The 72,089-nt window shown below is 35.5% G+C and overlaps 4 protein-coding genes, 1 long non-coding RNA gene and 2 pseudogenes across 15 annotated transcripts; 4 read left to right on the forward strand and 3 right to left on the reverse strand.

Moving 5' to 3' along the window:
- The first annotated feature begins 11,242 nt into the window (after window positions 1-11,242).
- On the forward strand, window positions 11,243-16,995 carry LOC140886934 (protein SUPPRESSOR OF K(+) TRANSPORT GROWTH DEFECT 1). The gene is made up of 8 exons (XM_073293866.1): window positions 11,243-11,903; window positions 12,868-12,973; window positions 14,182-14,380; window positions 15,264-15,332; window positions 15,402-15,476; window positions 15,572-15,670; window positions 15,765-15,920; window positions 16,613-16,995. The coding sequence occupies exons 1-8, from the start codon at window positions 11,441-11,443 to the stop codon at window positions 16,736-16,738; spliced, it is 1,293 nt and encodes a 430-aa protein (XP_073149967.1). The 5' UTR covers window positions 11,243-11,440; the 3' UTR covers window positions 16,739-16,995.
- An 841-nt stretch (window positions 16,996-17,836) lies between these two features.
- Window positions 17,837-29,449, forward strand: LOC140892034 (subtilisin-like serine-protease S). Of its 7 annotated transcripts, none has more exons than XM_073300770.1 (13): window positions 17,837-17,973; window positions 18,590-18,714; window positions 18,823-21,089; window positions 26,063-26,154; window positions 26,289-26,386; window positions 26,623-26,766; window positions 26,862-26,973; window positions 27,078-27,615; window positions 27,700-27,794; window positions 27,883-28,122; window positions 28,232-28,346; window positions 28,526-28,730; window positions 28,811-29,449. In XM_073300770.1, exons 4-13 carry the CDS (start codon window positions 26,078-26,080, stop codon window positions 29,356-29,358), a joined length of 2,172 nt encoding a protein of 723 aa, XP_073156871.1. In that variant the 5' UTR covers window positions 17,837-17,973; window positions 18,590-18,714; window positions 18,823-21,089; window positions 26,063-26,077; the 3' UTR covers window positions 29,359-29,449. The 7 variants fall into 7 exon arrangements, with proteins under 7 accessions (XP_073156871.1, XP_073156870.1, XP_073156868.1 ...); XM_073300769.1 differs by lacking the exon at window positions 18,823-21,089 and adding an exon at window positions 21,758-21,826; XM_073300767.1 differs by having other exon boundaries at window positions 18,590-21,089.
- A 1,427-nt stretch (window positions 29,450-30,876) lies between these two features.
- Window positions 30,877-38,967, forward strand: LOC140888876 (subtilisin-like serine-protease S; annotated as a pseudogene).
- Window positions 38,968-40,272: 1,305 nt separating this feature from the next.
- On the reverse strand, window positions 40,273-45,205 carry LOC140891304 (uncharacterized). 4 transcript variants are annotated; one of them, XR_012152480.1, is made up of 5 exons: window positions 44,966-45,205; window positions 44,605-44,803; window positions 44,323-44,536; window positions 44,022-44,217; window positions 40,273-40,636 (listed from the first exon to the last, which is right to left on the reverse strand). It is a non-coding gene; the product is annotated as an uncharacterized lncRNA (long non-coding RNA). The 4 variants fall into 4 exon arrangements; XR_012152479.1 differs by lacking the exon at window positions 40,273-40,636 and adding an exon at window positions 43,116-43,482 and having other exon boundaries at window positions 44,323-44,404; XR_012152481.1 differs by lacking the exon at window positions 40,273-40,636 and adding an exon at window positions 43,116-43,482 and having other exon boundaries at window positions 44,323-44,509.
- LOC140891303 (subtilisin-like serine-protease S) lies at window positions 40,999-45,458 on the forward strand (annotated as a pseudogene).
- Window position 45,459: 1 nt separating this feature from the next.
- LOC140891301 (pentatricopeptide repeat-containing protein At2g27610) lies at window positions 45,460-49,097 on the reverse strand. 2 transcript variants are annotated; one of them, XM_073299740.1, is made up of 3 exons: window positions 47,151-49,097; window positions 46,005-46,862; window positions 45,460-45,672 (listed from the first exon to the last, which is right to left on the reverse strand). In XM_073299740.1, exons 1-2 carry the CDS (start codon window positions 48,694-48,696, stop codon window positions 46,087-46,089), a joined length of 2,322 nt encoding a protein of 773 aa, XP_073155841.1. In that variant the 5' UTR covers window positions 48,697-49,097; the 3' UTR covers window positions 45,460-45,672; window positions 46,005-46,086. The 2 variants fall into 2 exon arrangements, with proteins under 2 accessions (XP_073155841.1, XP_073155840.1); XM_073299739.1 differs by having other exon boundaries at window positions 45,461-45,672; window positions 46,005-49,097.
- A 6,766-nt stretch (window positions 49,098-55,863) lies between these two features.
- Window positions 55,864-70,024, reverse strand: LOC140888877 (chaperonin CPN60-2, mitochondrial-like). The gene is made up of 11 exons (XM_073296581.1): window positions 69,957-70,024; window positions 69,476-69,497; window positions 69,295-69,369; window positions 68,413-68,539; window positions 68,057-68,232; window positions 67,838-67,933; window positions 67,637-67,734; window positions 66,871-67,000; window positions 56,432-56,491; window positions 56,077-56,172; window positions 55,864-55,977 (listed from the first exon to the last, which is right to left on the reverse strand). The coding sequence occupies exons 1-11, from the start codon at window positions 70,022-70,024 to the stop codon at window positions 55,864-55,866; spliced, it is 1,062 nt and encodes a 353-aa protein (XP_073152682.1).
- Between the last annotated feature and the right edge of the window lie 2,065 nt (window positions 70,025-72,089).

Raw genomic sequence — 72,089 nt, forward strand, 5'->3', positions numbered from 1 at the left:
AACCCCATCCTGACCCGAATCCAAAACAGGATACAAGTCCCATATGGAAACTGTCATACCTGACTCGAGTCCAAAATGAGATCATCGTTCCCTATGGAGACTGTCAATGACTCACATCTCTCCGGATGCAGTCACACGTAAAATCATGTATATGCTAAGGCGGTAAAACATGCTAAAACATGATAAAACATATAGCACATACTCATGCAACATATAAGAAAATATATCATGCCGGCTATCTCGGTCAGTACTTACGTACCTCTAACACTGCTGGTCAAACCTAGCTCTGCTGGTCTAAACTCCAAGCCTACTAGTCCAGTCTACTAGCTACTACAATGCAAATATCCATGCATCAACAATTAAGCTCTAAAAGCCTTAACTAAGCTATTGCATACTCCTAAATATTTTTAGGAAGCCAAATTATACCTTTGTCCGTCGTCAGCCCACTGGTGTAGAATCACCTCAAAACTTAGGCACACCTCCGCTACGACGCCGGGATCGCTAGGCAACTTCCGGATTCTCAATAGGATGCCTAGAACTCCGTAGATCTAAGTAAGAAGGTTCGAAAACCAGAGGAAAGGAGGGGAAATCGGTGCACAGAATGAGGGCTCGGACCCCTTATTTATAGACGGCAATCGGAACGTCTGATCCCTCATCGGAACGTCCGATCGCGAATGGAGCGTCCGATCGTGACATCGGAACGTCCGATGTCACCTCACGTGCGTAAGCAGTGACGTCATCTTGCTGACGTCGGTGATGACGCCAGCCCTAGCCAGAACGGAACGTCCGATCCTCCAACGGAACGTCCGATCCAGATCGGAGCTTCCGATCTGTGCTTCGGAGCTTCCGATCCACTTCGGATAATTTTAGGCAAAATTTAGTAATTAATTTCCTTAATTACCTTGATTAATTGCGGGTCACTACAGACAGACACACTGAGCCCTACTGCAGTATCCTAAAAAAAACACTGACAACTCTTAAATAACTGGGCCATGCCCTCTAGAATCTGCTTGCCTGTACTACGTTTATCCCCTTCATTATTCCTGCAGGGGGAGTCCTCTTGCTGACATCTTTCTCAAACAATCCAACAAACAACCTTGACCAACACACATGATACCTCAATGCAAAACCACATAATTTTACTGAACAAACATATTCTACCTTTACCTCAATAAATAAATCATCAAAACCTCAAAACAATTAAAATAACTTGAAAACTTACAAACTTGTGGTGAATCTGAACGAGCTTGGCATGGCGTGAGTGGCGCAAATCCCCTGTACCATGCTCTGATACCAAGTTGTGATGACCTCAAATTTTTTAACTTAAAAAAAATGTAAGAAATTTTAAATTATTTATTATTTTAAGTTAAGAAATTTGAGGTCGTCACAAATAAATAATTTAAAATTGCTTACATTTTTTTAATATAAAATGATATGTATTAATAATAATAATCGGGGTAGGGGATGACATGCAAAAGTAAAAAACCATAACTTAAAAACGACTTGCAGGAATCCAGTATCTAAACTCAAACTCAAACGTCAAATGATGTAACAGTTAAAATAATCTTCTCAATACAAATTAAAATGTAAACTGACAAACAGGAAAGTACCGGCAAACAAATAAAATACTACTACTACTGTTTAAAATTCTCAACCAATAAACTTCATAAATTGTTTCCTTAAAAACATTAAAATGCGGAAGCTGCACGGTCATGATTTGCGCCGCCACACGACCACCGCCACCGGCCAGACAGCACCACCTAATCATCATTAGGTGTATCGATAAAGTCTAGTGAGCCTAATGGCTCAGCAAGAAATATCCGGATATAACAAAATATATAACTTTGTAAACTTTAAACTACACTTTTAACATCAACTTTAAATCTTAAAACCTTTAAAACTTCAAGCATGTACACACAAGCACACAATACTCATCTTTTACCTTCAATCATTCAAACACGTCGCAAAAGAGACACCTCAACCTTTTCTTTACACCTCAACATATATCGAACACCTCGCAAAAGAATACAACTCAACACACTCCAAACACATCGCAAAAGAAAACATCTCGATACATATCAAACATCGCAAAAGAATGCACCTCAACCTCATAAAAATTATTTTTTTTCTTTCGACCTGTGGCTCCGAAACTTTCCTCAACTTTTCTTTATAATCGCTTGATCAAAGGATATCCAGGATGAAAGGGCATCATGACTCAAAGGTCTACATCCACACTGTGTCTACCTCATGGAAGGGACATCATGACCTGAGAGCCTACATCCACACTTTGTCAACCTCAAGTGGAGGGGCATCATGACTCAATGACCTAAATCCACACTCCGTCTTCCTCTTGGGAGGGGCACCATGACCAAGGAGCATACCTCCACACTCCGTCATCCTCATAGTAACTTCACCACAAGCCATAAAAATATTTTCCTCACCTCATCTTATCCTCAAGACTCAACGCAACACACACCAAAAATATCCGAACACACACTGACTCACACAAAAACAGCGCACAAACCCACCCAAACTCACGCACACCCCAAGACCCCCACTCACGCACACACATCCCAACACATGCACTCATTAAAAAACACAAACCCACATACACACAATTACACACACTCCACAAATAAAACAACAAATCACATGCACACAATTAAAATTACCAACACACACCCTGGACGCACATTACTCACGCATATACACTCACATGCATACACACACAATGACACAATCGCATACACACACACGCGCGTATTGCACACACTTAAACACACACACCTAGGGGTGCAAACGAACCGAACGTGTTCGTGAGGTTTACGAGTCCGCTCGATAAATATTTGATTCGTATTCGAGCTTATCGAACTCGAGCCAAATTCGAACATGTTCGAACTTTTTTTCGAGCCGAGCTCGAGCCTAAATTACTTTGTTCGATAGTTCGCGAATAGTTTGTGAGCCTTAATATTTAATTAATATAATATAATTATATAATAATATATATATTTCGAGCTTTCGAACCATAATATCTGAATAGTTCACGAATAGGTTCGAATATTTCGAACCGAACTCGAACTCGAACTCGAACTTCATTTCGAGCCGAACTCGAGCCAAAATATTTGAAATTATCGAACTTCGAATCGAGCTCGAACTCGAATATACTCTTATCGAGCCGAATTCGAACCTTAAAATTTTACCATTATTCGGCTCGATTCGGTTCGTTTGCACCCCTACACACACCCCCTTCGAATACATACATAGACATACAAATATGTATATTGTTCACGTATACATACCATATACATGAACAGTAGCGTATTCTACAGTAAAAATATATATATATTTGCGTATAAAACCTCTTTTTCACCTTCAATCACATATAAAATCTTCAAACCTTTTAATTACATGATCATCAGTCAATAATATGCATAATTTTCATCAAATCACATTCATAATCATTTGAAGAATATATGACTTTACCGATTAGTCAAAGAAACGGATTAAAACTTGCGTAGAGATCGAAGATTTGGAGTCGTTTCATGGATCGGAGCGTGCCCGGAACGCAATCGGAACGAATCACCTAGCCTTAGCCGCCCCCCCCCCCCCCCCCCCCCCTCTTCATTTCCCTTCTTCATTTTTTTCTCCTTTCTCAGGACTGACTGCTCTCGTTCTTCTATTTCTTTTCCTTCTTACGTTTTCTTTTCTTTTTCTTTTAAATTTTGCTAATTACTTAATTTACTTAATCACTAATTATATCCTTTAATTACTAATTAAGACTATTTAATAACTATTCTATATATATGTGTGTGTGATAGATATATAATAAATCAAATTCCCCTCTATAAATACATAAATTATATTTACTAATAAAATACACTACCCACTCCAAAAATTATAAAATCCTCCTACAACTTAAATTTTAATTTAATTAGTGCCCGGTCTATTTCTAAATAAATTAAAAATAATTCATGCTAATTAAATCCTAAAAATTACTAAAATATTATTTTTTACCTTAAACTGTGTCCGGGTACCTCTTCACCTGAAAGCCTCCAACCGTCGTCCTCTAAAACTTAAAAATCTTAAAATTCATCAGACGCTAGAAATAAAAATAATCTACTTCTAACACATAAAAATAACTTAAATTAACTCAAATAATTTTAAAACATCACATTTAATATCATGCATGTGGTCTGGTTAGTCAGTGGATTTCCTGGGCGTTACAATTTTAGTGTCCAGTTAAGTTATGTTCTTTAGGTAAAAGGATTAAAATTTATGGTATTTTAATAATTTTAATTGAATATGCTAATGATTGTACTGAGATTTGTTGTGGGGCCTATAGTTCAACATAAGTAGATTTATGCTCAGGTCCTTAATTGGAAATGTTCATAATTAAATAAAATCACAAGGCATGTCCTTAAATGATAATGTTCCTTTATACTTCATGGCTTTTAACTATTTGAATTGAATTTAATTGAAGCATGAAAACAAAGAATGAAAAAAAAACCCCGCACACGAATAGAACATGGAAAATCCAGAGAGTAATGGAAAATTTAATTGTTGCGAAAAATTAAGGAAATTAAAATGGTATGGTCAATGAATAATTAAACATCCAGAAAACAAACCATATTAATCAACTAATTCTGCTAATAGTCACTTTTAAATTCTGATTATGTGTACACTCATCTAAAAACAATAATGGAGAATGAATGAAATTTGGTGCAGATCTAATTATGAGCATGAGAAATACAATTGAAAATACTATATTTATGCGATTAAAGAAAAAAATTGTCACGTATCAATAAAAACGAGTACGCGTGACATAATGTATTAACATATGCCTGTTTAACTACTTATGTTGAATAACTCTACAAAATAATTAATTTCAGCACAATATATATAGTATGTTAATTAATTTCCTACGCTATGGACAAAATAATTGAAAGCTTTGAAAAATCATGTTATTGATGAAATGTATGTGGTTGTTTACATGTAGTTCAAAACCAAAGAGATTTCTAACATTGCAAAAGATTTGAGGAGCCTGGATTTCTTGATCCCAATTGACTATACCTCGGAGGCGACAAGTATATGGTGATTTAAGGGGAGCCTGGTGATATTATTCGTGGAAATAAGGTATATTTTTTAATATTCAATTGCAGTTTTTTGACAGAATTTAGATAACATATAAATGTGGAACGGGGTCTCTTTCGGGGTCAACCATTTTTGAATAATAAAAAAGTTTAAATATGATTTGTAAATTATTATTTCAGTCTATTAAAAAATAAATTTAAATTGTTTTCTTTTATATATTGTCAAAAATGTGTTAATGAAAGTATGAAACAATATTTTCTGGAATTATAAGATTTTGTGGGACATTGCGTTTTAAATACGTAAAGAGTTGTAGTATATAATGATACGAGAGGGAAATAGAAAATCCGAAATTATATTGAACATACTATAATTTGGTCGCCAAAATTATCTATATATACTTAATGACAGAAAACCGTATCGCACCAAAAATGTATGTTATATCAAAAAATACGGAATAAAATTTTTTTATACCGATACCGTACCAAAAATTTTGATATACCAAAATCGGTGTATCGAAAATTTTGGTACATATAATGAGCATACCAAAATTTTACGATATATCGATATTTTGATACGTATTGATCGGTATATATATATACAACTTATACAAAAAAAACTTATATTTCTTAAAAGTAATAAATATGTGATATTATTAAATTTTTAAATATATTCATTATAATGTATCAATATTTTTAAAGAATTATTCAAACGATTATACTTATTACCTATATATTTAATCGTTAAATATATAAAATAACACACCGTGCATCGCACGGGTGAGATACTAGTTATATATAAAAACAAAATTTTTACTAAAAATAGTAGTTTTCCGCCAAAACGTAATTATAAAAAAGAAAATAATGATTATTAATGTAATATATAATAATGGTGATGATAATGATTTTTTATTCAAAATTTAAAATTTAATTAGATAATATCACTGTTTTTTAACTTCATTTAGTTTTTTTGCCTTAAAAATCGATAAATGCAATATATGATATTTTTGCAATTAATCTTCGGTTAAAAATTTGAAATGTGATCATATATTATCATTGATTTTTAATTTGAGTTGATTTTTAGTTAAAAATAAAATAAGTTAATTTTTTTAATCTTCATATATACGTGAAAAATATCCATAATATTATATAAATAATGTTGTCTCAAATTTCGGTTTAAAATTTAAATTTTCTCGGATTTTATCACTATTTTAAATTTATGTTAATTTTTTGCCCAAGTATATATATATATATATATCAATTACAGTTTAAAATTTGAAAATAAATCGGATGTTATCACTATTTTTTAATTTCATTTTTTTGTATTCATACACGTATAAAAATTAATTTTCATAAACATTAAAAATAAATTTTATATATTATAATTTACCAGTTTTTAGTTAAAATTTAAAATTTGATAGCATTAACATTAAAAATAATTATAATGTACCGATTTTCAATTCAAAAGTTGAAATTTAATTGCATATCAATATTTTATAAATTTAAGTAATTTTATATCATCATACATATGTGAAAATATTCATAAATGATAGATATGATAATGTATCAAATTATGGATCAAAATATAGATGGTTTTTTGGGTTCATGCATATGTGAATATTTTCATAAATGTTGTACAAAATAATGTATTAAATTTCGGTTCAAAATTTGAAATTTGCTCGGATTTTATCTCTAATTTTTATTTTTAGTTAATATTTGTGTGTCCATATATATTTATGTGTGTGAACATTCCATAAATGTTATATATGATAATTTACCAATTTTTGGTTCAAATTTTGAAATTATTTTAGATGTTATCAATATTTTTTAAAAAATTAATTTTTGTGTGCATATGTGAAATTTTGTGTCCATAAATATGTGAAAATTTTCATAACTGATATGTGATAATGTATCAATTTTTGGTTTAAAATTTTAAGTTTGGTCGGATGTTATTATTACTATTTATATTTAGTTAATTTTTATGCGCATATATATATATATAGAGACTTGATCTCCGCACCCTAGGGTGCGGGGAATCCGTGCACACCCATACTCAAAATAATTTCGATTGACTTGAAATTTTTACGGTAGGATCGTTTTAAAAATATGAATCCAACGATATATCATATGCTATAAATTTCAATATCGATGGCCGGTATCGTTAAGATAGCCGAAAATATGGTTAAATGTGCAATTTTTGGTCATTTTCATGATTCCGGCCATCGAGATTGAAATTTGTAGCATATGATATATCATTGGATTTGTATTTTTAAAAAGATCCTACCATAAAAATTTCAATTCAATCGAAATTATTTTCAGTACGGGTGTGCACGGATTTCCTGCACCCTAGGGTGCGGGGGATCAAGTCTATATATATATATATATATATATATGAAAATTTCATAAATTCATATTTGATAATATATCAATTCTTTAGTCCAAAATTTAAAATTTTATTAGAGGTTAAGAGTACCAAATCACGAGTTAAGCTTGGAAATTTGAAACTCCTGTTATGTTGATGCGGAATATGGACAATTCTCTTGGATATGCAGTGACACTAAATTGATCGTGATGAATCTCGAAAACCATATTTTAGAAGAAAAAATCAAAGAGAAAAGCAATTATGGTCATAAAGTACTTATTCCGAGAAAGACATCGACCTCTTCTAATCCAATACTTTCTTTTAAATTCCAATAACGACAATATTATTTTATTGTACCATACACAATGACAAATCAACAAAATTCACGATCAATCATATCCCACTTAAAACATCTTTCGAAGACCCTCATTTTAGTCGGATCTAAAAATTTTATATGCGATAATGATAGCAAAAATAAAAATTCGACCACTAACGTATTTAAGAAAATGTAAAATTTTGGATTATAACTTTTATTGTTTTCTAATTGTACGATCAATAATTCATTTAGTTTATTTATGTTTTAGTTATTTATTAAAATTTTTATACTTAGTAATTAATATATTTAATCATTAATTATATAAAATACTACTATATGCATTGCACGGGAGAAATACTAGTTATTAGCAGGGTGTGGTGCATAATTCATTTTTCTTAATCATGATGACACACTCTCTCATCATCTTATTCCTAATTTTGCATCTAAATAAATGAGATTGCACTTGAAACTTTTTCACACTTCTGTTACTTTGTTAATAGTTGGGTAGGTCGATTATTCAATTTCATTATTTACATGATGATTAGATTATCAGAACATTTAATGGCAACATATGTGAGGAGAGATGAGTAAATTAACTTTACTAGACGTAAACATGTAATTACACTTTGCGTCAAAATAACAAATTTTTAAGTATGAGAAAAGCATTAAGACAATTCACTATTTTAAAATTTTGCTATTTATTTAATTTTATCCATCTTCAGTTTGATTTGTGCTCCAAGCAGTACCCAACTCCCTATTTTTCAAAAGTGTGAGTTGATTGATTCAAAGTTATTTGTGATATTTGATTATTGAACTCTTACATATGCACATACATATTTTTTTCTCATTAGTACGATAAATATCATTCCATTTTAAATGATATTGACTTTTTGTAAGTTGAGGCTTAATTACGTAAAGTTGGCATTATTTATTGTTTGCATCCTTTTGTATTATCTTGGTTCCAAGTTTTCGTATGCGGCTGCTAACTACCTATCTATTCTTGGTAGCCCAAAATTAAACGTTTATATATTTTTTCACTGTTTGAAAATTACTTTTCATGTATTTTTTTTGTTTGCACTTTTTATAATGATGCATTAGCATGTTAATGATTTAATATATTATTTTACTGCAAATTATAATATAATAACATCAAACTTTATGCTGCAACGTAAATTTGCTTCTTACAGGTATTATAGGCGCAAAATGAAGAAATCCATGTGGCTGTGAAATATGATTAAGTTCAATGATCGAAATACAGGGAGATCATTGAGTTTCAACAAAACATAAAAGAAATCCATATGGCTGTGAAATATGATTAAGTTCAACGAGTTTCAATAAAACATAACTTAATTTTTAACATGTGTATATTAGGATTGTTATTTTTTGACTTCATTTAATTGTAAGGTTTTTTTGAAATATACATGGTGTGTAAAATAAATTTTTTAAAGTATTTAGCTATGTTTTGTAGGTTTGATTTATTTTGGGAACAATGTCGTTACACAGGCATGACACGAATGTGATCACATCGTAACTGCAACACCTACTACACATCTTATACTTAAATATCTAGGTTTATCAATTTTAAAAATCATAGACTGGATTGTATTTATTTCTTATCATTTACACAATTGAATTATCCAGTGAACTTTACAAACAAATATTATAAAATTCACGCATTGTTTTACACACAAACACATTTATTATATTTTTGTCTCACATGCAATGTATGTGCCACGATTGCTGGTAATATATTATTTTTTTAAATATTACTTATGGTTGTGATTCGATTTTTGAATGATTTTCATTCACTCGTATTTTCATGCTGCCTTTTTGGTGGTGAAATTGTGAGACTATTCGATACATCGCTGAATTATAATCACTGACTTTTTAAAGTCTTGGAATCTTAACATATTCCATTCATCACGGGCGGTCGGGAGTATAACTTCCCTTATATGCTCAAATCTTTCTTTCAGCCCTTTCCATAAAATCATTGGGTCTTTTTCTGTGAGATACTCACATTTCAATCCTTCATCAAGATGTCTACGTAAGAAAATCATAGACTTTGCCTTTTCTTGTGAGGATGATATATTATTTTCTTTTATGGTATCACTTAGACCCAATGACTCAAGATGCATTTCTACATCGAGAGTCCATGGCATGTAATTCTTTCCGGTGATATCGAGCGCAACGAATTCAATCTTTGTCAAGTTTGACATGGTGGTACTAGAAAAATAACAATGCATTTTATTAGTTAATTTCTATTAGTATGACAATACAAAATAATGGAAGAACGTAGATTACAAGTGCGTATATAAATAGATAAAAAATATGTGGTGGAAAATCGCCGGTGAATACAAAACTCGTGAGCATGATGATCATAGTCGTTATGAAAAATATCCTTATAAATGCCATCATCTCCATCTTCGAAAAAAAACCGAGGATAAAATATTTTGAGAGAAAGAATGAATTTTGGTGTGATTGAAAATGAGTTTGAGTGATCATATATATAGGCAAAAAAAATAGCCGTTTATGACCGTTTGTGACCGTTGGGGGTAAGAAAAATCGAGTATGTGTTGAATAAAAATTTTGTGATAATGATGCAATGCATATAATGATAATCATAATTAAATAATTATGTATATCATATCACATTATTATAAGGTCGGTGTCATAGACAACCTTTTATATAATATTGTGAAATTATACTAATAAAGTTAGTATAAAGTCAGGTATAGTATATCATATCACATTATTATAAGATCGGTGTCGTAGACAACCTTTTATATAATATTGTGAAATTATACAAATATGATTATAATGTTTAAAAACTTTAGAGGCTTTTATACTTGTCGTATCCCTTACCGGGAGTGTGGGATGTCGTCTTAACATCCTCCCAGGATTTATAACAAGTTTTTTAAAAAAAACATAACATGATATTATATATTAATATATACACAATAAAAATATATAAACAGTAAAATAAAAATTCTTACTTGTTGAATATTTTTGACTTCTTCTTGTATTTTGGAGCGTCGGAAAATATAGAGAACCTTCGAGTGATCGTGCTGATAACGTGTTGTGAAAAAGTAAAATTTTATGGTAAAAAGTAAAAACTCCAAAACTCAAAATATATCAAACTCTACACTTCACAAATATTTTTCTCTCAAATTCAATTGTATTTTTCATCACAAATGAAGACCTATTTATAGATCCACATTTGAGATTAGTCCAAAAATAAATACATCATCATCTACATCATCACACACTAATTTTCCACATTTTACAACTCAATATTCAACATTCAACATTCAATATTCAACATAATATTAATAATAATAATATTTTTCAACAATGGTTAATATTTTTAAACTCAATAAAAATCATTATTTCACTTTATTGAATACACCCACCACAAAAACGTATAATTTGAGTCTGCGGCAAACAAAAGCGTGTTCAACCCCTGTCCGAAAGCAGAGTCGTGTGCGTTTATCATCGTTTCCCTTCACAATTCAACCCCAAAGCAAAGATTGAAATCAACCAATTGATCAAAATTGATCAAAAATATCAACCCTCAAATTATCAATTTTCTTCCGATCCATCAATTCCCGATCCACGAAATCGCGCAGGAGAGCGTGAAATCATACTTTCATGTATCGGTATTCCTGATCGGAGACGATGTATAGTAATTTCAAAGAACAAGCAATCGAGTATGTGCGGCAGGCAGTGGCGGAAGACAATGCCGGAAACTATGCGAAAGCCTTCCCTTTGTATATGAACGCTTTAGAGTATTTCAAAACCCATCTTAAGTACGAAAAGAATCCTAAAATCAAGGAAGCCATCACGCAGAAGTTTACCGAGTACTTGCGTCGGGCTGAGGAGATACGGGCCGTACTCGACGAGGGCGGGTCGGGCCCCGCGTCAAACGGTGATGCTGCTGTGGCCACCCGGCCGAAAACCAAAAAGGATGGGAATGATGGGGAGGATGTGGATAAGGAGAAGCTGCGAGCTGGGTTGAGTTCTGCTATAATTAGGGAGAAGCCGAATGTTAAGTGGAATGATGTTGCTGGATTGGAGAGCGCGAAGCAGGCTTTGCAGGAGGCAGTGATTCTTCCTGTGAAATTCCCACAATTCTTTACTGGTATAATTTTACCTGTTGTGCGCCTTTCTTTGGTTTGGGGGGTGGGTTTTGGGTGTTGGTCTGATTAGCTTTTATGCACTCGACTTCTTTCATTTTTCGTTTTGATGTGTAGATGGAAAAATTTGGCGTGTGTTGAAGTTAGTTTGTGGTACTTATTTTTATTTTAGTGGTTGGGGTTGAGTTTTATCATTGTTTAGAATGATTAACAAATACGATTCCAATCTTTCATCTCTTGTCATGTTGATGGGAATGGGAATGGGAATGGGAATGGGAATGAGAATTTACTTGCTGAAATAGAACAGCAGGAAGTGTGAGACATGCTTATGGTTAGTTTTAGACATTGACACCGATCCTTCTCTTCAAAATGGGCTTTGTTGTGATTTCTCATGCAACCTCATGTTCTTACAGTATTTGAGTTTTTACCTAAAAAGATTTCCTGATAGAACCTTAACTAGCTGTTCACGATCTGGAGAGTTTTTAGGTCGTTGAAGAGAGAAGTTAATAACAGTCGTAGTTAGAAATGGTTCCGTGTGACCTCGTTGATACTCTCTGTAATGAGAATCAGCAACTATATTTGTTGTGTTTGGTGCCGATGCAACAAATATCAAAACTTTTGGGTTAAAGGCAGCATGACTTTGTAATCATCTTCCTTTCATTGCTTATTTTAAGGTGGAGTTTGTTTGACGTAAGCAAGTATAAATTTGCTTGTCCATGGCTGATCTAATGCTCCTTTCACACATGATTACCTTTTGATTACCTTTTATGTCATCCATCTATGGTTTGCAAGACCTCCACTTGCTTTCATGTTTTATAAATCCACATTGTCCTTTGGGAAAGTTTGTGTAGGATGCGCTTGGTGGTCATAGAGATTAATTTTTGAGCTAATGCGAGGAACTAAAGAATGTTATCTGGTTAGCATCATTTCATACTCAAGTTTTTATTGAAATTACTCCTGTGCTTTTAGGCAAGAGGCATCCATGGAGGGCTTTTCTTTTATATGGTCCTCCTGGAACAGGAAAGTCATACTTGGCCAAGGCTGTTGCAACTGAAGCTGATTCAACCTTTTTCAGGTAATTTATCTATCTTCAATGGCTCAAGAGTTTTGTAGATATGTATTTAATATTTTATTTCCTTCAGGTCTTCTCTTGCATGTAGTAAACTCTGATAGATAAACCCACCATTTATCGATTATGTTTTCTTCCGGTCTTATAATTGAAAAATGTTAATATACTTTCTGCCTGTTGGGTATCATTTTTCTGTAACGGGGTTAATGCTTAATTTTGCATTTGCTTGATATGATTCTTGTATTGTTGTGTTTATTGTTGTTCTAACTTTGACGAATCTGACACGAGTTCATTTGACAAAACTGTTATCTTACTTTTTTGTCTTTATCTGTTTGAAATCTCAATATGTATTTAATTTTTTCAACTCTTCTCTTGAATATAGTAAACTCTTTTAGATAAACCCACCATGTACTGATTATGAGTTGTTCCGGCCTTCTGATGTAAAAATGTCAATATACTTTCTGCCTGTCGGATACAATTTTCCGTGAAAAAGAATCTATTGTTTCATGTTTGCATTTGTTTGATATGTTTCTTGTATTGTTGTGTTTGCTGCTGTTCTAACTTTGAAGAATATGCGACGAGTTCATCTGACAAAATTATTATCTTACTTTATATTTTTATCTGTTTTTGAAATCTCAGTATAATGACTTTCATTACAACTAATATGCCCTGTGATGGACGAATAGCTTAAATCTACTTGGTTCAGGGTTACTAAAATTGAACGAAGATTCTCGGCATTTGGCTGGAGAAAGATTGTTTCATTTTCACTAGAGTCAGTTTAATGCCATAATTATCCAAGCCTGAGCAAGTTAATCTTTTGATACATTTAAGATTGCCCAGATGAGCCAAGAAGAAAAGGACATAATATATTTAAATGCAATATTTTTTCTACTCTTTTTCTGTTATATCCCTATTTAATTGGGGTCTTGTAATTAAATAACTATTAGAAATATAAAAACTGATTTACACAAGCACTCATTAAATGAGGCTAAAATTGGGAAGTTATTTGTTGATTGATATTTCCACTGAATTGCTTAATCGGTGTGAGAAAAAAACAGGCCTATATAATTGGACGGAGTTAGTATTTGAAACCACCTTTTTATGTAAGGGACTAAGGGTGGTCAATATTTTTACCATGCATTTTTTATTTATTATTTCTACCGCATTATTAATTATGGAGTACTTGGTGCATGCCAACTGCTGTTTTTTCCCAGTGTTTCTTCTTCAGACTTGGTTTCGAAGTGGATGGGTGAAAGTGAGAAGCTTGTCTCCAACCTTTTCCAAATGGCTCGCGAAAGTTCTCCCTCTATCATATTTGTTGATGAAATAGATTCCTTGTGTGGCCAGCGTGGAGAAGGAAACGAGAGTGAAGCTTCAAGACGTATTAAAACAGAGTTGTTGGTGCAGATGCAGGTAATATTTGTGGCAAAAATAGGAGTCACATCTTAATTTCTCTTGCTGACCTGAGGAAAAGATCCGTGCAGCAGTTTCTTTAGTCTATTCTATCTACACTTATTGGAAGTTATGCTTGAATTGCTATTCTGTTATTCCTTTTTATTCTATCCTCGTCCGATTCAAGCGAATGTGTCAAATTTGGGTTTCATATATTGAAAGATTTCTTTATTTGTTTTATGCATTTGAAAGTTTTTATGTTATATGCTGTTGTTTGAGAGTTGCTGTGCAATTGGATATTCTTTCTTAGTTGACCCTTTACATTGGATGATTTTCATGCACACCAACATTTAATGGAACATGAATTTTAAGACTTCTATTGATATGTTGTCCGCTGCATTCAATATCATTTGTGGACTGGGGCGGGTTTTGACTTGCTTTCCCACAGTAGACCAATTTGGTTTGTATGGTCACCCATTGCGCACCGGATTTGGTTACACCTGCCAAAACTTGATGGAATCCGGTGTTAAAAATTCACAAAAGAAGATAGAATGCACTTTTGTAGTGGAATTTTAATATAATGCTTGTCTTATTTTTGCCCTGGCTTATTTGGTCAAAGTTGTCTTTGTGATGATATCTGTATCATTACAAATATAATCATGTAGAAACGTTTTCTGTTAAAAGAAGGAAAGATGTTCCCCGACTTGGAATGTAGTTTAATGATTGCTTCATTAACTGTTGAGTTTGAAATCCTGGGACCACTATTTATATTGAGGTACTGAAACAATTTGTTTTGCCATCCCTGGTCCTTGTTTTTTTTAACCCTTGTTGTCACTGATAATTCTTTTGATGAAGAGAACTTAGATTGCTTACCGTTTTATTCCTACCTAATCCCAATTATTAGGGTGTAGGCCACAATGATGATAAAGTTCTTGTTCTTGCTGCTACAAATACTCCTTATGCCCTTGACCAGGTAACATTTACTGCCAAGTGAGTAGAGTTTTGTTATCTAATAAATTTAGGCTAACTATGTATTTTGCAGGCTGTTAGGCGACGATTTGACAAGCGTATATATATACCTCTCCCAGATCTGAAGGCACGCCAACACATGTTCAAAGTAGGGAATGTATCTCTTTTCTTTTGTGCGGAGACGGATCTGAATAAAAAATGCTATGTCAATGTCGTCTCATATGTATTATCGCTGTTATGAAGGTGCATCTAGGAGATACTCCTCATAACTTGTCTGAAAGTGACTTTGAAGTCCTAGCTCGGAAAACCGAAGGCTTTTCTGGTTCAGATATTTCTGTTTGTGTAAGTGCAAATGGCTTTATCCACTGATTTTTAATGATTGAATGGTGCATTTTGTCTCTTTCATACCTGTTGGCTTTTTCATGGCTATGAATAGGTTAAGGATGTTTTATTTGAGCCTGTACGTAAAACACAAGATGCTATGTTCTTCATCAAAGCTTCTAACGGTACATGGATGCCATGTGGACCCAAGCAACCAGGCGCTGTCCAGATAACCATGCAGGAGCTTGCTGTACAAGGACTTGCTGCGAAGGTATTAATTTGGTCTTATACAGATTCAATATATTCTGGACAGCATACGAAGTGATGTTTTTTTTACTTGTGGAGTTTCTCTTTACTTTTCTTCCATGTTCGTGCGAATCTGCTTTGTTGAGTACTGTGCTCTGGGTATATGTTCTTTTCATGAAGCAAACATTTGGCTCTTGTATGGTTACGAGGAGTTAGTAACTCGAGAATATGCATCTTGTGGAGTAAAATATATGTAACAGAGATCGGAGATAGAAATCAACGCACGAGGTGCAAGTAGATTAGGGTGTGATTTTATTGGAGTTTATTGAGTATATAATCAATCTAGTATAGAGTGATGCACAATTGAATATAACTATATAAGAGAAGCTACTGTCATGTTCATGGCATTGGAGAGTTAAGGATGATGACATGGAGAATGATTGTATTCAATGCTCTTAAAAACTGACTTAACTTTAATACGGGATGGAACATTAAGCTATTTCTTGTGCATGCAAGGTAGTCGCAGTACTTCCTCTACTGAGATTCGTTATTAGCAACTTAGCATGTCTCAACTCTGATTGATACTAGTTTAAAAAAAAAAAACTCTTGATGGATACCCGTATAGAGATTAGCAACCTAGTGTGTGTTAATTCCGATTGATTCCTATGTAGTCATTAGCATCTAACTGCTTCGCGATTCTGGTTCATGCCTTTGTAGATTATCCCTCCTCCCATTTCAAAAACAGACTTTGACAAGGTTCTGGCAAGACAAAGACCAACAGTTAGTAAATCTGATCTTGAAGTGCATGAACGATTCACAAAGGAGTTTGGTGAAGAAGGTTGATGAACTTGATGTGCTTACTATTCAAGGTGTTGGTGTAATTCGTATGTTGTGTTTTTCAATGGGCTCTGTCATAAACCCCTTCAACTGGGATGGAATTTGACACGGTATTGTTTCGTCAATGTTTGGCAGGAAATGAGCCAACGAGTACAAATTGCATGTAATTATTAGTGCGCACTACATGAAAATGATGATCGGCACAGCTGTTAATTATATTTTGCAGTCCTGTGCAATTCTTATTGCATTGGAATTTTATGAAAGGCTTGCTTCATTAAAACTTTAAATTTGCTAGGTTCGGTCGCTGGTTTATCAAATAATAATGTTTCAATGAATAAAAGTTTTAACAGACGAATGCATTAAATAATAGATACATGATTTGTAAGACATTTTCTGTGTTCTACTTTTCTAAATTAGAAGCCGAGCCTTAGTGTGATATTCAAGTAAATGTTACTCGGAGTTAATAAAATTGTGAAAGGTACAATGGGGTTTATGATACTCGTACTCCAAATTTAGTTGTAGCTCCGACTAAATCGAGAGCAGCTAAGTTCTATTCCTCTTTTTCTTTTTTATTCTTTAATTAATACTGTGTTGTCTCTCAAATAGAACCATTCTGCATTGATTTTTACAAAGTAGTTGCATTAAATAATAGATATATGTTGATTAAAAAAATATGGATGTATGAATAAAGCATTTTATTTTATTTTTTTCGAGAAAGATGAAGAAAAAAACATTTTTCCGTCGCTAAAAGAACGGTTTTACAAAAGCGTGCCCCAATTTTTGAGACGTCGTTCCTAATTTCGTCGCTAATTTTATTTTAAACAGTTGCTATTTTCAAATTGAGTAGGTGTTTTGTGAAATGAATTTATTTTACAATAAAAAATAATATATTTAAAATAAAAATTAAATATTTTATCGTAGTCAAATAAAAAGTTTCCTCTCACAAGTTTTTCATGAGTCTTGACAGAATCTTTGAGTGTTTCAGATTGGGATATATATATTTTTTGTAAGCGATAAAACCCATCTATTTTAATTTACTGGGTGATTTAGTCAATAAAGGTGAATGGCTCAGATTTAGTCAAATTTGTGGGACCCACATAAAATGTAAAATTTGGCTAAATCTCAGCCATTGATCCTAGAGGTCGAATCACCCCTATAATTACTACCACTTGAAGCGGAAGAAGTAAAACCTAAAATCTCATTTCTCAGATGCCGCAGCATTGGAGTTGGAAGGGCAATGGGTAAGCTAGCATTTCAATTTTGGTGGGCTAAATAAACTAATTTACTAGACAAGCAAAAACTATCTTGGTTGTGGATATTATTAGACACACAGAAAGTAAACACGCCTTTGTTAGTTTCTGAATTGCACTTAGTTTCTTTTTTATGTAGTGTATTTAAAGACTTTCATGTAGCGGTTGTTTAGATAGAACGAATTGAACAAATATATTTCTATTCGATTCTCCCAACAAGTTCGATTTTTCACATAATATAGTTCGAATGAGTTATTGCAAATGGCCTCCTCAGTCTTTTGAAATAGTGGATCTAAATCTCACTACCGAACTCTTTAGGTGGATTTGATACATATATTCAAATGTATTTTTGTGTCCGGTTGGGCTTTACATGCTATCTCCTTTTATGTTTATTACTTTGTTACTCCAACTCATTGTTTGAGACAGATAACCCGCTAGTACTAAACTATCATGTGTTTTGTCATTGTGCCGCGCTTTTGCACAGCTTATTGGCGGTTTGTTTTCTCTAAATTTAGATTGATGTTTGAATTCTTTCGCTAATTGAGGTTTAGGTGCTGAAATCTTTTCATGCGATGGCTGATTAGTGTCATTCTTTTGATTTTTGTAGAGGCATGATGTATCGATTGAACCAAGTGCGGGTGTATGAAAAGTTACAAGAGATTGTTTACTACACCTTGTTCAGCCCTATGAAAATCGTTGTCAATGCTACACATGATGAAGCGGCTAGAATTGGTAAGTTGTAATTCATCGAACCAATTAGATAATAGAGGTGCTGAATTTACAATAGACACACTACATAATCAATATTGTTTGTTAATGTTACAAATATTCTTATTTTAGAATTGTCGGTGCTACTTATGCCAATATTTTTCCTCGTGAAATATACGTTGAAGGATGCATCATGCATATTAGTCAAAGAAGGTCATAACACCCTGTACCTTAGGCGCTATATCGCACTGACGACTGATATTGTGAGCCCAAATTTGAAAAGTAGGGTAAGAAAGATTTGCAAAAAGCACGATGTTGTTAAGGTTTTTTTTATTGTTTTCTTTGTTAATCCAAGGTCAAAATGTCTGAATTATTTATGAGTTCTTGAAATTGTTTTTTTTAATAAAAAAATCAATTGCAATATAACTTTTTGTAGGTTGCAACATCCTTTGCTGTTGACAATGAGATATTGAGTTGATAGCAAATTGAAAAAGTTGGTAACAGGGGATCCATTATAATACAAGTGAGAAACAGTTCTTGCAATAAATTGTGGATTTGTTGTTTTTAAGTGTATGAGTGGATGTAATGTTTGATTTTTTTTTAACTCTTTTGCTTTTGTGTGTGTACTCAATCTAGTTATCCTTTGTAGGATCAGAAGAGATACATCAATAAACTTGAGTTTGTTCAAGGTATTTACCTAAACTTAGGATATATCTCTCCATGCTTTTCTAATGAGGAAATAAGCTAGAATTATTTAAGTTTAGTTGCACAACCAATACGACTAACATGATTTTTGAACTTGTTTATTTTGTTGATTAAGTTATCATTTATTCCCAACATAAAATCTTCGTATAAGAGATTAATGAACCACTTGTTCTAATCTATGGGAAGAAAATATCGAGCAACAATGAGATTATGAAAATCCTAAATTGAGTTTCAAATGTCTTTTGATCTTTACAATCATCTTAAGGTCATGTTATATTTTTCATCTTCGCAAAAGAAAATACCACTGCTAATAGTCGCTGAAGACATGGAACTTGAGGTTCTTGAATTTCTTGTGGTGGATAAGCAATTCTCTGGATTTGAGACATATCTGTTGTTTCAGGATACAATTATCTTGAATATCAGGATAATTCGACATTTAAAATACAACAGATGTAATTCAATTCCAGATGATTGATTGTTCATCGCAAGATTTTTCAGAACATCAGGTTCCACATCTTCAACCGACTATAACTAGTGGTTTTTTTTTCGCAAATATGAGAAATATAATTGAAACCAATAGATAACATGATCAAAAGATTGACCTTTGAAACCCACTCTGGGATTTTCATAAGTCCATTGTTTACTCGAGAATTTATTCTCATGGATTAGACAAGAAGATCATCCATTTCCTATACGAAAGATAAGATTTTATGCTGCGAAGAAATGATAACTTAATCCAAAAAATAAACATGTACAAATATATTTTAGTCATATTGGTTGTGCAATTAATAGACTTACATAATTCTGGTCTCATTAAAAAAGTACGGAGAGATATGACTACTTTGAGGTAAAGACCTTGAACAAACTCAAGTTCATCGAGGATCTCTTCCGACCCTAGATCCTACAAAGGATAACTAGATTGAGGACACAAAAACAAACGAGTTAAAAAAAATCAAACACTACTCACACTCATACACTAAAAACAACAAATCCACAATTTATTGGGAGTTGAGACTACAAAAAACTATATGCAAATATAGTTTCTCACATGTATTGTAATTTGTAATGCGGTCCCCAATTACCAACCTTTTCAATTGGATTGGATATCAGCTCACCTATATCTCTTTGTACATTTGCGAAAAATGTTGCAACCTACAAAACTTATATTGGATTAAAAAAAAACCATAATTTCAAAAACCCATAACTAGATCTTGACATTGGATTAATAAATATAACAATCAAAAATGTTAATAACATCCTCATCTTTCTCGCTCTACTTTTCAAACTTGTAATCACAGTAATAATGGTCAATGTGATATTGTTCCTAAAGTTCACGATGTTATGGCATTCTTCAACTAATTGGATCCTTCAACGAATATTTCACGAGATATAACAGTTGCATAAGCAACACATACAGTTCCAAAATAAGCATATTTTTAACATTAACAAACAATCTTGAATTACAGCTTACCACTTCTAGCCGGATCATGGGTAGCATTGACAACCTATTTTTATAAAGTTTGCCCCAAAATTTTGAAAATTTTCCTTGAACAACCATCTCTTGTAACTTTGCTGTCTTTGCATACACTCGGGCTTTGTTCAACCCATACATCATGCGCCTACAAAAAAAATAAAAAAAATGACATTAATCAGCCATTGATCAAAAGATTTAAGCACCTAAACCTCACTTAGAGGTAAAACTTATTAATACACGGTGAAGAAAGAATTCAAATATCAATCTAAACTTACGGTCAATATTTTCTAACTGGACCAATGATCACACTGTTCCACCTTAAAATCGTTTATATAATATAATATAATGAATAATATATTTTAAAATTTAAAATCCTAAAAGATGTATATAAATAGACAATATATTTACCAAAATTTGAACACTAAATAACTATATAAATATATTCAAAATATCAATTATAGTTTTCCAATTTTTTTAAAAATGAACTATATTTACCAAATTTTGAAATCTAAATAACTATATAAATATATTCAAAATATAGTTTTACAATTTTTTAAAAAATAAATGAATTAATTAAATAAATTCTAGTATTACTAAAATAATATTTATAACGAAATACAAATTTCAAATAATCATGTATATATATAATAAAATATTAAATTTAAGGTTTTAAAAATAAAAAAATTCAAAAAATGGGTTCAACTAGTTTTCCGGTTCTTATCCGGGTTTGACCGTTAGAACAGTTTTTTAGGTTGTTACGTACCGGACTTGTTACCGGTTTTCGGTCGAACTAGTCTAACCGGCTGGTCTAATTTCATTTGTTTTCTAGCATGTAACCCTTTTAAAAATTAAAAATCCATTGCGGAAACTTGGTAAAACCTTGCACAGGTGGGGGAGTCTCTCTACTTTATGCCGCAAATGCAATTGAGTTGAACAAGTTGCCAACTGTAGATACAGGTGAGCGGCATGGTGTTCAAATTGTTTAGAAATAGGTCATTGTGAAATTCAGGATTTTAAATCATCGATAATTGCGTCAAATGTCGTGCTAATGGTTCTGCTGTTGTTGCAAAATTATTAGATAAACACAATACCAGTATAAAATCGCGAACCCAGACATTTTTATTGTGTGCGTATGGAAAGTACTTGTGATCGTCCAAACTTTTATTCTTTAAATTAAAATCGCGAACATCAATTTTATTTTGTGTGCAGTTAAGTATGTTGATATGCACGAGACAGGAACAGTGGATCCACTATCAATCATCATAGCAAGTTTTAATTGCGTTGTCAGGTAAATCTATGCTCTTGCTCATAAGTAAAGATATTAATATAGTATACTCGGTGTTCATAATGTGGAGGTAGCTAGCGAAAAATAACTGTTTCCATATTATGAACATCGATTATAGCATATCAATATCTCTACTTATGACCAAGAACCTAGATTTACATGGCAGCGCCATTAAGGCTTGCTATGATGAGTGACACTGAATTCACGATCCATGTTTCGTCCATATCAACATATTTAACTACACGCAAAATAAAAATGGATGTTCACGATTTTAAATAATAAAAATTTGGGGGATAACAAATATTTTCCATACACACGCCAGTGTTTTAAAAGGCGTAGCGTTGGCCTGTAGCGTTTTTGTGTTGTCATAGCATAGCGTAAATAGCGCAGCGCATAGCGTAAGCTATTTGTACACACCAATTAATTAATTATAAAACTAAAAATATACTTAAATAAGTAAGAATTATCCTTAAATTAATAAATAGTGATATAATTAGCTATTCTTAAACATTACAACACGTTTAAGCCTAACAATCTGCCCAATATTTAAACAAAAATTCAACCAATAATTACAACAAAATCTACCCGAAATTAAACCCAACCTCTTCTTTGGATTCTGTTGCTCAGATTTTCGAACAGAAACCACCCACCTCAAAAAAACCCCAAAACCCCAGTCTACCTTGAAATCGGATCTAGGGTTCATCTTCACCTCTTAAATCAACTCTGGAAAGTTTCGATTCCCAGCGGTAAGTTTCGTTGGCCTTCGCTTGAGGAAATCTGATTTCTGAATCCCCTTGGACGTGGGGAACGAGCAGATCAAGACTCGCCTTACAACTGGATGTGGGTTCTATCTTTTACGTTAAATAAAATTATTAATGGGCTTCTAATATTATTGCCCAAATAGCGTGGGCTTTTTGCGCCATAGCCCAATAGCGCACGCTATTTGCGTTAACGCGCTCCAGACGGGCAAATAGCGTGCGCTCTTTGAGCTTTCCGCTAAAGGCTAAGCGCTACGTAGCGCTCAGCCTAGAAATTGCGCTAGTGCGCTTTTAAAAACACTGAGTACGCACACAATGAAAATGTCTATAATTGCATCATATGATTATATCCTATATTGGTGGTGTTGATCTAATAATTTTGCAACAGCAGCATAACCATCAACATCGGCATTTGAAGCAATTAATTAAGTATGTCGGGATCTGCAAATAGAAACTTTTTCATCCACTTCCAAGTTCAAGAATTAATAAACTGTGATTACCGATAATTTAAAATCCTGAATTTGACAATGACTAATATGACATTCTGAACACCATGCGCGCTCCAGTATTTGCAATGAACAAAATCTTTTTCAAAGCAGACGGACTTATTGAATATTACATATTCATTGTCACCACGAGATACTGATGGTCATGGGGCTCATACTGCATCCACCATTGCTGGCTTAATAGTTCCCGATGTTATCTTATATGGAATAGTGAAATGCACCTCAATGTAGTCTCCTTGTAGGAATCATTTTATATGGAAATGCTTCTTAAAGAGTCACAAGTACTTGGCTTGACCACTTCTTTTCGATTACCGATAAATTATGATACATGAATCACTTTATACCAAAAATCAAAGTTCATGTCACTTGTAACTCTCAGTGAATGGATCATTATTCTGATGTACAAGACAGTGTGTCCTCAGGACATGCAGTAAATTCAACTGCGTGCTGAAAAAGTATCACTGAAGCATTAGTACCAATACTTCTTCTGGCCGCACCCTAAACAGATATCATATCAAGTATCAACATAAAACAGAACACCTAACAAGAAAAAAAACTAGTTTGTATGAAATCTTCTGTATTGAACAAAAGAATAATGTATGTAAATGATGCAGAATGTTTTCTTGAAAGCTGGATTAATTTTAATAATAACAATAATTCACATAAAAATTGATCTTTATGAACTTGCAAATTAGCTCCCCGAGTTCTTTTTTAACAAAATCTTTTCGTGTTCATGCTGCTTCATTATTTTTCAGTGTCATCTTTCACATTTTTCATACATAAATATGGTATACCGTATATGTATGGACAGTTGTAGATAAATCTCATTGAATGATAACTGGTTAAAAGAAGACAAATCACTTTTTTTTTTATAAAAAAAATATATATATTAAAAATAAGTATATATTTTGACAGTTGTAGATAAATCTCATTGAATGATAACTGTTTAAAAGAAAAAATAATAATAATAAGTCGAAGGATTGTAAATAGTTGTTTTAATTATTGAGCTGGATAGCTTGAGGGTTTGCACAAAAATGTGTAATGTGAAAAATGTAATTGGAAATTTTGTTAATAAGTTGAATGTAATAATAAATAATTGGAATTCGAATGACAATTTTATTTTCAATTAATTTAGATAAATTATATTCTAAAAACCAAGGATAAATTATATTGTATATCCTTTCACAGATATTGGTCCTTCAGAAAAATAAATAAATAAATGCACTCTGAGAGGGGTTATTGTGAATTTTTGCTAGTGTACCCTTTCGCCTGTTTAACTAGAGGAACGATTATAGCAATTTAAAAGTAATCTGAGTAGCTTAAATAAAATAATTATGGTGTCCAAAAACTCTTAAAGAGCATGCAGTAAATGGCAGCATTCAGCTAATAGAGAGATTATGACTGCTAATAACAGGCATTAAGTATTAATGCCTCAAATTTCATCTATGAATACCCCAAGAAAATCTTGATTTTTCTTGCATTTCCCACCCCATCCGCATTTGTTAAGACTTTGCATTATTTATTTTCTATAACCTGAGGACGAACATATTTGTATGATTTAAAAGAATAAAATTTCGAAAAAAAAAATGATATATGACTAAAATAATTTGGAACCGATTGTCAAAACCATTGATTCTTAATCATTATTGTATTAATATGATCATATGTAGCAGAGGAGCCTTAATTTCTTGTGCAGTTCGACCTTTTTAAGGTTTAAGGTAAAAAGGTTTATCTAAAAGACAATGTGTATAAATATTTTATATCCAAGCACACTTCACGGGAGCATAAAGATCAGCACTATATTAATGCAGCAGCCGGCTTAAGAAGTCATGCCAATTCTTAAAAAAGAGAAAAAAAAAATTAAGAAAAAATCTTCACCTGAATGATTCTCCTGTGCTTGGACAAAAACTAAAACCAAGCCGGCTCAGCAATATTAAATATCAAAATCTTAGGGATGGTGCACAAAATCCCAAAAGAAATGCTCTAACCACTTGCAATTTTCGAAAACTAAGGCCAAACCGGCTCGGCACTATTAATATCACATGTTAGAGATGGTGGATACAATCCCAAGCAATAAAGCTCTCATTACATGCAACTCTTGATACACATTTCTTCTTCAATCACTTCATTGTGGTCCTCAGTACCATGAAAGTACTGATTTTTCTTGCCTTAGTCCTGTCGTTTAGGTTCATATTAGTACATGGAGCCGCCTCGGGTAAAAAGGTAACCATTCCATGCATCATAGTCCGAATCTTCCTTTCTGTATGCATTAGCAGTCCTGCATAAAATACTGACTGCTGCTAGTATAGGACTTTGTTGCGAATGACAAGTTCACATTCGTGCACTAGCTGACACCAATTTATCAATCCACATCACATTCAAGAAGTCACCTTGCGCACGCGATTTCTACATAATTCAATACTTTCCAGAAACCAGTTTTGTGTGGCTAGCTGAATAACTTAATGGCACAGCTATTGATTTTCCATCATGCAAATCTCTGTTTCGGGTCACATCGGTTGAAGTAGCTTAAAAGAGACAAAAAGAACCACTTTTTAGCAGTCTTAGTGCTTGAAAATTGCTGTGATGTTTCGTGGTTTGTCCCTCTGATCTTGCTCTGAACGTGAATGTTTTTGGATTCATGCAGCACTACATAGTATACATGGGAGATCACTCGTACAAAAACTCAAAATCAGTGATTGCAGCAAATCATAAGCTACTTGCCTCAGTCATTGGAAGGTAAGTTTTGTTCCTCTGGTTTCTGAAATGTTCGTGCTTCATCTTCATCAAGACACGAGCAAATGCATAGATAGAACACAATCATGTATTCACTGAAAAATGCCCAGTTATAATAACACTGGAATCATTTTCAGTCACGATGAAGCGGTGAATGCAGCAGTTCATCATTACACAAAGTCCTTCAGAGGCTTCTCTGTGATGCTAAAACCAGATCACGCAGAGCAACTTTCAGGTTTGTCGAATCCTAATTATCACCTGCATTGCTCAAGAGACATATGCTAAAGACTTCTCTAATTTAAAAAAGCACACATATGTTTTGAATGAATCGTGACATTGATTCACCGCAAAATTGCAATCAAACGCCAACCAGTTTGATACAGATGGACAAAAAGACATGATACATAACCATCTTTCTACCGTTTCAAGGATACCAATAAACCATGTCTGACAATTTTACTTTGAATGTAGGTAGTGACTCTGTCCTATCCATGTTCGAGAGCAAACCAAATGTAATCCATACAACACACTCATGGGAATTTCTGGGCTTAAATAACATCCAACAATATGATCAACCATCGACGTCTGACGTGATTGTTGGTGTCATTGACAGTGGTAAACGTTTGACAGCTATGTTTTCTAATCTTCCACTTATCTTACTCCCAACGTGTCGGAAAACCATAACAGCACCATACTCATCTAATCTTCAGGAGTTTGGCCTGAATCCAAGAGCTTCAATGATGTTGGCCTCAGTCCTGTGCCATCCAAATTCAAGGGTAAATGCTCAACTGGAGAGAACTTTACACTGTCAAATTGTAACAGGTAGCTATCCCAGCTCTAGATTCACAATGATACAATAATATACAACCCCATGATTAAATTTTACTTCTTCAATGTTGTTGAAATTGTTCGAATCCAAACCACAGAAAAATTGTGGGAGCTAGATTTTACTATAAAGGATTTGAAGCAGACGTTGGGCCTATTGAATCATTGAATATGACACATTCATTGTCACCACGAGATACTGATGGTCATGGGACCCATACTGCATCCACCATTGCTGGCTCAATAGTTCCCGATGTTAGTTTATATGGAATAGGGAAAGGCACCGCAAGAGGAGGTGCACCAGGAGCCAGACTCGCAATTTACAAGGCTTGTTGGTTTAACGAGTGCAGTGATGCAGACATTCTCTCCGCCATGGATGATGCTATACATGATAAAGTAGATATTATATCCATGTCTCTCGGACCAGGTCCTCCCCAGACTCCATACTTCAAAAATGCAATTTCAATTGGAAGTTTCCATGCATTTAAAAAAGGAGTCGTCGTCTCTGCATCTGCTGGGAACAGTTTTTTGCCAAGTACTGCAACAAATGTTGCTCCTTGGATCCTTACAGTGGCAGCAAGCACCATAGATCGAGACATCCAATCTAATATTTATCTGGGAAATTCAAAAATCATACAGGCATGATTGTTGGAGCTCTCTTAGTTGAAAAACTTATCATATAAAATACTTTCTCCTGGGATTTTGAGGACTTGTGCACTGCAGGGCTTCAGTATAAACCCAACCACTATGGAGCGTTTTTACGGATTAATTGCTGGAAGTGCAGCAGCAGCTCCTAACATAACAACAGCAAACGCCAGGTAATTTATTTGTTACAAAGTGGAATTCAATCACTTTCTAAACAACATTTCAATGTGAACATTTGAAGAACTATACCTGTAATCCCAGTTTTTGTAGAAGAAATACCTTAGACTCCACTTTGATTAAGGGAAAGATCGTCATCTGCGCACTTGAGCAGATCCGCGATGATCGTTGGGGGAAGGCTGTTGCCATACAAGATGGTGGTGGTGTGGGAATTATACTGGTTGATCCACTCGCCAAAGATGTTGGCATTCAATTCGTGATACCAGGCACATTAATAAGCCCGGAAGAAGCTGAGGAGCTTGTCACATATATAGAAGCAGAAAAGTATGTTGGAACTTCACAAAAAATTTACAAGACAATTGTTGTGGACACAAGTCACATAACATAAGTGATTCAAGTGCCAAATATTAACTTTGTCTGATCTTCATTGCAGGAACCCAGTCGCCAGAATATCCCAAACAATGACAGTTATACCCTCTAAACCAGCACCAGAAATGGCATCTTTCTCCTCAATGGGTCCAAACGTCATCAATCCAGATATAATTAAAGTATGAATGAATCCAATTTGAGAAATTGATTTCTTGCAAAATGTTTATTTGGGTGCAATTACTAAATTTCTACAGTTACCATGAACTGCAGAACAAATTAAACAGTGGGTTTAATAAAAACATAACTGCTTCCATAAACAAAAATTATTGTACATTTGAGCCTCACCTCTTTGTTTCAGCCTGATATAACTGCCCCAGGAGTGAATGTTCTGGCAGCGTGGTCACCGTTAGCGACCGAATTCACTGCTGGAAGACGCACTGACTATAACGTACTATCAGGAACTTCTATGTCATGTCCCCATGTTTCTGGAATTGCTGCTATTGTTAAAGCATCTCATCCTTCATGGAGTCCAGCAGCCATCAAGTCTGCCATAATGACAACAGGTAACATTCATCAATAAATCACATCTAAATTTATCAAAATCTTCCTGATTGCTTTCTGTGTGCCTATATTTTTGACGCAGCTACAATCCATGACAACAATAAAAACGTAATCGTTAGACTTCCGAATGGCACTCAAACCTCACCCTTTGACTACGGTTCCGGTCATGTAAATCCAGCTGCAGCAACTGACCCTGGACTAATATATGATTTTGATACAAGTGACATAATTGATTTCCTCTGCAGTACTGGTGAAACCCCTGCTCAGCTCCATAACATCACCGGTAAAATGATATATTGTAAGAATACCCTTCCACCATCATATGATTTCAACTATCCTTCAATTGGAGTTTCAAATTTAAGAGGAAGAGTATCGGTGCATAGAGAAGTGACATATTATGGAGAAGGGCCTGTTGTTTACAAGGCAGAAGTAGACTACCCCACCGGTGTAGATGTCACAGTTTCTCCTGCGGAGCTAAGATTTGAAAAGATGGGAGAGAAAAAGTCATTTGATCTTCATCTTACTCCTTACAACACCAGTAACGGAGGTTTCGTCTTCGGGGCATTGACATGGACAGATGGAATTCATCTGGTTAGGAGTCCAATTGGTCTCAATGTAGTTTCCTTGTAGAGATCCTTTTTATGTAAGAGCGGTATTTGAAGAGTCACAAGTACTTAGATTGAGAACAAGAAAACCACTTCTTTTCTTCACAAATACATGAATCATTTTATACCAAAACTTTTAGTTCACATCACCTATAATGCAACTCAACGAATCGATCATTACTCTGATGAAAAAGATAGTTCCATCTGATTAATGCTGCCCTCTAATATCTATACTTAAAATTTCCCCAACTTCAAATTTGTCAAACTAAGAAAGCTGCAAACTTGGTATATACAGTAAATTTCACGGAATGATGAAATAGTATCACTGTAGCCTTAATATTAGTACTTCTGGTCGCACCCTAAAAAGATATGATATCAAGTATCAACCATAAATGGTACACCTTGTAAGAGGGAGAAAAAATCTGATTTGTTGCAAGAAAGTTTTCTGCATTGAACAAAACAGTTATGTATGGAAGTTACACAGATTGTTGAAATCTGGACACAGAAACTAAGCCTAAAGGGAGGATTTGCGGATTAGATAGAATTGGGAAAATAGAATCAGAAAGGCTAATTATAATCCTATCAATAATGCACATAAAAATTGATTATTCTATACCACACAACATGTCAAGAAATCCATGTATGTACTGAACTCCAACTATCCATCCTTTCAAGATGATGCATTGATATTGATCATTGCCAACTTGCTAATTAGAGTCTCTCCAATATTGAAAAGTTGTCAAGTAATTTGTTTGTAAACTCATTGCTTTCAAGAAACTGATATTAGTTGTTTGATCTGCGAAACTGCGATCAACCAGACTCGAAGTAAAGCCCATGTATCGACAACACCACCACTGCTCTCAGCTGATATCTCCTTGAAACAAACACCACAGTCCCGGTAGCTGCGGCGAAAATTCTTTTTCGATCACTGATTCACTTCCATCATGCAATTAATATATTATTAGAGAAGTTAGGATTTTGTGCATGCATCATGAGGGAATAATAACATTTTCAGCTCAGGATTCATAATATTTAGTAGTCCTTTCGTTTCTCGCGCATTAAAATAGTTCCTAAACTTACAGAATTTGACTTGAATTAAACACCATAAATTGATGGGTATTATGCTCATGATATTCACGAGGCCAGTTTTCCCTCCATCAAGTAAAGTAAATTGGAAATCATGGCGTTGAAAAGACGGATTTCAAATTACCTCTATCGATTTCGTTGAATACTTATTTTAAAAATATATATAATTTATGGAAACTGCTGTTTGTACATGTGTGCAAGTATAGCACGAAAAAGAGTTCTGGTTTTTAGTGAAGAATAAATATAAATTTTGATAATGGCCATGCGTACTTGTGGTCATTTTGACGTTTGGTGATTGAAAAACATAATAACATACCCAAGGAATATGTGGATTGTTCGGCTAAAGAGATTTCTATTCACTTATGATCTATACACTCATAATCTAGTTTTATACGATAAAACTAAGCACATTGAAATTGATACACAGGAGCTTGAAGTGCACATGTTTTAACTTTTAATGAAGGGTCTTTTGAGGCAACTTTTTGAGGCTCGTGCCAGCAAGTTGGGCAGATTGGTATCTTTGCACCTATTTGAGGGTCGCTGTTGACAAAATATTCATAATTAGGATCTGATGAATAAGTTAAGATTGAGTTTTGATTTAATTTGATTTGAATTATAAGTCAAAATTAGGATTATAATATTTTCATGATTTATTGGGATATGAGATTAGGTAGGTCTGCTATTTAAATATGTACTCAAGAAACATGCATGAATAAAATAATAAGTTTTCCTCTCTTTCTCCTACAAACTGCATTCGTACACTATTTTAGACAGAGAAGGCTGAGCCTACTCAACAATATTGAATATCACAATCTTAGGAATGGTGTAAGAAAACCCAAAAGAAAAACTATCACTACAGTTCTTGATTTGCATTCTTCTTCTATCACTTCATTGCACTCTTCAGGACCATGAAAATACTGATATTCCTAGCATTCTCCTTGTTGTCTAGGTATTTATTTGTAAATGACGCCACCTCGGGTAAAAAGGTAACGAGTTGCATTCATATCTTGACTTGACTTCTAGTGCAAACATAACAGAACTTCATTGTGAATGACAAGTTCATATTTGTGAACTATCAATTGTAATTCACAATTCCACATGAATCTCGAGAATGAAGTTTTATGTTCAAAGATTCTTCATTTGTTTAGGAAAGCTTTCTCTACTACAGATGATGATACACGATAAGTGCATTGACACCTACATGATCCGATAGTTTTCATAAACACACTTTCTGTTTCTGTGGCCAACCACTCAGCTCAGTGGTCGAGTTATTGGTTTCCACCATACAGATCTTGGTTTCGAGTGACATCAGTTGTAGCGATTTGAAGAGAAAAGAGAAACCATTTTCAGCAGTTTGTCTAACCTTAAATATTTTTGATTCACGCAGCACTATATAGTTTACATGGGGGAGCACTCGTACAAGGACTCAGAATCAGTAATTGCAGGAAATCATGAGGTGCTTGCCTCAGTTGTTGGAAGGTAAGCTTGTTTCATCAGTTTCTGAAACATTCATGCTTCTGCTTCTTCAAGCCAGTTGTATATATGTGTGAGCATTACATGGATATAGCCCGATCATGCTGTTATGGATTATACCGAAGCGATCATGACGATAATAATTGCGGAATAAAACAATCAATAAGGACACCAAGCATTTACGTGATTCACCCAAAATAGGCTACGTTCACGGAGCTGCTGCAAATATTTAATACCGGAGAAATATTACAAGTGTACAAAACACTATATCTCTCACCCGATCCCAACACCCGAGTATTACCGAGAAAAAAATATTTCTCTAACTCACACAAGAGAACACTCAAGAAAACCCAAGAAGCTCTCTCCTTTTTTTCTTTCTATTTCTTTGCTCTCTGCGCTGTGGGATGGGATATCTGAGTTGGGGGGAGAGGAGCTCAATTTATAGAGCTCCTCTCCGCGTTAAATTAAATGCTATGCATTTAATTCCTTTCCCAACCTGTCATCATCCCACCAATCACCTTACACTTGCCACCTAACAAATCTTCCACTTGAAGATTTGATTTCAATCATGGCTTCACACAGACAATGCAGCAACTCATGCCTCCTTTCTTATACTTGCAGTCCAACTGAAGTCGAGCACAACTTCAGTTTGTCAGTGGTCACCACTTTTGTGAACATATCAGCTGGATTTTTACTTCCAGGAATCTTCTCAAGTTTCAAGACTCCATTCACCCGATCTCTAAGGATCCTGATTCCAAGGATTTGTTTTGCAGCACCCAAATCCTTCATAGCAAATTCTATCTTTAGTTTATCAATATTCTTCAGACAAACTCCTGCTATCAACATATTATCTACATATACCAGTAGCATGATATAACAACCATCAAGCTTCACATAACACCAGTGATCAGCATGATACCTCGGGAAACCATCATTATTCATTACACCATCAAACTTCTTATACCACTATCTTGGAGCTTGTTTGAGATCGTACAAGCTTTTTTGAAGTTTGCACAATATTTTCTCTTTCCCTCGTACTTCAAATCCCTGTGATTGATTCATTTCTTCATCTAGCTCACCATGAAGAAACACGGTCTTTACATCTAACTGCTCCAGATGCAAATCTTCTTTTACCATCAATCCAAGTACAGTCCTGATAGTAGTTAACTTTACCACTAGAGAGAAAATATCAGTGTAATCAATGACTTTTTTTTCACCTTTTACAACAAGGATTTCTTTGTACCGCTTGCTACCATCGTGTTCTAACCGGTACTCCCACTTGCTATGTAAAACCTTTTTACCTTCAGGAAGTTCTGACAACTCCCACATGTGATTGGATGACAGTGAATCCATCACATTTTTCATGGCAAACTCCCACTGTTTAAAGGTCTCATAAACATCTGATTTATTTTTCAAAAAATAAACCCAAAATTTCTGCTCGAATCGTCAACAGTAGTGCCATAATATCTTGAGTGATCTCCAAAGGATGTCACAGGAGATGGTCCACATACATCAGTATGTACCAGCTCCAAATCCGCCGATTTCGGTTCTCTAACCTCTTTTGAAAAGCTCACATTTTTTTGCTTTTCAAAAAATACAGCTTCACACGGCTTGTGTTCAACGATCTTTACTTCCGGTAGTTTTCCATTTGAAACAAGCATCTTCATTCCCTTCTCACTCGTATCTCCAAGCCTACAAAGCCATAGACTTGAATTAGCTCCAGCATCCACAGCTGCTAATTTATCTCTCAAACTGGAAGTCATATAGAGTGTTCCAGTTTTCTTTCCTCGAGCAACAATCATGGCTCCCTTTTTCACTTTCCAGGAACCATCACCAAAGATCACCTTATGACCTTCGTCGTCAAGCTGTCCTACAGAAATCAGATTGCGGGTCAACTTTGGTACATGCTTTACTTTGTTGATTTTCCAGACAGATCCATTTGTCATCTTCATCCGGATATCACCCATACCAATTATCTCCAAAGGTTTTCCATCAGTTAGGAAAACTTTTCCGTAATCTCCGCAATGTAATTATCGAATACATCACGATTACCAGTGGTATAAAATGAAGCTCCCGAGTCCATAACCCAAAAATCAACCGGGATTTTCATGGATAATAATAGAGCATCATGTACCTCCTCACAAACAACATTTGTGTTGTTCCTTGTTGATTTGCAATTCTTTTTCAAATGGCCAGTCTCACCACAGTTCCAGCACTTCACATTCTTTTCAAATTTGTTATTGTCTTTTCCATTTCTTGACTTGTATCCACCATGCCATTGGTTAAAACTCTTTTCGCCACTCCTGCCCCTACTTCTGTTTTCGAGATTTAGGGCCGATCTCGATGATGTCGCTTCTTCCGAATCCATCATGCGAACTTCTTCACCAAGAATTCGATCTCTGACATCATTGAATTGTAATTTTTCCTTTCCAGCAGAATTACTAACCGCTGCCCGCATTGGCTCCCAAGCATTTGGTAAAGACGCCAAAAGAATAAGTGCTCGAATTTCATCATCAAATTTAATTTCAACCGATGTTAGCTAGGAAACAATCGTGTTGAATTCATTGATGTGTGCTGCCACCGAAGCACCTTCCTCATCTTCAAGTTGAATAACTTTTTCATGAGGAACACTTTATTATTTGCCGATGACTTCTCGTACATGTCCGACAAAATGGACATCATCTTCTCCGTGGTTTTTGCCTCCGCAACGTTGTGGGACACGTTCTTTGTTAGGGTCAATCGTATTACCCCTAACACTTGTCGGTCAAGAAGCTCCCACTCATCATCCTTCATCTTTTCTTGCTTCACCCCGGATAGAGGGTGATGTAGCTTCTTGCTATACAGATAATCTTTAATCTGTAACCGCCAGAACGTGAAATCTGTACCGTCGAACTTATTGATTTCAGGTCCCGATCCGTCATTTCCGGCCATCGCTTCTACTGCCTTAATAAAATTTCAAACAATCTTTTCTGATGTGGAAGATCAGACAAGGCTGCAACCACAGAGCATACTCAGAATTTTAAGAAATTTTTCACCAAGGCTCCCGGACACCGTAACAGCTCTGATACCAGTTGTTATGGATTATACCGAAGCGATCATGACGATAATAATTGCGAAATAAAACAATCAATAAGGACATCAAGGATTTACGTGGTTCACCCAAAATAGGCTACGTCCACGGAGCAGCTGCAAATATTTAATACCGGAGAAATATTACAAGTGTACAAAACACTATATCTCTCACCCGATTCCAACACCCGAGTATTACCGAGAAAAAAATATTTCTCTAACTCACACAAAAGAACACTCAAGAAAACCCAAAAAGCTCTCTCCTTTTTTTCTTTGTTTTTCTTTGCTCTCTGCGGCGCTGTGGGATGGGATATCTGAGTTGGGGGCCATCATCCCACCAATCACCTTACACTTGCCACCTAACACATGCATTCTATGAAAATGCCAAGTTATAACCCAGGGATGAGATGCTAGTGCAATGCAAACATAATAAGAATTGACACTTGAATTATTTTCAGCCACGATGAAGCGGTGAACGTAGCAATTCATCATTACACAAAGTCCTTCAGAGGCTGCTCTGCGATGCTAACACCAGATCAGGCAGAGCAACTTTCAGGTTTATCAAACACCGAATATTATCTTTGTCATATGTGTTGCTCAAGAGACATGCTTGTGCGAAAACGCTGCAAAGATGGATAAGCACATCCTAACCGCACAGATTCAGTGGATGTGATTCTGAAATTGCTGCAAGACATGCATATTTTCAAGTGACCAAACGTAGATTAAAGCTAGCGATCTGACGTCCAACAAAAGAATTTTTTATAGAGGGAACTACATAAAAAAGATGCAATATTCTTAATAGATCATACTATTTTTTAAAATTTATAGATATTAATTTTGGAAAATTTTTGAATTAATTTGATAGTAGCCCGGGTGGTTCGATTCAAAAGGTTAAACAATTCTAAAGTTTAAAATTTTAGCCGGGGTAGTTTAAGAATTCTGGTTCCGCCATTGAGTCATAAAATGCACGCGAGTTTTTTTAATAAATCATGAGGTTGAGTTTCAAGAAATTGCAATCAGCACCAACCAGTCTAAAGCAGATAGATAATAAGACCTGATACACATCCATTTTGCTTCTATGTTACAAGGGCACCAAAAGACAGAAGTTTGATTGTTCATCTTCGAATGTAGGGAGTGACTCTGTTCTATCTGTGTTCGAAAGCAAACACACTCATGGGAATTTCTGGGCTTAAATGGCATGGAACAGTATGGCCAACCATCAACATCCGACGTAATTGTTGGTGTCATTGACACTGGTACATTCTTGACAACTATGCTTTCTAATCTTCCATTGATCTTACTCCTAACTAATAAACCTTCAGGAGTTTGGCCTGAATCCAAGAGCTTCAACGATGATGGCCTCAGTCCTGTACCGACAAAATTTAAGGGTAAATGTTTAACCGGAGAAAATTTTACACTGTCGAATTGTAACAGGTAGGTCTCCCAGCTCTACCTTTACTTTCTGCCGAATTACTTTAAATAACACAAGACAATACATACAACCCCACGATTAAATTTTACTTCTAGAATGCTGATGAAACTGTTTGCATCCAAATCACAGAAAAATCGTGGGAGCTAGATTTTACTATAAAGGGTTTGAAGCAGAGGTCGGACCTCTTGAATCATTGAATATAACATATTCATTGTCAGCACGAGATACTGATGGTCATGGGACCCATACTGCATCCACCATCGCTGGTTCAATAGTTCCCGATGTTAGCTTATATGGAATAGCGAAAGGCATCGCAAGAGGAGGTGCACCAGAAGCCAGGCTTGCAATATACAAGGCTTGTTGGTTCTTCATGTGCAGTGATTCAGATATTCTTTCCGCCATCGATGATGCACTACATGACCATGTAGATATCATATCTATGTCTTTTGGACCAGTTCCTCCCCAGCCTTCATACTTCAAAAATGCAATTTCAATAGGAACTTTCCATGCATTTAAAAAAGGAGTCGTCGTTTCTGCATCAGCTGGAAACAGCTTTTTGCCAAAAACGGCAATAAATGTTGCTCCTTGGATCCTTACAGTGGCAGCAAGCACCATCAATCGAGACATCCGAACTAACATTTATCTAGGAAATTCAAAAATCATACAGGCATTCATTGATTACTCTCCTAGTTGATTGACTTATAGTATAAAAGATTCACTCTTGTGATTTGAGGACTCATGTACTGCAGGGATTCAGTATAAACCCAACTAATATGGAGAGTTTTTATGGGTTAATTGCTGGAAGTGCTGCTGCAGCCACTAACGTAGCTGCAGGAAATGCCAGGTAATTTATTTATAAGTAAAAGTAATTTACTTTGTTCTAAATAATATTCAATGTGCTAGCATTTCATTTCATCGATCACTCCATATCATGTCAAATTGTCAGTTAGAATCTATCCATCTCATAGCTGTATACTGGTAGGTATCTAAAATGACAGTCCAACACCTATTTTAACGATCTATCTTGATTAAGAACTACACCTTTAATCTCACTCCACACACACTCATTAATGCTACAATGTTATCGATTGTTATAAACTTTTCGACTCTCTGTTTCTGATATCTGCTAGCGCATGTAAAAACAATACCTTGGACCCCACCTTGATTAAGGGAAAGATAGTCATCTGCACACTTGAGAGGATTCGCGATGACCGTGGAGCAAAAGTCATAGCCATACAAGATGGTGGTGGTGTGGGATTTATACTGGTCGATCCACTTGCCAAAGATATTAGCATTCAGTTCGCGCTACCAGGCACACTGATAGGCCTTGAAGATGCTAAAGAGCTTTTCACATATATCGAAGCAGAAAAGTATGTTGGAGCTTGTTGTAAAATTTACAAGAAAAGAACAATACAACAACTAATAGTTGTGGACATAGCATAAGTGATTCCAGTGCCAAATATTCACTTTGCCTGGTTGTTGCAGGAACCCGGTGGCCAGAATATCACAATCAATGACAATTATACCAACTAAACCAGCACCAGAAATGGCATCCTTCTCATCAATGGGTCCAAACATCATCAGTCCAGATGTAATTAAAGTACGAGAAAAGGAACTCTTGCAAAATGTTATAGTTATAATGAACTGCAAAAACGATGAAAAAAAAGTGAGTTCGATTTACATGTAACTGCTTCCACAAACTAGAATTATAACACATTGGACCTTCCTGTTTCAGCCTGATATAACCGCCCCAGGAGTGAAAATCCTGGCAGCATGGTCGCCGTTGGCTACTGATAGCACTGCTGGAAGATCAACTGACTATAACATGGCATCAGGAACTTCCATGTCATGTCCACATGTTTCTGGAATAGCCGCCATTGTTAAAGCATCTCATCCTTCGTGGAGCCCAGCAGCCATCAAGTCTGCTATAATGACAACAGGTGATTTTCAATCAGCAAAACATTTCAGAATTTACCAACATTTCCCTTAATTGTTTTCTGTAATACGCTTGTATGTTTTGGCACAGCAACAATCCACGACAACAACAAAAACTTAATTGTTAGACATCCGAACAGCACTCAAACCTCACCTTTTGACTACGGTTCAGGGCACGTAAATCCAGCTGCAGCAACTGACCCTGGACTAATATATGATTTTGATACCAGTGACATAATTGATTTCCTCTGCAGCACTGGGGAAACACCTGCTCAGCTGAAAAACGTCACCGGTAAAATGATACATTGTAAGAATAAGCTTCCACCCTCGCATGACTTAAACTATCCTTCAATCGGAGTCTCGAACTTGAGAGGAAGAGTATCTGTGCGTAGAAAAGTGACATATTATGGACAAGGGCCTGCTCTATACAAGGCACAAGTTGACTGCCCGACTGGTGTAAATTGTTCAGTTGCTCCAGCTGAGCTAAGTTTTGAAAAGATGGGTGATAAGAAGTCATTCAAGATACATCTTACTCCTTGCAATACCAGCAACGGAGGTTTCATTTTCGGGGCTTTGACATGGACGGATGGAATCCATGTGGTAAGGAGTCCAATCGCTCTCAATGTAGTTTCCTTGTAGGAATCATTTCATATGGAAATGCTACTTAAAGAGTCACAAGTACTTGGCTTGACCACTTCTTTTCATTACCGATAACGAATCATTTTACATGAATCACTTTATACCAAAAATCGAAGTTCATATCACTTATAACTCTCAGTGAATGGAACATTACTCTGATGAACAAGACACTCTGTCCTCTTATATGCGTAGTAGTAACTTCTTAAACTTTGTTCATATTTTTCAAACCCGACAAAATTGCAAACTCAGCATATGCAGTAAATTTAAGGGTGTGTCGAAAAAGAACCACTTAAGCTTTAATATGAACACTTCTGGCCGCACCCTAAACAGATATCATATCAAGAAAAAAATGCTATATGACTGAATAATTTGGAACAGATTGCCAAAAATGTTGATTCTTAATCCCGTTGGTGATTTCCATAAAAATGGAAAATCTCATGTTGGAAATGATGGATGGTATCCGAAGGAATCAAAAGGAACCAAGGAATCAGACTGAAGGAACCAAGAACTCGGTGCACCATGATTTGAAGTTCCTCCATGTCTGTAATGAACAGAGACGTCTGTTCATGGCATCCCTTCATGGTTTTGACAGTTACTGATGATTTAAAAGAATAAGTATCATCAGAAAGACGTGTCATATCCTAGAAAATGATTCAGTCATTATAAATACTGCATCAATCATCATTCCAACAGATAAAAAACACAATCAATTGAGTGTGAGAAATTCTGTACACTTGTTCCTCGACCTTTTTAGTAGAAATTATTTTCTATCAAAATACTTGTGGTTTGGATATTGTTATACTGCAAATACAATATACAACGTTCGATTATCAAGTTGAAAGACATCCAAGGTATTCGTGGTTGTTTTCAAACATGCACTTTGGAACAATACTCTTAGGAATTCATTGTATCCTGGAGGAACATTTGCTTAGTCCGAGTGCATCACCGCGGTGGGAGCAAATCGTTTCTTAAGGAAAGCGAGTGTACGCGCCTTGGATTCGACCTATTTTGTGGCAGGATATTCGTGCACGACGGCAGCAAAATTGAAGCAAGAGATCCTGGACAGAAGTTGAATCGAAGATACGACGTCCCACCAACAAATCCTTTATCAATATTACTACTAATTTAGCAGAGGAGCGCTAAAATTTCATGTGCGGTACTTCGACCTTTATAATATTTAAGAACTAAGTTTTTTTTTTAAAAAAAGTTTATCTAAAATACAATGTGTATACATATATATTATATCCAAGCATGCGTCAGGAGAGCATAAAGATCAGCACTATATCGATGCAGAAGCCGGCTTAAGTAGCCATCCAATGCTTAAAAAAGAGAAAAAATTTTAAAAAAATAAAAAATCTTCACCTAACTGATTCTTCTGTGCTTGGACAAAAACTAAAACCAAGCCGGCTTAACAATATTAAATATCATAATCTTAGGGATGGTGTACAAAATCCCAAAGAAAAGCTATCACTACTTGCTATTTTTTTTAAAAACATTCTTCTTCAGTCGCTTCATTGCACTCTTCGGTACCATGAAAGTGCTGATATTTCTTGCCTTAGTCTTGTTGCTTTGTCGCACATGGGTAAATGGAGCCGCCTCGGGTAAAAAGGTAACGACTGCATGCAGCATAGTCCGATTCTTCCTTTGTGTATGATCAGCATTGCCAGGCCTGCATAAAATATTGATTGAGCGAGCTTTCTCCACAAAAGTTGATACACTAGGCACACTTATACTAAAATTGCACAACGTAACACCTAAATAATCCAAGAGTTTTCAGAAACCTTGAATTTTCTGTGGCAGACCAAACTGCTCAGTGGTAGTCCTATTTGTTTTCCATTATGTCTTCGAGTACCTCAATTGCAGTGTTTTAAAGAGGAAAAAAGATTCCCTTTTTTAGCAATTTAACGCATGACTTGACTGCGACAATTTTGTGTTTTCTCCCTGTGAACACGTATCTGACCCTAAAACTTTTTGGATTCACGCAGCACTACGTAGTTTACATGGGGGATCACTCATACAAAACCTCAGAATCAGTAATTGCCTCAGTAGTTGGAAGGTACACTTTGTCTCATTAGTTTCTGCAGCGTTCATGCTTCAACATCTTCAAGCCATGAGTGTATACCTCTTAGCATCATATATATAGGACACAGTCATGTATTCAGCGACGAATACCTGTTTATAGTATAAGGATTCTAGTGCTGCATATACAACAGAAATTAACAATCTATTTATTTTCAGTCATGTTGAAGCGGTGGATGCAGCAGTTCAACATTACACAAAGTCCTTCAGAGGTTTTTCTGTGATGCTAACACCAGATCAGGCAGAGCAACTTTCAGGTTTGTCAAATCCTAAACATAATTTTGTAATATGTGATGCTTGAGAGAAATATGTTTGTGGTCAAAGCATTGTGAAGATGGATAAGCATATTCTAATGGCACAAATGCAATGAATGTGATTCTTGTCGTTCCTGCTAAATGTTACATATATTCAAGTGATCAAGAATAAATTTCGGCTAGAGATCTAACATGCATAAATTTCGGCTAGAGGTCTAACATTGAACAACGAGTTTTTTTATGAAGGGAACTACTCGAAAAAGGCACAATTTGCAGAAAAGTGACAGATTACACAAGTTCTATTAATTTATCTTTTTCATCAAGACAGAAATGTGAACTGAGCTGCGCAAACTTCTGTAAACATGCTAACTGATCATACAACAACCAGTTTGAACACAGAGATTACAAGGATACCAAGAGACTGAAGTTTGATTTTTTTTCTTGGAATGTAGAGAGTGACTCTGTTCTGTCTGTTTTTGAGAGCAAGAAAAATGTGATACATACAACACATTCATGGGAATTTCTGGGCCTAAACAACATGCAACACTATGACCAACCATCAACATCCGACATAATTGTTGCTGTCATTGACAGTGGTAAACATCTAACAGCTATGTTTTCTAATCTTACTCTGATTTGCGAACTAATCATATAAGCACCTTACTCATCTATCCTTCAGGAGTTTGGCCTGAATCCAAGAGCTTCAAGGATGATGGTTTCAGTCCCGTGCCATCCAAATTCAAGGGAAAATGTTCGACTGGAGAGAACTTTACACTGTCAAATTGTAACAGGTAGCTATCCCAGCTCTAGATTCACTCTCCACCAAATTACTTCAAATGCTATACAACCCCATGATTATTACATAATTCTAGAGTGTTGATGGCGCTGTTTGAATCCAAATCACAGAAAATTGTAGGAGCTAGATTTTACTATAAAGGGCTTGAAGCAGACCTTGGGCCCATTGAATAATTCAATAGAACATATTCCCGATCACCACGAGATACTGATGGTCATGGAACCCACACTGCATCCATAATTGCTGGCTCAATGGTTCCCGACATTAGCTTATATGGAATGGGGAAAGGCACAGCAAGAGGAGGTGCACCAGGAGCCAGACTTGCAATATACAAAGCTTGTTGGTTCTACATCTGCAGTGATGCAGACATTCTCTCTGCCCTGGATGACGCACTACATGACAATGTAGATATTATATCTATGTCCCTTGGATCAGGTCCTCCTGAGCCGTCATACTTTGATGATGCAATTGCAATTGGAAGTTTCCACGCATTTAAAAAAGGAATCGTCATTTCTGCATCTGCTGGGAACAGCTTTTTGCCAAAAACTGTAACAAATGTTGCTCCTTGGATCCTTACAGTGGCAGCAAGCACCATAGATCGAGACTTCCAAACTAACATTTATCTAGGAAATTCAAAAATCATACAGGCAATTGTTGGAAACTCTCATTCAAAACCTTATCATCTAAAATATTTTCTCTCGTGATTTGAGGACTTATGTACTGCAGGGCTTCAGTATAAACCCTATGAATATGGAGAGTTTCTATGGGTTAATTGCTGGAAGTGCCGCCGCAGCCCCTAACATAACCTCGGGAAATGCTAGGTATTTTATTTATTAGTAAAAATAATTCAATTATTACATTCTAAGTAACATTCAACGTGTTAATGTTTCAATTCGTCAATCTCTTCATATAATGTCCCTTAGATTCTATTTTCTCATTTCAATTGATAGATCATAAACATCAAGTATTTATATTAACTGATCACAGAACAGCTATTCATGCTCTTGCATCTGCTTGGCACTATCCTTCCACCAAAAACACAATGATTCAGGAAAACTTACTAAATCTTCTGATGAATTTTTACCTCTAGACATAAAAACTTAAATGGTTTGGTGAGTTTGTTCAAATTCGAAGGGATAAAATTGTCTTACAAGCTGGGTGTAACTGTTAAAAGAACCAAGGTTAGTTAATCAAACCTTAATGGAGGGAAACACAAGTCAAGCGTGAGTAAATTGATAATTGGTGCGTTCTCATTTCTTGGCCGGTCGGTCAAGTTCATCATGAATCTCAAGTATATCCATTCGCTTTTAACCTCACTGAGAATTTCCAGTATTCATAAATTATGCAAGTTAGTGTCCAAGCCTTCAAAGTGACTCAGCTTCAAAACTGATGAGGAATTTAGTTAGTGGTCGACAATCTCTGCATTTATTTTTAAAACTGGTTGCATTATTGTTTCTCGGAAGCAAAATTATTTTTAATTACTGATTTTTCTTAAATAAACGGCAAAAGATCCTCTATTTGTGTTAGGTGCTAGAGTGACAGGAGATATTGAAAATATAATACCATATCATAATCCATGATTGAAGTTTGAAGATTGCATGTTCACAATCTAACTTTTTTATTTTAATGCCAGGGAACTTGTCAAACCTCAGATCATGAATTCATCGTACAATTTCGGCTATCCATCTTGTAGATTAGTATGGCTAGACATTTAAAATGACTGTTCACAAATGGGTCAACACTGCAACATTATCGCTTTATTCTGAAATTCAACTCACTGTTTCTGTTAAGAAAACTCTCTCTTTCAGGAACTGTACTTTTATCGTTGCTTTACACACACTCACTATAGCTTCAATGTTATCGGCTTGTTATAAGACCTTCAACACTTTGTTTTCGCTATCTTTCAGCGTTTGTAGAAGAAATACCTTAGATCCCACTTTGATTAACGGAAAGATCGTCGTCTGCACAGTTGATGAGATCCTTGATGACCGTAGCGGAAAGGCCATTGCCGTGCAAGATGGTGGTGGTGTGGGAATTATTTTGGTTGATCCACTCATCAAAGATATTGGGTTTCAGTTCGTGCTACCAGCCACAGCATTAGGCTTTGAAGAAGCTGAAAAGCTATATACATATATGGAATCAGAAAAGTATGTAAGAACTTTGTGTGAAATATACAAGAAAAAGGGGGCATTACATCAGTAATTCAGTGCCAAATATTAACTTCACCTGGTTGCTGCAGGAATCCAGTGGCTAGAATATCCCAGGCAACGACAATTATACCCTCTAAACCAGCACCAGAAATTGCAGCCTTCTCATCAATGGGTCCAAACGTCATCAGTCCAGATATAGTAAAAGTATGAGAGAATTAAACTTGAGAAACTGATTTCTTGTGAAGCGTTTATGTGGAATGCAACTACAAAATTTTTATGGCGAACATGAACTGTAAAATGACAAGAAAAATGAATTTAATGTAAATACAACTGTATCCATAAACAAGAGTTGCCTCACCTTTTGTTTCAGCCTGATATAACCTCCCCAGGAGTGAATATTCTGGCAGTATGGTCGCCATTGGCTACTGACATCACTGCTGGAAGATCAACTGACTATAACATAGCATCAGGAACTTCCATGTCATGTCCACATGTTTCTGGAATAGCTGCCATTGTTAAAGCATCACATCCTTCCTGGAGCCCAGCAGCCATAAAGTCTGCTATAATGACAACGGGTAATTTTGAATCAATAAACATTTCACAATTTACCAACATTTCCCCTAATTGCTTTCTGGATACTTATATTTTTGGCACAGCTACAATCCACGACAACAATAAAAATGTAATTCTCAGAAATCCGAATGGCACTCAAACTTCACCTTTTGACTATGGTTCTGGGCATGTAAATCCAGCTGCAGCAACTGACCCTGGACTAATATATTATTTTGATACAAATGACATAATTGATTTCCTCTGCAACACTGGTGAAACCCTGCTCAGCTGAAAAATGTCACCAGTAAAATGATATGCTGTAGGAATACTCTTCCACCCTCGTATGATTTCAACTATCCTTCAATCGGAGTCTCAAATTTGAGAGGAAGAGTATCGGTTCGTAGAACAGTGACATATTATGGAGAAGGGTCTGCCATTTACAAGGCACAAGTAGACCGCCCCACTGGTGTAAATGTTTCAATTGCTCCCGCTGAGCAAAGTTTTGAAAAGATGGGTGATAAAAGGTCATTTAAGATTCATCTAACTCCTTGTAAAACCAGTAAAGGAGGTTTTGTCTTCGGGGCATTGACACGGACTGATGGAATCCATGTGGTAAGGAGTCCAATTGCTCTCAACATAGTTTCCTTGTAAGAATCATTATACAGGGGAGGCGTATTTAAAGAATCACATGCTGATCATCATGAAGAAATTCTGTTCACATTGACATTGATTAAATTTACCAAGATTCCGTACCTTCGCCGTATAAACAATCAATTTAAAACACACAACCAGTGCCCCAATCTACATGAGTGCCGTCAGTCTCTGTGCAACATAATGTTTCACTGGCTGTCCGCATTTGGGATTCAGTTTTGGTCTAGCAGAAGGAAACCAAAATCAACAAGTGATCAGATAATAAACTTCTGTCAAGAACATATTTTTCAAATACATCTCATAGAATTCATCTCAGTGGGTTGCTGGTTGTTTACAGATGAAATCAAATAATCAATTAGTCACTAGAATTTATCCCATCTATGTTACCTAACCAAAATATGTGTTAATTACCGCAATAATATTTAATTTGGAGAATTTATTCACTAGCATTTTATTGATGAAACAAATATATGTGTACAATAAAGATAATCCCGCAGAAATAGAACCAACCCTTCATATTTCTCACCAATAAAATTTTAGAGATGTGCCACTTACATTAACATGGCTTTCCAGTTCAGAGTCAAAAGAGACTCCCTTTTCTATTTAATGAAAACTTGACCCCTCGCAATTTAACATGCTACCAATAATCCTTACAAGAGCATAACCCTTCTTTAAAGTGATGGAATCGATTTGAATCTCGGACAATAATTTCTCTCCCTTCCATTTTCGATATGATCTTAATAACAGTGTGGCAGTCAACGCAGACTCTAAGATTCTTTATGATCTGTATGGGAATTCCTGCAGGTACAGAAATCAATCCAAATGCAATAGCCAATCTCTCACTGTGCCGAGAAAGGATGGCTTCTTTTTGTTCCTCTTCAATATCATGGAGAACATAATTTGTGTCTGGCTGATACCCAGCATCCCTCAAACGAATACTTAATTCTTCCAGCTTCTTATAAATGTGGTCTGATAAAGGATGTGAAGCATCACCAGCCATGAATGCGTAGGTCTTGTTCTTCACTTCAATCCAGCTAAAACCTGTTTCCTTTTTAACTTGTCTATCGTCCATCAATTTTCTCACTTTCGCCCTGTCTCTCCAGTGACCAGATGCAGCATATAAATTAGCAAGCAAGACATAAGCGGCTGAGTCCTGGGGGTGATGTGAGATTAGCTTTTTGGCCGCAAATTCGCCTAGCTCTAAGTTTCGATGAACTCTACATGCAGCCAAGAGTGTACGCCAAACAGTTGCACTGGGAGGAAAGTGCATTCTGTTGATAAGAGCCATAGCTTTATCCAGCATCCCAGCTCGGCCATACAGATCAACCATGCACGAATAGATCTCCATTGTTGGAGGAATGTAAAGTTTTTTTCTCATCATGTCAAAGAATATTTGACCTTCATGCACTAGTCCTGCGTGAGTACAAGCAGAAATAACACCAATAAACGTAATTTCATCCATTTCCAAGTTTCTATTTTGCATTTCCTCAAATACCTTTAATGCTTTTTCCCCATAACCATGATGTGCATACCCTGAGATCATCGAGTTCCAAGAGACTAAGTCTCTTTTCTGCTGCCTCTTGAAGATTTCATTAGCACTCTCAATATCTCCCTTTTTTGCATACATGGTTACCAGGGCACTACTGACAATCACAGCATTATTACAGCAAAATTTAATTGAGCTTGCATGAAACTGTTTACCTTGTTGTGCTGCTGCTCTGGGCATAGCACATGCATTGATTATGCTAGAGAAGGTAAACTCATTTGGCCTGATACCATCCTTGGCTAACCGGAGAAAAATTGTTACTGCTCCTTTGATATCGTCTTCTTGCGCATATCCAGATAACATCGCAGACCAAGCAACGACATCCTTCTTTTCTATTAGTTCAAACACTTTCGCAGCTTCACTGTTCTTTCGTATCTTAACATAAGCATCAAGTAAAGCTGTTCCAACTGGAGGTGAGTTTTCATAATTGGATTTGATAATATCTGCGTGAACTTGAAACAAAGTGGTAGTTGAAAGAGCTGCTAGTATTGTTGAATAAGTGAAATGATTTGGTCTAACACCTTGTCTTCTCATCTGGTAAAATAGATCTATCCCTTGCGACGCTTCACCATTCTGCAAGTATCCTCCAATAATTGCAGTCCATGAAACCACAGTTTGAAGTTGAACTACATCCTCAGCTGAGAATATCTTAAAGGCATCATCCACCTTACTAACTTTGATATAGGAAACAGTAAGAGCAGTTCTGATATAATCATGAAGCTCAAAGCCACTCTTGACAACTTGAGAATGGATGTGTCTTAAAAAATCCAATTCTTTGAGATTAGCACACAACTTAATAGCTGTGGCAAAAGTTGATCCTGTAAACTTTACACACGCAAGCCTCATCCGATAGAGCATCTCAAGAGATTCTAACTCAAACCCATTCACAAAAAGACCTGAAATCATCCCATTCCAAGAAACTGCATCTCTGTACTCCATACCATCAAACACGTGTTTAGCCTCCCTGATTAAGCCACACTTATTATAGAGATTGACCAAAGAGTTTTCTACAACTATGTTTGTATCAAAACCATGCTTAAAAACCGAAGCATGCATTTGAGCTCCACACTCTAGCACCCCCTCATCCGCTAAAGCTCCAAATATAGTTGCAAATGTACAAGGGTTCGGCTCAATTCCCTCTAATTTCATAACGCCAAAAACTTCAATGATCTTGTAGATCATCCCTTTCTGTGCATAGCCTGTCAGTAATGAAGTCCAAGTAACAACATTTCTATCTTTGATATCATCAAACACTTTCTTCCCGTCATCCAAATTCCCACTCTTAATATACATATCAACAACTGCAGTTCCAACGCTAACATCCTCCAAAAACCCATTTTTAACACATTGACAATGTATTTGCTTTCCAAAAAAAGAATTGCCCAAGCCAGCAGAAACCTTCAGTATGCAAGAAAGGCCACATCCATCTACTAAAACACCTGAGCGATTAATAACACCGTAAACTTTTACGGCTTCTCGATACAAACCGTTGCGAGAATATCTAAACAGAAAATGGTTGTAATAACCGATATCCTTGGACGGAAATCCATCGAACAGGTTGTACGCGTTATGCTGAGGAGCTAAACTTAGAGGCTCTTGCTCATCACTGCTTTCAGGATTGACTGCAACCGCAGAAGAATGCCAACATCCGAAGACCCGAAATGGGTTCCGAAAATTGGACAGAGATTTGAAGTTTCTCATTGGACAACCATCATGGATTCTGCGGATTACTAACTCCCATGGCACACAACAAATGATTTGAAACACAAAAAGAATGATAATAACTCTTTCTCAATAACATCTCTCGTTGTCATGGTTGCTACATAACTGGAGTTTAAAGTTGGTACCAACCCCAAAGCTTCCATGCGAGTCCGTACACAGTCGAACTTGGCCATGCTTAAATATTAGTTCATTTTCGCACTGACCAGCGTGTGTGGTGACCATGATATTTCAAGATTGGAGTCAGTACGTCAGGTGTCTACAGTATCTTCGGAGCAGCGTTGGTATATCGGTGGCCCATCATGATTACATGTTGCATACGATACGCACGCAGCACTGTGCAGTTTGCGTTCCGGAGTTAGATGGCTTTGGATATGTCATCAGTCGGTGACCAGTTGAGATGTCGAAACGGCTGGCCCGATTACGTCTGCCTCTCATTAAAACCCCAATCCGTCTCAAGGCAATTGGCCCGCCCATAAATTTTCTTTGAAAAAACTCTACTATTTGGAATTCAAAAATATATATGAAAATGTTACACACCAAAAAATAAGGGGAAATTGTGAATAAATCTTCGTTGGCAAACTTAACTTGCTTCTCAGTCCCCATTTCAGAAATTATGTGTTTACACTACCTGACAAAAGCCTGACATGTGTTTGAACTCCCCAATTGATGCTAAATTACGAAATTGTCCTCAACTTTACATGAAACCAAATAATACCAATTGAAATTCTTGAATGATTATGCAGACGTTGGTTTTATTTTTTTAGTCTTATTGTATTGATTGTGATTATTTTTTTTGTCTAAATTTTTTATTTATTTTCTTTTATTAATTGTTTGAAATTCTTGAATGATTATGCAGACGTTCGTTTTACTTGAAATCCTTCAATAATATTTTAAGGTTCATAAATTATTTTTTTTAGTTATTTATTTTCATGTATTTATCACTATTTTTATGTGTTTGTTCTTGAATTTGTTATGTGATTTTTGTTTATATTGTTGGTCGTTTCTGTTGAATAATTATTCATTGAGTAACACTCTTGTGAGAGGTCTCATTCGTGAGACGAGTCAACCCTACCCATATTTATAATAATAAGTAATACTTTTGGCAAAAAAATGTAATACTTTTTAATGGATAACCCATATAAGAGACCCTCATCAAAAAAATGACCCTTGAGACTGTCTCATATGAGTTTTTGTCTTATTCATTTGAAATGATTGAGTGACGATCATTTATTTTGTTTTTCAAATTTTTTTTTAAGCTGCTTGTTAATTCATTTTGTAATTTCATTGGAGTATCCTGTTACAAATAAAAAGACAGTGAAGATGGACACTAATCAAGCTTGTGTTGTTGCGAGTATATATTATGAAAAACTGAGTATATCATCTGATGAACATGGATCGCTGGAAAAACAAGTTTGAATGATTTTTATTGTATGGTTATGCTTTTAAGTTTGTTGTAAGTACGGAATTATTAATTATTAGGTAGACATTTTGTAAACTCAATGTAGTTCAATATGTTATTTAAGCTTAAGGGAAACCAATTTTTATGCGTGTTCTGTATTTTGTACAAAAGTTTAAGGTAATAGTACATAACTTGTATAATTCTTCGTCTTTCCAGATTGATAAATTGTTTTACTAAGATTGAATATATATGTCAACCAGCTAAAATAAATTAGGTTCGAATTCTTCTGAATTCAGAATAAATCCAAAATAATTTGGAACAATCTCAGATGAATCGTGATCCAATTCATGAATTTTGGTCATCTTATGTCGTGTATTATTTGGAAAATATATAAGTGAATACATCGTAATGAGATCACGTGTAATTGTGGGTGACAAAGATCGGCCTTGACAAATGAAATTAAATTTGATTTGAATTGTCCCTGATTTTGAATAATTCCAAATATATTTGGAATAATATTCGAAATTTATCGCACAAGTACATATGAAATAGGAATGATGGACTCATTCTTTGCACACCGACAAATATGTTATGATTTGGTACATAATACACATCGTGATCTTTATTAGCAAAATTTTTTAACAGAATGGTGCTCTCATTGGGTCATTATCAATGTCTTCATCCTACACCTTAGACAAGAGTGGGGCAAGACACATTACTAGACAAATACTTGGGTGATGTTTCTACCAATCTCTAGGGATTGAAAACTCATATCCACTTGTGTTATGCAGTGTATAGTAGGATATTGGTGCATGTTAACATGGTCATGCCTTCTTGTTCCGCAAATCAAAAAGAATATTCTGCATAATTTTGAGATTGTTCCTAATACATGCCATTTTGATCCAAAGTCACTTTTACTAGTAGAGTGTGATCTTTGTGGCCCAGAATGTTTGTACTACAATCGGAACACATTGTTTTCGATTCAATAATATTTATCTCATCTCTACGTACTAGTTGTGCTCGATCTCGCACGCACATGTTCTGAAAGATGAGCGTTATTAGAGTAAATGATATTTCTAAAAAATGAGAAAACATCATATTAAACAAGTTACGAGTTTGGATTTTGGAACAATCTTTTTGATTTGCGGAACAAAAAGGCATGCCTATGTTAAAATGCACCAATATCCTATAATGCACTGCATTACACAAGTGGAGAGGAGTTTTGAATCCCTAGATATTGGTAGAAACATCACCCCAAGTATTTGTCTAGTAGTGTGTCTTGCCCCACTTTTGCCTAAGGTGTAGGAAGAAGAAATTGATCATGACCCAATGGGAGCACCATTTGTAGATGTTGATTGCCACTCAATGTAGACAATAGGGGTATATTTTTCTAAATCCAAACTCGTAACTTGTTTAATATGATGTTTTCACATTTTTTATAACTATCATTTATTCTAATAACGCTCATCTTTCAGAACATGTGCGTGCGAGATCGAGCACAACTGGTACGTAGAGACGAGATAAATATTATTGAATCGAGAACAATGTGTTTCGATTGTAGGACAAACATTGTGGGCCACAAAGATCACACTCTACTAGTGAAAGTGACTTTGGATCAAAATGTCATGTATTAGGAACAATCTCAAAATTATGCAGAATAATCTTTTTGAATTAAGGAACAAAAAAGGCACGCCCATGTTAACATGCACCAATATCCTATAATACACTGCATGACACAAGTGGAGAGGAGTTTTTAATCCCTAGAGATTGGTAAAAACATCACCAAAGTATTTGTCTAGTAGTGTGTCTTACCCCTCCACTCTTGTCTAAGGTGTAGGAGAAAGACATTGATCATGACCCAATGAGAGCATCATTTGTGAATGTTGATTGCCACTCAATGTAGACAATAGGGGTATATTTTTCAAAATCCAAACTCGTAACTTGTTTAATATGATGTTTTCTCATTTTTTATAACTATCATTTACTCTAATAACGCTCATCTTTCAGAACATGTGCGTGCGAGATCGAGCACAACTAGTACATAGAGACGAGATAAATATTACTGAATCGAGAACAATGTGTTCTGATTGTAGGACAAACATTTTGGGTCACAAAGATCACACTCTACTAGTGAAAGTGACTTTGGATCAAAATGACATGTATTAGGAACAATCTCAAAATTATGCAGAATAATCTTTTTGATTTGCGGAACAAGAAGGCATGCCTATGTTAAAATGCACCAATATCCTATAATTCACTGCATAACACAATTGGAGATGAGTTTTTAATCCCTAGAGATTGGTAAAAACATCACCCAAGTGTTTGTCTAGTAATGTGTCTTACCCCACTCTTGTCTAAGGTTTAGGAAGAAGACATTGATCATGACCCAATGGAAGCACCATTTGTGCATGTTGATTGCCACTCAATGTAGACAATAGGGGTATATTTTTCAAAATCCAAACTCGTAACTTGTTTAATATAGTGTTTTCTTATTTTTTATAACTATCATTTATTCTAATAACGTTCATCTTTCAAAACATGTGCGTGCAAGATCGAGCACAACTAGTATGTAGAGACGAGATAAATATTACTGAATCGAGAACAATGTGTTCCGATTGTAGGATAAACATTGTGGGTCACAAAGATCACACTCTACTAGTGAAAGTGACTTTGGATCAAAATGACATGTATTAGGAACAATCTTAAAATTATACAGAATAATTAATCTTTTTGATTTGCGGAACAAGAAGGCATGCCCATGTTAACATGCACCAATATCCTATAATTCACTGCATAACACAAGTGGAGATGAGTTTTCAATCACTAGAGATTGGTAAAAACATCACCCAAGTGTTTGTCTAGTAATGTGTCTTGCCCCACTCTTGTCTAATGTGTAGGAAGAAGACATTGATCATGATCTAATGGGAGCACCATTTGTGGATGTTGATTGCCACTCAATGTAGAAAATAGGGGTATATTTTTCAAAATCCAAACTCGTAACTTGTTTAATATGATGTTTTCTCATTTTTTATAACTATAATTTATTCTAATAACGCTCATCTTTCAGAACATGTGCGTGCGAGATCAAGCACAACCAGTACGTAGAGACGAGATAAATATTACTGAATCGAAAACAATGTGCTCCGATTATAGGACAAATATTGTGGGCCACAAAGATCACAATCTACTAGTGAAAGTGACTTTGGATCAAAATGTCATGTATTAGGAACAATCTCAAAATTATGCAGAATAATCTTTTTGATTTGCGGAACAAAAAGGCATGTTCATGTTAACATGCACCAATATCCTATAATTCACTGCATAACACAAGTGGAGATGAGTTTTCAATTCCTAGAGATTGGTAAAAACATCACCCAAGTGTTTGTCTAGTAATGTGTCTTGGCCCACTCTTGTCTAAGGTGTAGGATGAAGACATTGATAATGACCCAATGAGAGCACCATTCTGTTAAAAATTTTTGCTAATAAAGATCACGATGTGTATAATGTACCAAATCATAACATATTTGTCGGTGTGCAAAGAATGAGTCCATCATTCCTATTTCATATATACTTGTGCGATAAATTTCGAATATTATTCCAAATATATTTGGAATTATTCAAAATCAGGGACAATTCAAATCAAATTTATTCAAAATCAGGGACAATTCAAATCAAATTTAATTTCGTTTGTCAAGGCCGATCTTTGTCACCCACAATTACACCTGATCTCATTACGATGTATTCACTTATATATTTTCCAAATAATACACATGACATAAGATGACCAAAATTCATGAATTGGATCACGATTCATCTGAGATTGTTTCAAATTATTTTGGATTTATTCTGAATTCAGAAGAATTCGTACCTAATTTATTTTAGCTGGTTGACATATATATTCAATATTAGTAAAACAATTTAACAATCTGGAAAGACGAAGAATTATACTAAATTATACAAGTTATGTACTATTACCTTAAATTTTTGTAAAAAATACAGAGCACGCATAAAAATTGGTTTCACTTAAGCTTAAATAACAGATTGAACTACATTGAGTTTACAAAATGTCTTCCTAATAATTAATAATTATGTACTTACAACAAACTCAAAAGCATAACCATACAATAAAAATCATTCAAACTTGTTTTTCCAGCGATTCTTGTTCATCAGATGATATACTCAGTTCTTCAGAATATATACTCGCAGCAACACAAGCTCGATTAGTGTCCATCTTCACTGTCTTTTTATTTGTAACGGGATACTCCAATGAAATTACAAAATGAATTAACAAGCAGCTTCAAAAACAATTCAAAAAACAAAATAAATGATCGTCACTCAATCATTTCAAATGAATAAGACAAAAACTCATATGAGACAGTCTCAAGGGTCATTTTTTTGATACGGGTCTCTTATATGGGTTATCCATTAAAAAGTATTATATTTTTTGCCAAAAGTATTACTTATTATTATAAACATGGGTAGGATTGACCCGTCTCACGAATGAGACCTCTCACAAGAGTGTTACTCAATTAATAATGATTCAACTGAAACGACCAATAATATAAACAAAAATCACATAATAAATTCAAGAAAAAACACATAAAAATAGTGATAAATACATGAAAATAAATACCTAAAAAAATAATTTATGAACTTTAAAATATTATTGAAGGATTTCAAGTAAAACAAACGTCTGCATAATCATTCAAGAATTTCAAACAATTAATAAAAAAAAATAAATAAAAAAATTTAGACAAAAAAAATAATCACAATCAATACAATAAGACTAAAAAAATAAAACGAACGTCTCCATAATCATTCAATAATTTCAATTGATATTATTTGGTTTCATGTAAAGTTGAGGGCAATTTCATAATTTAGCATCAATTGGGGAGTTCAAACACATGTCAGGCTTTTGTCAGGTAGTGGAAACACATAATTTCTGAAATGGGGACTGAGAAACAAGTTAAGTTTGCCAACGAGGATTTATTCACAATTTTCCGAAAAAATAATAAATATTACAATCGAACAAATATATCAAAATTTTATTTTAGCTATTATATTTGTATAAAAAATCACATATCCAAATATTTATTTAACCATAAAAATTAATGTAAAATATTAAAAACACATTGTTATAAAATTTCAAAAAAAAATGATTTAAAATAAGTGTGTTTTTGCCATAATTTTTTTTTTAAAAAAAAACTTAAAACTTTTATTTTTTTAAAAAAACTGGTGGGCCAGCTCGTCTCGACCCGCCTCAACCCGTTATCCGTTTGGGTTGGCCCGTTTTAGGCCCGCCTCCAAACAGGACCGTAAAACCACGACCCAACCCGCCATTTTTTTATGGGTGTCTAAAATAATAACTACAATGTATATGAATTTTGATATTTAACATGTTAGGTTAATTAGAAAAAAAAAAAAAAAAAAGAACTGGAATTGGCAAATAGTGTTATTGAAGATGTGGGAAATCTTGGGATAGTGAGTAAGAAACATGGAGAAAACAAAAAATTGAAATGAAGGGTATTTGGGATATATTGAAAAATAGACCATGACATCAAGTTAGTTATTCTAATATGTCTACACTTAATAAATAGTAAAAGATTTGAATGTCGTGCCTCTCACCAGAATTTACAGTTGACAACTTGTTGAATCCAATTGCATCATAAAGTAGAGAGACTCCCTTGTGCAAGGTTTTACCAACTTCCGCGATGAATTTTTAATAGGCTTTCATGCCAGACAATAGATTAAAAGTAAAACCTACCAATCACGGTTTCTTCTTCGATAGCTGAATTCATGGCACGTATAGAATCAGCCACCATTTTTTTTTTCTCACTAACCTCGATTTCATTAACTCCAATCTGCAAGGCACAACCATTTGTTATTATATCAATTATAAGATATCTTGCACCGATAATTAATCTATGGATGCTGGAACATGTATGAAAAGGAAAACATACTCTAATAACAGCTGCACCACCAACAAGGTTAGCAAGCCTTCTTGTAATTTTTTTCTTGTCATTGTCTAAGGAATTCCATTCAATCGCAGAGCTAATCTGCACATATAAATATCATGTCATATCAGAGAATCACTAACAAGGTATATGTTCTAGATTCAATAGGTTTTTGAACAATTCCACATATATCAAGTGTTAATTTTATGTTTGCGTTTTATTTTCAAATTTTATCCTGATTGTGAAGTAGTCAGAAAATTAATTCTGATTAAATCTTATGTAATAAACATTAAGTGAAAATATATAACAAAATTTAAAAATAACACATCAAATCAAAAGTAACATGCTTGCATCTTTCTACCGTGACTTTCTTTTCACCAGCTCCATCAAGTATAATGGAGTCATGTTTCGATATATTGACCTATAAAAAAATAAATAAAGTACAAAGAAACAACTAGTATCATGAAAGAAGTGATCTAAAACAAAATTGAATGTCTGTTTAGTCACTTTTTCACACGATCCCAAAAAATCGATATATGTACCGCTTCATTGAGGTGCGTTGACAACATTTCCTCAAGGCCCTACAAAATAAATGTGACGACCCGAGTTTTAATCTCTTATAATCAATTAATCAACAATAATAGACAATAATCAATGTCTAAACAAAAGAATAACAATTTTTTTTTTTTAAAAGGGTGAGCACCTCGCTCGATCGGTGAAAAACCACCGATCGAGCGAGCTCCTCAGCTCAACTCTCGGGTGCTAAGTATATGGTCTCGCTCGATCTTCCAAACTTTGCAGATCGAGCGAGCCCTCTGTGATCACCCTTCTGTCCAGCAAAAGGAATGCCTCGCTCGATCGGTCATGTTCTACCGATCGAGCGAGCACAGGAACAGAAGCTATACTTTGCTGTCAAACTCGAGTTCTTCATGCATACTTCTTCTAGATATAATTCATACCTGGTCTAATCCATATAAACAGCTAACATACATACTAACATGATGTATAATGGATTATTTGGATCATAACAATGCCTTAAAACATAAACAAGGCTCTCAAACATGTAAGAAGCATTGTCATATCAACAAGAACAAGATACATCATGTTGTCTCAAGGATTTACATAACCTTTCAAATCCTATAAACATCTATAAGACAACAACTAGATCATCTACCAGTTTTGAAACAAGTAGCTAGAACATAATCATGTTTAAGGCTCAACTCTACATCATGACAGCTCACTCAAACTTCTAACTCGGATCATCACGCTATTTCTTTCCATTCCTTGTTCTTCAAGTACGCCTTTGCCCGGTTCCACTCCCTTCTATTGCAATGACACATACAACAAAACAATAGCCGGATAACTCCGGTGAGAAATAGATTTTCCAGTAAAAGCGACTAAACATGCATAACAAACATATATCAAAATCATGATATAAAGTAAATACAATGCATGTTTTCAAAACAAGGTTCATTTCGTCATTCGTCGGTTGGGATCCCGAGAAGTAGATATCATAACTAATCCACCGACTCTCCCGATCGAGGTGGGGTTACTTATCTTTCTTCTCTAGACTTTGAAGCAATTATATATGCAAATCAGACGCTAGGCTAAAACAACCACCCAGGCCATACATATACAATTCCTCAAATCGTCTATTCGAATGTTTCCGTTCATTCAAAATCAAGGAATAAGTCTTCAAGATGAATGAAACATATATCATCATCAAAGCATTCATTATATCAAGAACTTATTCAACAACTCAAAGTAAAGCACATAAAAGCAATTAAGCAAACAAGTATGTGATTTAGGGGAACTCGATACAAACCATCTCGAGTTGTAATCCCAATCAAATAGTAGTCCACTTTTACCTTTCCAATATGATGTTTAGGATGTCTTTTCACTTGTCAAAATCTGTACAACATCAATCACCAAACTCATCTCAAAATCTGCTCAAAGTCAATCCAAACTTCAACAAGACTTCAAGGCAAACTCTACCAACCTTGTTCTATCTTCTATCGGTTTTGGAGTCGACTTCTCGAGTTTATATGCCCTGTTTAAGTACTGAAATCATAGCATAACAAGCAAGGAATCATCAGCTAAAACTTCAGCAACTTCTAAGTCCAAGAACAATAGCAAATCGCTTCAAATCAAAAGTTCGACGGCACATCGGTAAAACTCGGCGATTCCGAACATATCTATACCATTTCTAACATTCATATCAGATGTTTAACAACTCAAACCCAACATATCAGCAGGTATAAAGATCAAATCATATCTGGAAAATCATAAGAACATGATATAACAATCAATCCTCAACCCAACTTCAAGATTACCAAAGATAGAAGCTCATCAACATCAAATCATATACAAGTCTGATATCTGTCATTTTCGAATTACCAAACCTTGATGAACAAATAGGAAACTTACATCAAATCGAAGTTGTCTTGCAAGGATTCCAAAACATCTTTCGGAATCGAAAGCGGATACCCGGAGCTCAAGATATGTCAATTTGAAGATGAATAAGAAGGCTTGGGATTTCTTTGTTCTTTCCTCTCGGTTCATGCTCTGAAAATCTGATGGAATCATGTTCATAAGACACGTGCATACTGAGTAATAACTTACAAAATCTGATACCTTCAAGAATAATTGCACTTTAGTCCCTCAACCATTCAAAAATTGCAATTTGGTCCTCAGCTTCTCATTTCATTCAATTTCAATCCTAAATAATTTAAGAATATTAGAATTTAAATCAAAACTCCAAATATTTCCAAATTAAATATTCTCGGATTAAAATTAAATAATTCTGGGCGTTACAATTCTCCCCCACTAAGACACGATTTCGTCATCGAAATCTCAAGTAATATCAACAGATCATATAACAAATATCAGATAACAGAAAACTAAAGGAGACTCACATCAATGAAACATCTCTGGAAATCGTTGCATCATATCTGATTCAGTCTCCCTAGTCTCTTCTTCAATACCATGACGACTCCACTGGACTTTCACAAGTGGAATAGTCTTCATTCGTAGTTGCTTCTCTTTTCGATCAAGAATCTGAATTGGCTTTTCAAAATAACTCAAAGTCTCGTCAAGTTCAGCCTCATCAGATTGAAGCACATGAGATTCATCAGCAAGGTATTTTAGAAGCATCGATACATGAAAGACATCATGTATTCCAGATAGAGATGGAGGAAGAGCTAATCGATAGGCGAGATTGCCTATTTTCTCCAGAATTTCATAAGGACCGATATATCGTGGAGACAATTTCCCTCGCTTGCCAAATCGTACGGTGCCTCTGAACGGAGAAATCTTCAAAAATACACGATCCCCCTGTTCAAAAGACAAAGGTCGACGTCGAATGTTGACATATTTCGCTTGTCTGTCTTGAGCTGTCCTCATTCTCTTCTGAATAAGCTTCACTTGTTCAGTCATATCTCAAATCATGTCAGGTCCAGTATCAGGTACTTCAAAAATATCATCCCAGTACAAAGGAGATCGACATTTTCTTCCGTATAAAGCTTCAAAAGGAGCCATTCCAATACTCGATTGATATCTGTTGTTGTACGAGAATTCACAAGGAGGTAGTGATTCTTGCCAACTAGTGCCAAAATCAAGCACTACAGCTCTCAACATGTCCTCCAATGTCTGAATAGTACGCTCTGACTGTCCGTCAGTCTGCGGATGATAAGCTGTGCTCAAATGTAACTGAGTACCCAAAGCATTCTGCAAGTTGTGCCAAAAATGTGATGTAAATCGAGGATCACGATCTGATACAATAGATTGCGGCACTCCATGCAATCTGACAACTTCACAGACATAAATCTCTGCCATCTGGTCGTGTCTATACGTCATGCGATACGGAATAAAACACGCTGATTTCGTCAATCTGTCAATAATCACCCAGATAGCATCGCAACCTCTAGAAGATCGAGGTAATCTAGTCACAAAGTCCATGGAAATATGATCCCATTTCCATTCAGGTACGGATAAAATCTGTAACAAACCAGGCGGTCTCCTTCTTTCAGCCTTCACCTGTTGGCAATTAAGACATCGAGACACAAAATCAGTGATATCTGTCTTCATCTGTTTCCACCAATAATGAGTCTTCAGATCATTGTACATCTTCCTACCACCAGGATGAATACTGTAATGACTACAATGCGCCTCTTTCAGTAGTTGTTGACGTACATCAGAAATATCACGCACTACTAGGCGATTGTGAACGTAAAGAAGATCATCTCGAACCCGGTATTCAGATACATGCCCTGATCGAACTTTCTCAATCGAGTTCTGTACATTCTGATCAAGTTTCTGAGCATCTCGAATTCTTACCAATAAAGCTGGTTCAACTTGAATTTGATAGAGTCGAAGAGGCTGATAATTCGTATTAAATACTAATCCATATAAACAACAGTTTTCAATCAAATTCGATACACCAATCGTCGATAAGGATAAAGAACATACCTTTCGACTCAATGCATCTACTGCTGCATTCGATTTCCCCGGATAGTATTTAATCTCACAGTCAAAGTCTTTCAGCAAATCAAGCCATCGTCGCTGTCTCATATTCAGTTTTGACTGTGAAAACAGATATTTCAGACTCTTGTGATCAGAATAGATCTCAAACTGTTCCCCATACAGATAATGTCGCCAAATCTTCAAAGCAAATACAATGGCGGCCAATTCAAGATCATGAATCGGATATCTGGTCTCGTGAGGCTTTAGCTGTCTCGAGGCATAAGCAATCACATGTCCTCGCTGCATTAAAACACAACCTAAACCTCGATGAGATGCATCACAATAAACAGTGAAACCACCAGTACCTGAAGGGATCGTCAAGACTGGTGCACTGGTCAATCGTTTCTTTAACTCAATAAAACTAGGTTCACAAGCTTCAGACCAGACAAAAGGAGCATTCTTCTGAGTAACTGAGTAATCGGCTTCGCAATACTGGAAAAATCTTTAATAAACCGACGATAATACCCAGCCAAACCCATGAAACTACGAATCTCAGGAACAGATGTCGGTCTCGACCAACTGATCACTGCCTCGACTTTACTTGGATCAACAGAAATACCATTTTCAGATATAATATGTCCAAGAAAGACAACCTGTTTCAGCCAAAACTCACATTTCGACAGTTTAGCATACAGTTTCTCGGCTCTTAAAGTCTTCAATACTATTCTCAAATGTTCAGAATGATCAATCAAATTCTTTGAATATATCAGAATATCATCAATAAAGATAATCACGAAATCATCGAGATACTTCTGAAATACACGGTTCATTAAAGCCATAAACACAGCTGGAGCATTTGTCAAACCAAACGGCATAACTATAAACTCATAATGGCCATACCTGGTTCTGAACGCAGTCTTAGAAATATCAGAATCCCTAACTCTCAACTGATGGTAACCAGATCTCAGATCGATCTTGGAATACACTGAAGAACCCTGCAACTGGTCAAATAAATCATCAATACGAGGCAAAGGGTATTTGTTCTTTACCGTTGCCTTGTCCAGTTGCCGGTAGTCGATACACAATCTCATTGAACCGTCTTTTTTTCTAACAAACAGTACTGGAGCTCCCCAAGGAGAAACACTGGGTCGAATGTATCCCTTGGCCAGTAAATCTTCTAACTGATCTTTCAACTCTTTCAATTCCACTGGTGCCATTCGATAAGGTGCTTTCGAAATCGGTGCAGTACCTGGCATCAGTTCGATGTTGAAGTCAATCTCACGATACGGAGGTAATCCTGGAATCTCATCAGGGAAAACGTCCGCAAATTCACTAACCACTGGCAAATCAGCCAGGTTCGGGCTAGCTTTCAAAACATCCACTTCATAAACAAGAAATCCCTCCGCTCCTTTCTGCAAAATTCGAGTCATTTCTAATACAGAAATAAGAGGAATCTTAGCACGTGAACCCTTACCATAGAATTTCCATTCTCCAGCCATCTCAGGTCTGAATCTCACTACCTTTTGGAAACAGTCTACGGTAGCTCTGTACTTTTTCAGCATATCAATCCCAATAATGCAGTCAAAATCAGACATACCAAGTACAAAACAATTTATCTCAATCTCATTACCCTCATACTGTAGCACACAGTTCTTAACTATCTGAATCGATATAAGACCCCTCCCCAAAGGAGAAGAAACAGATACTACAACAGGTAATGTTTCAACAGGAAAAGAATGCAATGAAGCAAATTTGGCAGATATAAACGTATGGGATGCACCTGTATCTATTAATACATATGCAGGATAACCATAAATAGAACAGTTACCTGCAATCACATCATCTGGTGCTCCCTGTGCCTGCTCCTCCGTCAATGCATAGACATGAGCCTGCTTTCTCTGTGGCTGACTGCCTGCCTGACTTCCTCCTGGCCTCGACTGTTGCTGAGGAGGTGACGGTTGAAAGGAATGGACAGAGGAGGCTTGTCTCGCGGGTTGAGCCACTGATCGTGATGACTCTGCACCTCGTGCCTGTCCAGCACCTCTTTGAGGACACACCCTTGCAAAATGGCCAGTCTGATGGCATATATGGCACCTCCCAGATACACCTCGACACTGATCAGTTGGATGTCCTCCACCACAATTGTTACAGAACACACCAGACTTCGGTTTCGTACCACTGGAACTCGAAGAACTGCTTCCATATTTCTTAAACTGTTTTCCTCGAGCCTGCAAATATCCTTTCTTACCACTGCTGCTGCTACCACTGTCAAATCGAGAAGACTGTTGCAGAGTTGGAGCTGAAGGTTGAGACTGTCTCGGAGGCTGAGCAACATACGAAGCTCCCCGCTGCTGTATCAAGCCAGCTTCCGCTCCTTTGGCACTGTTCAAGGCATCAGCAAAATTATTCGGTCGCCTTGTGTTTACCAGTGTAAAAACATCAGGATTCAGTCCATTAATGAACTGATCAGCCATAACCTCGTCACTATCTGCAACATGTGGAGCAAAACGTAGCAATGTAGTGAATTTAGCAACATAGTCTTCAATATTTAAATTTCCCTGCTTCAGATTAGCGAATTCAGCACCCTTGTCTTTACGATAAGACACCGGAAAGGAACGTTGATAGAACTCGGTCTTGAAGACATTCCAGGTCAGAATAATTCCTCGACGCTCCAGAGATTTCTTTGTTGTGAACCACCAGCTTTTTGCAACTTCATGCAACTGATGCCCAACAAGTCTGACTCTTCGTTCATCACCGTAATCAAGTGAATCGAACAACATCTCCATGTCATCAAGCCATCCTTCACATTCAACTGCATTCTCAGTACCTTTCAGGGTTGGCGGCTTGTAGGATTGAAAACGTTTCAACAATGTTTCCATTGGAGTAGCAGTCATATCAGTCATGTCTCGTGATGTACTTCCCTGTTCATTACTCGGGACTGCAGCTGCAGGCACAATTGGTGTTACTACTGTCGGTGGAGTATGAACTGTCTGTTTTGGTAGAGAAATAGGAACATGGGGTCTCAGAGGAGGTCGTCCTGGTCTTCGAGACATATCTGATTATCAAAATGGTTAGAATACCAAATCATCAAATTAATCTCAGTCCTCCTTTGATCATCTTACCTCTGATCAAGACTCGGTTCTGATTCAATCTTAAATAAATAATCACAATCTTCAAATAAAACATGCTTCCAATCAACTCAGATAATCAGGTAGCATGTCATAATTCATCAGAATACATGCCTCTATCAGTTCAGATATTCCAATAAGCATGCATCTTTAATCATCGTAATTATACTTTCAAATAAAATAAATACAACATCTTGTAATAAATACTTGAAAGTAAATCATGCTAGCATTTAAAACATGTAATTCAATCATGTAATTAATCGTAGCATAATCACATAAATAAGTAAGGCAGAAGACTCGATCTACCCCACTCACTGTCTATCTAAGTCCAGAATTTTCTTGCTCTGATACCACCTGTTGTGACGACCCGAGTTCTAATCTCTCATAATCAATTAATCAACAATAATATACAATAATCAATGTCTAAACAAAAGAATAACAAATTTTTTTATTTTTTTTTTAAAAGGGTGAGCACCTCGCTCGATCGGTGAAAAACCACCGATCGAGCAAGCTCCTCAGCTCAACTCTCGGGTGCTAAGTATATGGTCTCGCTCGATCTGCCAAACTTTGCAGATCAAGCGAGCCCTCTGTGATCACCCTTCATACCACCTGTTGTGACGACCCGAGTTCTAATCTCTCATAATCAATTAATCAACAATAATAGACAATAATCAATGTCTAAACAAAAGAATAACAAAATTTTATTTTTTTTTTAAAAGGGTGAGCACCTCGCTCGATCGGTGAAAAACCACCGATCGAGCGAGCTCCTCAGCTCAACTCTCGGGTGCTAAGTATATGGTCTCGCTCGATCTGCCAAACTTTGCAGATCGAGCGAGCCCTCTGTGATCACCCTTCTGTCCAGCAAAAGGAATGCCTCGCTCGATCGGTCATGTTCTACCGATCGAGCGAGCACAGGAACAGAAGCTACACTTTGCTGTCAAACTCGAGTTCTTCATGCATACTTCTTCTAGATATAATTCATACCTGATCTAATCCATATAAACAGCTAACATACATACTAACATGCTGTATAATGGATTATTTGGATCATAACAAGGCCTTAAAACATAAACAAGGCTCTCAAACATGTAAGAAGCATTGCCATATCAACAAGAACAAGATACATCATGTTGTCTCAAGGATTTACATAACCTTTCAAATCCTATAAACATCTATAAGACAACAACTAGATCATCTACCAGTTTTGAAACAAGTAGCTAGAACATAATCATGTTTAAGGCTCAACTCTACATCATGACAGCTCACTCAAACTTCTAACTCGGATCATCACGCTATTTCTTTCCATTCCTTGTTCTTCAAGTACGCCTTTGCCCGGTTCCACTCCCTTCTATTGCAATGACACATATAACAAAACAATAGCTGGATAACTCCGATGAGAAATAGATTTCCCAGTAAAAGCGACTAAACATGCATAACAAACATATATCAAAATCATGATATAAAGTAAATACAATGCATGTTTTCAAAACAAGGTTCATTTCATCATTCGTCGGTTGGGATCCCGAGAAGTAGATATCATAACTAATCCACCGACTCTTCCGATCGAGGTGGGGTTACTTATCTTTCTTCTCTAAACTTTGAAGCAATTGTATATGCAAATCAGACGCTAGGCTAAAACAACCACCCAGGCCATACATATACAATTCCTCAAATCGTCTATTCGAACGTTATCGTTCATTTCAAAATCAAGGAATAATTCTTCAAGATGAATGCAACATATATCATCATCAAAGCATTCATTATATCAAGAACTTATTCAACAACTCAAAGTAAAGCACATAAAAGCAATTAAGCAAACAAGTATGTGATTTAGGGGAACTCGATACAAACCATCTCGAGTTGTAATCCCAATCAAATAGTAGTCCACTTTTACCTTTCCAATATGATGTTTAGGATGTCTTTTCACTTGTCAAAATCTGTACAACATCAATCACCAAACTCATCTCAAAATGTGCTCAAAGTCAATCCAAACTTCAACAAGACTTCAAGGCAAACTCTACCAACCTTGTTCTATCTTCTATCATTTTGGAGTCGACTTCTCGAGTTTATATGCCCTGTTTAAGTACTGAAATCATAGCATAACAAGCAAGAAATCATCAGCTAAAACTTCAGCAACTTCTAAGTCCAAGAACAATAGCAAATCGCTTCAAATCAAAAGTTCGACGGCACATCGGTAAAACTCGGCGATTCCGAATATATCTATACCATTTCTAACATTCATATCAGATGTTTAACAACTCAAACCCAACATATCAGCAGGTATAAAGATCAAATCATATCTGGAAAATCATAAGAACATGATATAACAATCAATCCTCAACCCAACTTCAAGATTACCAAAGATAGAAGCTCATCAACATCAAATCATATACAAGTCTGATATCTGTCATTTTCGAATTACCAAACCTTGATGAACAAAGAGGAAACTTACATCAAATCGAAGGTCGTCTTGCAAGGATTCCAAAACATCTTTCGGAATCGAAAACGGATACCCGGAGCTCAAGATATGTCAATTTGAAGATGAATAAGAAGGCTTTGGATTTCTTTGTTCTTTCCTCTCGGTTCTTGCTCTGAAAATCTGATGGAATCATGTTCATAAGACACGTGCATACTGAGTAATAACTTACAAAATCTGATACCTTCAAGAATAATTGCACTTTAGTCCCTCAACCATTTAAAAATTGCAATTTGGTCCTCAGCTTCTCATTTCATTCAATTTCAATCCTAAATAATTTAAGAATATTAGAATTTAAATCAAAACTCCAAATATTCCCAAATTAAATATTCTCGGATTAAAATTAAATAATTCCGGGCGTTACAATAAAGTTCATGGAAGTTAAATTCGTACATAATGTTTAACTTTAAAAGGTTGCCCACCACAAAATATTTTTTCAAAACTGTTTTTGTCAATGATGTCTTATTTAATTTGCTAAGGTGGGAATCCAGCTCCTCAGTTAACACCTACCAAATAGATCAATAAAAATATACAAAGTTGCAGGTGTAATGAAATATTTTTTGGAATTATAGAACAAAATATTTACCTTTCTTCTTGTTACAACAACAAGATCTTCCGAAATGGATATTCTATCCGCTCCCAAATTGTGAACTCCAATTACACAAATTCGCGACATTAAGCCACAAAAAAATACATTAGTTAGGATATTTCAAAATTCACAATACATCAGATTACCTTAACGTCGAATCGATCTTGGTTCACTACGAGTGTTTCAAGTACATCAGCTGCCAAATCTTTAGCGACGATAAACAGTGGTCTACTTTTCTGCGAAGCCACCTCTAGGATTTTCATAATCACATATGTACTGATATCTTCTTTTCATGGATTAGAATAAGAGGTTCAACCATCACTTATACGAAAAATTTATGTTGGAAGAAATGATAAATAAACACGTAGAAATATATCGTTAATTGTATTGGTTATGCAACTAATACGTACACAGTTCTTGTTTTTTTCATCAAAGAAGTACTGCGAAATTAGAGATGAAATTTTTTTCCACGAATTCGGGGACCCGCGGGAAAAACCCAAAATAGGGCGGGTATGAGACAGCTTTTTTGGATATGGGTTCGGGTTCGGGTTTGGGGATTTTGAAAAATCTCCGAAGCACATTGGGACGGGTGAGGAGATTATATCTTCATCCTCGAACCTGTCCCGATTATAATAATAATAATAATAATAATAATAATAATAATAATAATAATAATAATAGTGGAGTATAAATATTTTTTATTTATCAAATTTTATTAAATCTTTGAATAATATATAAATTATACTAAATATTAAAATTAAAAATAATATAATTTATTAGTTTGTATTATTTTTATGCATTATATATAATGCATACGCTTGTGATAACATAATTTTTTTAATATAAAAATATTATTTGATTACGTCACATAAATAAACTATTAAGATTAATCGTGTATATTTATTTAATTGCCTCCGTCCCCACCCACTGTCATCCATATGCAAGATATAACTTGTCATTAGCTGAAGAACCTGAACAAACTCAAGTTCATTTATTAATCTATTTCCACCCTACAAAGGATAACTAGATTAAGGGAACATTAAAACAAAAGAATTAAAAAAAAATCCCCAGACACCACTCTCATAAACTAAAAACAACAAATAAGTTTTTCACTTGTACTGTAATTGCTCCTCCGCAACCAACTTTTTCCATAGTATTGGCTATAAGCTCACCTACATCCTTGTGTCCATTAACAAAGATTGTAGCAACCTACAAAAATTATATTGCAATTGATTATAAAAAAAGAAAAGAAAAAGAAAACCAGAATTTCATGAACCCACAAATAATTCAATGATCGTGACATTGTATTAACAAATATAACAATAAAAAAACCTTCGCAATATCCTCTTTATTCCTCATCTTTTTCGCGTTACTTTTCAAGTTCACAACCACATTTTCAATCGCCATTTCTATCCCACGCCTAAGATCCACATAATTATAACCTTCTGCAGCTAATCTAGTCCCTTCTACGAATATTTCACGAGCCATAACAGCTGCAAAAGCAGCACCTACAATTTCAAAATGAGAAAATTTTTAACATGAACAAAGTCACAAACAATGTTTATTATATAACTCACCTATCTACAATTCTACACATTTATCAATGTAAATTTACAAAATATATTATCTAATTGATTCAAAAACTACAACTTACCACCTCCAGCTGCTTCGTATGTTGCATTAACAACCTCTTTTATAAGGTTTTCCCAAATATTTCAACGTGTATCCTTTGAAAAATGTGTTGTTTATAACTTTCAAACTATCTCTAGTGACTTTAGATACACCCGTACTATGTTCAATTAACACATCACGTCGCTACAAAAATAAAAAAAATTGACATCAGCCAAGTGGATGAGAAGATTTTTGTGTACACATTGGAAGTAGTTGATGTCGAAAACTTTTTGAGTACATCTGCAATTCGATCAAACGAAGGTACATATTGGACTGAAAGATGTTGAGACATAATCTTTTCACTCACAAAGTGAAGATCAAGTTCAAGATGCTTTTAATCTGACTGAACCATAGGCTTCGCCTCCTACCCTTAAACCCTATGTATGTGTGTTTTGAAAGAATTTAAAGCACGAAGTAATGATAATTTTTATACTAAAGATTAAATAGAGTGGAGTTTGGAATTATAGATATGAATGGCATGAGAAGTTACAGTCGGTAAAAGATTATGGAAGAGATGAAAATTTTCAGAATGTAAAATAAAAACTAGCGTAGGTTAATTGTGACTGGTGTATGCTTGTAAAGGGGCGATGTTCCACTAGCTAGTTCGATGGCTAACAAAGGACCCCATTTGACTGCTGAGGGACGATATTTCTACTAGGCTACGAATAGATGGTACCAAGGAATCCATCAATATTTTCTGGCCAACTGCTGGTGACTCTTGATCGTGATGGTTGCGCTATCTAATGAAGCCTACTAAATTAATTTATTTTGGCAACCAATGTTTTGAATATTCAACTGGTAAAATGATGGCACAATAGACCAAATGGTTCTTCCAATTGCATCAATTAGGTTTAGGGTTGGCTTATCTTGGGGCTCGAGGTCAGTTTAACAACATTGACCAAATCATTCACTCCTTTAAGAATTGAAGACCTAGCCTCCTCTCCAAATTCAATCCTATATGATCTGGCGTCAAACTACAAAAACAAAATTAAAAATCAATATAATAATGTTAAAAACATAACGATTTCAAATTCAAAATCATTATTTAAAAAACAATAAACAAGTCTCTCGATCGATTACCTGATGACTTCTTCTTGCAACCCTGAAAATCAAAATGTTGAGTATCTTTAGAAAAAAAAACTTAAAAGAGTTTTACGAAAAAAAGTCAGCTGGTGGATATCGAAATCTCGGTGCAAAAAATGGGCTGAAATTTTTGAAACACCCAAGTTATCTGAGAGGAGAATTGTTAGGATCGAAGTACGGGGGAGGGGGTGGGGGGGTTGTGAGGGGGTGAACACGCACTTACAATATTTATTTTTACCAGTTCAAGATATAAAATTCTCTCTCAAAATCTGTCAGTCCGATATGTACCTTCGTTTGATCGAGTTGCAGATGTACTTACTAAGCTTTTGACAGCCACTACTTTTAATGTGTACACAAAAATCTTCATCTGCTTGGCTTGTGGAGTAATGTCTGATATATTGGGCTTAAGAACTCAATGGCTTGTTTTTGGACTAAGTCTATTTCATGTTAGTTTGGGCCTTGGACTTAAACAAGTTACATGGCCAATAATTCTGTCAAGCCCAAGTTCCAAATAACAGGAAATAAGAGTCGGTGACTTCTAGCCATTGAGGTTAACTGGTTGTGCAACAAACTTAAAAGGGAGTTGTTGTTACAGTTAGATGCAATTCAATCTTCAGAGATATACAATCACAATCTCTTCACAGAAGGTCGAAGGAAGATCATCAGAAACAGAGAGAAGAAAGGATCGACACAAGACAAGGAAGAACAAGGTGTCTAACAGAGGGATTTCAAAGACTCTGTAACTTGTTTTAGTTCTTGTTTTTCATTCGAGTATTCAAGCTTTCTTATTTGTATTCTGGTGGTGTAGAGGATTTACTTGTATCTGGATTGTTGGGGTTATAACAAAGGAAGGTCTCCCGTGGATGTAGGCTGGTTGATAGCCGAACCACGTAATTCCGGTGTCGTTTAATTCTTGCATTCGAGTTATAGTGTTGCTGGTTAATTTCGATTCATTCGCTGAAAAGATAGAGTGATCTATTGGCTATTATCTTGTGATTAATATTGGTGTGATTTGTTCTTGATCGGAGCCGTGTTCTTGGAGTAGTGAACTACATTGAATTGTTAACAGTGGCGCCGTCCGTGGGAATCATAGATTCAATGGGATTGATGAAGTTCGACATAGAGAAGTTCACGGGCAAGAACGACTTTGCCCTATGGCGAATCAAGATGAAAGCAATTCTGGTTCAGCAAGGGCTTGGAGAAGCACTAAAATCCAAGGAAGAAATTTCATCTTCCTCAAATGAAAAGGAACGGGCTGAGATACTGGAGAAGGCTCAATATGCTATTATCTTGTGTCTTGGGGACAAGCCATTGAGGGAAGTCTCTAGGGAACAGTCAGCATGTGCAATGTGGCTTAAGCTCGAAAGCATTTATATGACAAAGTCACTTGCAAACAGGCTCTATATGAAGCAGCGGCTATACTCTTTTAGGTTTCAAGAAGGGAAAAGTATTGAGGATCAGATAGAGGAATTCATCAAGATTCTTGATGATCTGGAAAATTTTGAAGTGAAACTCGAAGATGAGGACAAAGCACTTATACTACTCAATGCATTACCTAAATCTTATGAAAACTTCAAGGATGCCATGTTGTATGGCAGAGACGAGTCCATATCTTTGGATGAAGTCCAGTCAGCAATTCAATCAAAGGAATTGCAAAGGAAGATCCAAGCTAATGGTGAATCTCTGAGTGAAAGTTTAAATATAAGGGGAAGGCCGGAGAGAAGGACTCAAAGCTCTCATAAAACCAGAGCTCGTTCCAAGAGTAAACCAAAGTATAGGTGTTTTATATGTCACAAAGAGGGACATTTCAAAAGGGACTGCCTTGAAAAGAAGAAGAGATTCTTTGAGAAACCTAAAGACAATGCAGGTGCGGCTGTTGTAACAGAGGGTTATGACAGTGCTGAGGCTCTTGTAATGACTGATAATGATATGAAGAATGTCTGGATTCTGGACTCAGGTTGCACCTATCATATGTGTCCAACTAAGGGTTGGTTTGAAGAGCTAAATGAAACAGACCAGGGAATGGTGCTACTGGGTAATGACAAGTCATGCAGGGTCAAAGGAGTTGGTACTATCAGATTACAGATGGATAGTGGTGAGGAGAGAATATTAAAGGATGTTAGATTTGTTCCTGAACTAAAGAGAAATCTAATCTCTTTAGGAACACTTGAATCTGGAGGATATAGTTTCAAATCTGATAATGAAGTAATCAAGATTTCCAGGGGTTCACTTGTAGTGATGAAAGGACTGAGAATGAATTCCCTATACATACTACAAGCAAAGATAGTCATTGGAGGCTCAGCTCTCATACATGAAGTGCAAGCAAGATCTAGTCTATGGCATATGAGACTTGGTCATCTAAGTGAAAAGTCACTGATGGAACTATCAAAACAAGGACTACTCTGTGGTGATGAGGTTAAAGGTCTTGATTTCTGTGACTACTGTATTCTAGGAAAGGCAAAGAGGGTAAATTTTGAAAAAGGAAAGCATACATCTACCAAGCCATTGGAATACATACACTCTGATTTATGGGGCCCTTCGAAGACTCTCACACATGGAGGCAGTAGGTACTTCATGTCCATCATTGATGATCATACAAGAAGAGTTTGGA

The sequence above is a fragment of the Henckelia pumila genome, chromosome 3 (assembly GCF_033568475.1).
Source record: "Henckelia pumila isolate YLH828 chromosome 3, ASM3356847v2, whole genome shotgun sequence".
NCBI classification, from domain to species: Eukaryota; Viridiplantae; Streptophyta; class Magnoliopsida; order Lamiales; family Gesneriaceae; genus Henckelia; species Henckelia pumila.

Coding starts and splice junctions, on each gene's coding strand:
- LOC140892034 (XM_073300765.1), top strand. CDS start 18,685: ATGCTACACATGATGAAGCGGCTAGAATTG. Junction 26,155..26,288: donor CTTGCCTCAGTCATTGGAAG/GTAAGTTTTGTT, acceptor AATCATTTTCAG/TCACGATGAAGCGGTGAATG. Junction 28,731..28,810: donor GTCTGCCATAATGACAACAG/GTAACATTCATC, acceptor TTTTTGACGCAG/CTACAATCCATGACAACAAT.
- LOC140886934 (XM_073293866.1), top strand. CDS start 11,441: ATGTATAGTAATTTCAAAGAACAAGCAATCGAGTATGTGCGGCAGGCA. Junction 12,974..14,181: donor GCTGATTCAACCTTTTTCAG/GTAATTTATCTA, acceptor GTTTTTTCCCAG/TGTTTCTTCTTCAGACTTGG. Junction 14,381..15,263: donor AGTTGTTGGTGCAGATGCAG/GTAATATTTGTG, acceptor CCCAATTATTAG/GGTGTAGGCCACAATGATGA.
- LOC140891301 (XM_073299739.1), bottom strand. CDS start 48,696: ATGAGAAACTTCAAATCTCTGTCCAATTTTCGGAACCCATTTCGGGTC.
- LOC140888877 (XM_073296581.1), bottom strand. CDS start 70,024: ATGGCTAGAAGTCACCGACTCTTATTTCCTGTTATTTGGAACTTGGGC. Junction 68,233..68,412: donor GGGAAAACCTTATAAAAGAG/GTTGTTAATGCA, acceptor TTGAAATTGTAG/GTGCTGCTTTTGCAGCTGTT. Junction 56,173..56,431: donor CTGGTGAAAAGAAAGTCACG/GTAGAAAGATGC, acceptor TTATATGTGCAG/ATTAGCTCTGCGATTGAATG.